General features: G+C 44.9%; 5 protein-coding genes across 5 annotated transcripts; 3 read left to right on the forward strand and 2 right to left on the reverse strand.

Annotated features, from left to right (window-relative positions):
- Positions 1-12876: 12876 nt before the first annotated feature.
- On the reverse strand, positions 12877-16024 carry PtA15_12A302 (uncharacterized protein; the record flags this gene model as incomplete). The annotated part of the gene is made up of 5 exons (XM_053161897.1): positions 12877-14420; positions 14532-14813; positions 14970-15081; positions 15191-15772; positions 15854-16024. The coding sequence occupies 5 exons, from the start codon at positions 16022-16024 to the stop codon at positions 12877-12879; spliced, it is 2691 nt and encodes an 896-aa protein (XP_053025868.1).
- Positions 16025-16618: 594 nt separating this feature from the next.
- On the forward strand, positions 16619-18687 carry PtA15_12A303 (uncharacterized protein; the record flags this gene model as incomplete). The annotated part of the gene is made up of 4 exons (XM_053161898.1): positions 16619-16868; positions 16969-17238; positions 17310-18495; positions 18618-18687. The coding sequence occupies 4 exons, from the start codon at positions 16619-16621 to the stop codon at positions 18685-18687; spliced, it is 1776 nt and encodes a 591-aa protein (XP_053025869.1).
- A 1506-nt stretch (positions 18688-20193) lies between these two features.
- On the forward strand, positions 20194-25502 carry PtA15_12A304 (uncharacterized protein; the record flags this gene model as incomplete). The annotated part of the gene is made up of 13 exons (XM_053161899.1): positions 20194-20639; positions 20768-20861; positions 20932-21750; positions 21847-22038; positions 22129-22917; positions 23033-23296; positions 23419-23511; positions 23588-23710; positions 23787-24114; positions 24185-24600; positions 24697-24808; positions 24892-25090; positions 25190-25502. 13 exons carry the CDS (start codon positions 20194-20196, stop codon positions 25500-25502), a joined length of 4188 nt encoding a protein of 1395 aa, XP_053025870.1.
- A 17122-nt stretch (positions 25503-42624) lies between these two features.
- Positions 42625-43707, forward strand: PtA15_12A305 (uncharacterized protein; the record flags this gene model as incomplete). The annotated part of the gene is made up of 3 exons (XM_053161900.1): positions 42625-42670; positions 42772-42838; positions 42924-43707. The coding sequence occupies 3 exons, from the start codon at positions 42625-42627 to the stop codon at positions 43705-43707; spliced, it is 897 nt and encodes a 298-aa protein (XP_053025871.1).
- Positions 43708-52044: 8337 nt separating this feature from the next.
- On the reverse strand, positions 52045-54227 carry PtA15_12A306 (uncharacterized protein; the record flags this gene model as incomplete). Its single annotated transcript, XM_053161901.1, has 11 exons — positions 52045-52168; positions 52256-52357; positions 52440-52565; positions 52646-52812; positions 52880-52967; positions 53029-53142; positions 53223-53435; positions 53518-53647; positions 53710-53812; positions 53874-53972; positions 54039-54227. 11 exons carry the CDS (start codon positions 54225-54227, stop codon positions 52045-52047), a joined length of 1455 nt encoding a protein of 484 aa, XP_053025872.1.
- Between the last annotated feature and the right edge of the window lie 17590 nt (positions 54228-71817).

Here is a 71817-nt window from a genome sequence, read left to right on the forward strand (position 1 = left end):
AATCAGGATTTATTGATATTCAAGAACCAGAACATTTTGACTCAAGGATCCAAATCAAAAAACTTAGAGGAATCCAAGTTCAATCCCGATGGGCTGGAAGAAAGGATAAAAAAACTGGCAGACTTTCCAGTAGATGGATTACAGGCTAAAGATTCACTGAAGTCTAAAAGAGGACCAAGAAATTCAGCAAAAGAAATGTCACAGTCCAATGGTTTCTGTGAGGATGATTTCTTGAGAAAATCCACTGAATATAGTAATATGATAGATAAAAAAGTATTAAATTACTCAATTCCCCTTAGAGAGCTCCCCAGCTCATCAAGAGCCAAGCGGGTGGCTGGAAACAAGACAAAAATGAGATCAATATCTAGGCCCAGGGACAAAAAGGTACAGATTGGGAAAGATATTTTACACCAATCAGAGCAATGTATAAATTTTAAGCAATATCCCATCTTCTCAGATTAAATGGAGAACCTGAAAAATAGACTTTGTAAATGGGCTACTTCCAAAGTCATGAAAAAAAATAACCAGCAATCTACGATTTCACGCATCAGACATTATGTAGAAAATACAACAAAGATATCAACTTTCCTTATAATTAAGTTGGTTTCTCTCCTCAATGAGCGCCCGTTTGAATTCACCAGCAAAACAGAGGTGGAAGATATCTTGTATTTCATGAAAAACTTCTGGGAGGAAAGAAAAAAAGAAGGGGAAAAACAGCAGACAGAATATTGTTGGCTGTCTAAAATTTCAGATCTGTTAGATCCAAATAAGCCCAAGAACATAAAACTATCTTATAAGGGTTTTGCACTTTGGTTTGCTACTTCTGAAGACATTGTCAAATATTGGGCAAGAAGAAATATGCACATGCTACCAAACAAAATTTTCAATGGAAAATGGATGCTCAATCATGATGGAATAATAAAAAGAGCTTTGAAAGAGATCATAAATACAAGCACAAATCAAGAAACTACAAGCAGTTGAAATGCAACAGCTCCCAGAAAGCTTGTGGTATTATACAAGACCTTTTCAAGGCTTAACCTTGACCAAGCTTCAACATACCATGACTGTGATTGTGCAGAAGAAAGCTGATGTATGTTTGGGTGGAACTAGAAAAGCAGTCTCACAGAGGTAACCCACATTTCTACTGCTAGCAGTTTAGTGAGTTTTTCTTGTAGTGCATAGATTTTGAAAACAAGAAAAAAATTCATAATTTGATAGGGTAAAAATCAGAAACAAATGAAAATTAGAACAATTTCAGGAGATTAGTATTTTACTAGAGGCCAAGGCGGCTCTGCCACTGCAGGGCAAAAAGGCCCAAGGTCACAGTTGTGGGTGGAAAGTTACTGTGCACCGTTTTGGAGCTTGTCCAGATGGTCTGGGGGCAAAAAAATGAATAAATAGGCCTTTTAAACAGTTTTGGAAAATATGAGTTCATTTCAAATGCTTGATTGCAATAAGCGTAACAGCATGCTCAGCTATACACCCACTTATACTACACTGGGTTATCCCACTTTTCAGCTTGGTTTTCCTCTTGAAGCTGCATAACATACACCAGGCTGAAAACAGAGGCAATGCGTCCACCTTGCCTGTGTTTTGGGCCCTGATTTTTTATTGGGTTGAGGGAAACCAATTGCTTGTTACCGAGAGCAGGGAGTTGCATTAGGTGTTCCACATAGATGTTCATCCTTGCTTCAGTGCTTCCCCTCATCTAAAATCACTATATTATCTACTCAATAGTTTTTTATCCCACCATCTCAATTGAATTTTTCCAAATTCTCAAGTGATATTTGATGAAAATTTCATTGTACCTAGATGGAAAGATCAATGCAGTTATTTCTATTTCTTATTAATCTCCAGGTTGGTATTTAAAAATGATTGGGAGTGGTGGCATCATGAATGAGTCAAACTGCCAGATTCATGAAAAAATGAGGCAAGCTGACACTTGGTTCCTGAGTGTGACAACAGCCAAACAAAGAAAAATCATCATGAGGAAGAAAGAAATATCACTTTTTTAGGTTCAAGGATCTGAATAAATCAAACAAATATCAGGATAGACCTCAACAATGAAAAATGTTTTTTGTGTTGGGTATAAACCAATCAGTCAAGCATAAAAAAATATATTAACTCTGGTGCCCACTTCTTATGGCTGTTGTTATCAGAGGAAAACTAAGTGTTTCTTCCATATTTGTTTCAGCTCTTGCTATTTTAGACTTTCATGTGAAAGATCATGTGAAAGACCAGTTCTGCCACCGCTTCACTGCAGGATTTTGAATGAGCAGGGTTGTCGGGGAGAGAATTGGTGGTGGTGAGGGTGGGGGAGAATCCTTGCAGGTAAGGATGGCTAATGGGCAGCCCGGCAACATCCAAACAAGGGGTTTGAGCTATTTCTTGAACAGGCCTCTCATCTAAGTAAATGGTCTAGAACCCCAGAGGCTGTCTTTTCTGGTTCATGATCAAAAAATTCAATTGGCGCAATTGGAGCCCGCAGGTGGCCCATTGGAAAGCCCGCCCATTAGCCATCCTGGCTTGCGGGTTCGGAGTAGAGGAGCGCGTGGTTTCCTCTCGTCGAGGATGTAATCAGATGGACGGAGAGGGCGGGCGCGGACTGGAGGATAGGGCAGGGGATTGATGGACATACATAGAAAGCGTTGAAGATCTCGGTCATGACATCGAGGAGCATGATGCTTCCTGTGGGGCAGGCGAGGACCGGCGCCGAGGCAGGCGGAGCAATGGACGATGACAGGACCTTCACCGGCGTCGACGGCCTGCTGGACGCTCCCAGGGTGGGTGGGCAGGGGTGGGCTGCAGGTGGGTGGTGACTAAGGCGTCGAAGGCCTGGGCGGCAAGAGAATTGATTTCGTGGGAGGCCCGCTATGACGGGCACAGACCGGTCATCGGAGATCCAAGTCCCCTCAATGACCGGCACAGACCGGTCATCGGGAGGAGATTTTAGTCCCCTTGATGACCGGTGCAGACCGGTCATTGGGAGGAGATCTGAGTCCCATTGATGGCCAGTCAGACCGGTCAACCGGCCATCGAGAGGTGTGAGCTCCCTCGATGGCCAGTCAGACCAGTCATTGAGAGGTATGAGCGCCCTCGATGGCCGGTCTGACTGGTCATCCAGAGATGTGCAGACCGCCAAGGAGGTCGAAGCCTCCCCGGCAAGCAAGGGCACATTCTGACTGCTTGAAGCCGACTTCCTCCGATTCGGAACAACCCTGGATGTCCCTGACTGGTCATCCAGAGGAGTAAACCTCTCAAGCTGACCTGTAAACACTCGGACGAGTGTGTACAGGACAGCATTTTGTCTGCCCAGGTGCAGGGCCCTGGCAACAGAGTTGTGTTCAGGCAGGTGCAAAGAATGTCAGAGCCCCGGGACCTTGTGTCATGTGCGAGCTGGGACCAATACTTAAAGGGCTAGGGGGAAGCTGTTTGTCCCCCCAGGGGATCTGGATTTTGTCCCGCCCCCTCCCTGAAGGCCCCCTATTTAATTCGAGTAGGCTCCTTCTTGATTTCAAAAAAATACAAATTTGAACCTTGAACAAAACTTTAAAATTTAAACTTCAAACTCACACAAAACAAAAAATATGCCACAATCAAAACATACAAAAAATAAAATAAACTCAAACAAAACCAAAAATTTACACTCAAACAAAACATAAACTCTAAATTCAAACAAACCATAAGCTCTAAACTCAAGCAAGAAAACCAACTTGAACTTTTTAAACTCAAAAAACACAAATTTGAAACTTTTAATTTCTTTTGCCTGCAATTTCAATGAAATGCAGCATGAACCCATGAAGTCAGTTTCTGTGAAACTGTGGTTTTAATAAACTTGGATGCGTTTTCAGACTGGTTATAACTATTGATAATGTGGTTGTTATGATAAGTTCTTCTGCCGTTGTTGATGTTATAATTTGTACTACTACTACTACTACTAATACTACTACTACTACTACTACTACTACTACTACTACTACTACTACTACTACTACTACTACTACTACTACTACTACTACTACTACTACTACTACTACTACTACTACTACTACTACTAATGTCCTAATAATTAGAATGGGTTGTTGGTGGGTTGGTTGGTTGTTGGTTGGTTGTTGGTTGGTTGGTTGTTGATTGTGGGTTCTACTACTGCACTAACACTCTACTGACTGACTGAATCTACACTGCTCAAGACTACTACTGCTAAACTACTACTGCTAAACTACCATATGTGACCAGACCTCTATAGGTTGATGGTGAAAAAGAGAAATTATGGGGGGGAGAAGAGCTCCTTTTATATTTAAGAGTGAGGGATTTTAACTCCAGGTGAATGTGTGTGACGGAATTTAGCTGCAGGGGATCTCAGTTGCACAGCATATTTACACCTTTACTGCACAGCCAGCACAGCCACACAAACAACAAGGGAATTATGCTGCAGTGACACTCTTTTTACAACATATCTGCCCACATATATTGCACTGCCTGATGTCAGGTGTTGCTATGTAACCAATCCACATTCCATAGCCTTCAGAATGTGTTGCTATGTAACCAAGCCACCTTCCATAGCTTTCAGAATGGTTTGCTATGTAGCCAAGCCACCTTCCATGCACTCTGCACCTAACTAGAGTCAACGGTGGGTCGCTACTTTACGGTTATCAATATTGTAACGTGATTGTAGCAATTTTTGGTCCCTCTACGCTAACCGGACCAGTGGCAATGGGGAAATGTGGTGCAATATCAATATCGCACCGGGCGGGTGTTTTTTTTTCAAGGCCGCTACGATATCTATCACCAGGAAAATATAATAGTCAGTTGATGACAAGTGACATCATGCCAGCTCCAGCCAACTACCCACCATCTATCCAATATCTATCCACTATCTACCCCAATCTCCCAACCATCTCTTCAACTTCCAAAATTTACCAAGGAGGTCCTGATCAGTTTTTGATTGACTCAATTGATACTCAGTTCTGTCCAGCTGATGCTCAGCTTTGTTACCCAGCCCATACTCAGCTTTTCTGCCCAGCTCATACTCAGCTTTGTCACGCAGCTCACTTTCAGCATTGGAATAAAGCCTTATGACAACACTGGGTTGCTACGCTATGCTACGCTATTTCAGCGCTACGCGTTAGCGTAGCGGCAAAAAGCGCCCATCTATTTTGCATAGCGTTAGCGCACTGTTAGCGCCGCTACGCTGCGCTAATTTTCAGCGGCGCTACGCTGCGCTAATTTTCAGTGGCGCTAACAGCGCGCCAATTCTTTGTTAGCGTTAGCGCGCCGCTACAGTCGCTACGCTACGCTGCGCTGCGCTACAGCGCTTTTAGCGGAAAAAAATAGCGCGCGCTTTTTTGCGCCCTGCATGTGTAGCGTTAGCGCAATTGCGCGCATCTGCGCTAACGCTACGCTATCAGCTAAAATAGCTGCGCACCGCGTGCGCGTAGCGTTAGCGCATATGCGTTCAATTGCGCTAACGCTACGCTAAAAAATAGCGCATTTGCGCTGCGCTACGCTACGCTAACCGCTATGGTTAGCGTAGCAACCCAGTGTTGCTTTTGACAAGTTCTTGCCCAGCTGATGCTCAGCTTTGTACTAGTACTGGCGCAGCTGATGCTCAGCTTTTTACCAGCCCTTGCTCAGTGTTTTCCCAGTCCTGGCCCAGCTGATGCTCATCTTTGACCCAGTCCTGGGCCAGCTGGCCAGCTGATGCTCAGCTTGCTGAGTATCAGCTGAGCCAGGCCAGGGAAAAAGATGGGCATCAGCTTGTAAAGGACCAGAGCTGAAAAGCAGCTAGGCTAGGGACAAATCTGAGCATCAGCTGAGCCAGGGCCATATATGATCATCAGGTGGCTGGTGCCAAAGCTGAGCATCAGCTGGGCCAGGAAAAAAGCTGAGCATCAGCTGAGCCAGGGTAAAAGCTGAGCATCAGCTGAGCCAAGGTAAAAGCTGAGCATCAGCTGAGCCAGGGTAAAAGCTGAGCATCAGCTGGTCCTAGGCCAAAGCAGAGCATCAGCTGGGCCTAGGCCAAAGCTGAGCATCATCTACTTTTGTCACATTGAGTGCTTTGCTCCTGTCATGCAAGCCCTAAATGTGCTGGTGGAGAGGAGCAGCATTAAAGCAGCATTGAATTTGGAGAAGTGTTGGAGCTGAAACCAAAGCTGCATCATGTCACTTGCCATCAAGTGAATATTTTTTTTCCTGGTGTATGGGCAGAGCAGCAGGTATTTATCAACATGTTGAGCAAGAAAAGGCCATTTCAGGGCTGATTTGGCCTTTCACTGCTCAATAAAGTGTTGCTCTGCTTGATAAGGGCCAATTTGACCCTTAATTGCTCAATAAAATGTTAATTTTCTCAATAACACGTTACTTTACTAGTAACAGCTGTACAAAAAAAGGCCAGTTACGATAACCGTGACGCAGCAATCCGCGCGCGAGCGTTAAAAATAACTGTAAAAATGTTAGGCGCAGCTTGCTACTTTACTCTACAGCCCCGGTTATTGCAGAGTAAAGTAGTGACCCACCGTTGCTAGAATATTCCTTCTTTCCAGGATTTGGGGTTCAAAGCCTCTCTCTGATCCTTGTTCCTTCCTCCTTCCCCATCTATGTGTCTCCATTGTGTATTCTTCCGTCCAATACGCCGTGGTGACCAAAGGGTGTATGTACGTAAATGTTGTGACTGTTGTGTAAGACTGGCTCCTCCTTGTATAATGGGGTTCACATGTATGTAACTGTACTATAACAATACCTTTGCATGTGTGCTTTTGGCATTGCAACAGGCACAGAACACCACACCGCTTGAACAGACTCTTAACACAAAAATAGCATCAAGGCTGGCATTACAAGCATGCAAACGCCAGTGGTACTTGCATGAAAGATACTTGTACAGGTTTGTTTGGCCCCCAGAAGCTATTATTTAGTTATATGTAGATGGGAGCATGGTCATTAATCCAGTCAAACTGTTAGAAGAAATGACCTCCCATCTTAGGGTACCTGGTACTACCTGGCGGGTACTGCGGGTGCCTAGCGGGTACCTGCCAAGTGGTACCATGTACCTGTTCTTTGTTGAAAAAAACAGTGGGTACCTGGGTACCACCTGCCCGCACCTGTCCAAACCCGCCCTATTTTTTTGGGGGGGGTCAGGGGACTTGTTTGGGTGGAAACCAAATTAGAGATGGCCGCAGATACCTAGCACCCGGCAAAATCCGCCAACACCCGCCGCTGTTGGTTGGCAGGCAAACGAGACAGCCGCGCGATCATGCTTTCCTGTCCATTTGCATTCAAACGGACAGGACCATTTTTTTCAGCCTGGTTGTTTACGTGCAAACGTACAGGGCAATAATACTGCCCTGCCTGTTTGCTTGCAAGCAGGCAGTCACAGGACAGCCGCGCGACAGCGCGCAATCATGCCGTTCTGTACGTTTGAATTCAAAAGGACAGTTTGTTTCAGCCTTGTCATTTGCGTGCAAACCTACCACAGGATAATACTACCCTATCTGTTTGGGAAAATTTGTTTCAGCCTTGCCCTTTGCATGCTGTCAGTATACATAAAGTTTATTAGGGGGTTTCAAACTTGGCCAGGTGTGACTTGCATGCACACCAAGTTGCAAAATTTCATGCAAGACACCTTGCAATACACCCCCCAAGCCTACTTGAACATTTTTTTTCAAGGTGGTGTTCAAGAACAGCCTTGAACACCAACTTGCAAGAGTGCATGCCAATTGCACATGTCTAACTTTGAATCCCCCTATTAAACACTTTTTGAGAGCAAGTACCAGTGATACATACACCACCCCAGGCACCGCCCATACCCGGGCAAGCAGTACCAGGTGCCAAATGTTGGTCAACAATGGACCAGTACCCGGTTCTTGGATGCCATCCCTATATTAGTATCATATCAAATGACCAATAAAAAATTGATTGATCAAATTTGGGTGTTGCTGTTATTTCAGTTGGGAAAATCTTGTATGTGCAGTGCCCTACCAGATGTTTATGGCAGTTCTACAGGTCTCGCCCCTCTACCCCTGGTCATAAACATTTATTAGGGACCTGTACATTCCACAACAGTCAAAATTGTTGTGTATTAGTTTCATGGTACAAACATGTTGGTATTGGTTTATGAATACAATATGTGATACCTTTTGTTGACTGAAAAACAGTGTATAATATGATATATCTAATCACTATTCCTCAAACTACACTTTTTGAAAATTGACTGTGAGACTCAGTCAAACCAAAGTACAATGTTAGATTACAGATTTATATATACAGGTCTCTTGGCCTGTCATGAATCTGAGATGTATTCATGATATTTTCTCATCAGCTTGAAATTCCTCCAAACTATCTCTTCCCAAAAAAATCCACTCAAATCCAGTCAAAGTTTAAAATCAACCAGGTCTGAGGTTTTTCTACAAGTGACCATCTAGTCTGGTCCCTTCAACAGAGCACAATCCAAAATGAAGACTTTCTTGACTTTAAGATTTTTCATGCTTATCCAATTGAAACAAAGTTCATCAACATTACTGCCAAACCCAAATCAAACCAGATCAGAAATTATGAATCTTGATCTCATGCTATCAACCAATTGGAATGAGATACAAAGTTATCTGACACTGCCCCAATCAGTGGGCAAGTTTTTAAATCATCCTGGCAGTGATCAACCAAAAGTTCAACCACATCATATTGCCACTACCATTGCTCCAATCCCTGGGGGTGGCCTTGATTTTACTGAAGAAGTTACTGGTAATTTGCACCTTAGTTCTACCCAGAAAAATCCTCCGTTTGGGGATCTTACTTCTAGCAACAGAATTTTTTTCCAAGGTGGCCCCACTTCTGGTGGTGGTGGCACCACTAGAGGTGGCCCCACTTCTAGTGGTGACCTAGTTTACAAAATTGGCCCTACTCCTGGCAATGGTCCTTCTAGTGACATATCACATTCTACTGGTGGCAGCCTCCAATCTAATATTGAACCCAATTCCAACATCAAGGATTTTTTTGTTCCTTTTAAACGCAAGACTGACAGAATGGTCTCTGGAAGGAAACGAAATAAGGATTTAGTAAACAAAAAAATCAAGATTTTCCAGGGAAGCCAGACAAGCTTGGATCAAGAATTCAAATCAAGAACCTTGGATGAATCCAATTTAGATCCAAGTGGTCAAAAAGAAAGAATCAAACAACTTGCAGACAATACTTTGTATTCAGTACTACTAAAGGCTAAGAATTCAATTCTTGTTCCAGAGCTCCTCCATTCATCAAGAGCCAAGAAAGACACTAGAAACCAGATGAAACCTAAATCATTGTGCAAGACTAGAACTAGGGACACAAAAGCAGAAATTGGAGAACAACTTATCCACCAATCAGAGAAATTCATAAATTTTCACCAATATCCAGTCTTCTCAAATGAAATGGAGAAACTAAAAGAGGTACTTAATTCATGGGCAGCTGCAAAAGACACCAAAAATTTGAACCAGCATCGTACAGTTACATGCATTAGAAATTTTGTAGAAAACACAACAAAGATATCAACCTTTCTTATAATCAGGGTGGTTTTGCTCATAAATGAGAACCCATATCAATTTGCCAGCAAAAAAGATGTAGAAGATGTTTTGTATTTCATGAAAGAATTTTGGGAGCAAAGGAAAAAAGGAGCTATAACACAACAGACAGAATCCCGTTGGTTATCTAAGATCTCAGATATATTGGATCCAAATAATCCAAAAAGTAGAAGATTGTCTTATAAGGGTCCTGCACTTTGGTTTGCTACCTCTGAAGACATTGTAAAATATTGGGCAAAAAGAAATATGCATATGTTCAAACCCAATACCTTTGCCAATGGCAAGTGGTTGCTCAATCATGACAAAATAATCAAAAGAGCCATCAAAAACATCATAGCTGTGGAAAACATGTAAAACCTGCATAAGTTGACAGAGGACAAATCAGAAACCACTAAAGATTAGAGTCATTTAAGCAAAACACCAGCGTCCAATTGTCCAATGACAAACAACTCAAAATAAATTTCAGTAAACCATGATTTTATGATCCATTTTAGCCTCCTTTACTCCTGATCTTGGAGAAAATTTTAATTCTTCAAAGGAGGTCCAGGCAAAGCAATATCTTTTCATTCAATCTTAGAACATATATTGAAACTCAAAGTTATCAAAACTAGTCAGCCTCTTAGATTTGTCTCATCTAATACCACTTCCTTCCTCTAATCCCAGAAAAACACCTCTCCCAAACCATCCACTTCCTTCAATGACTTCATCAAACATTAAATACTCAAGAATAAAACCTTAACTCATCAAGAGTCAAGATCTCACTCAATCAGTACCTTTGATAATCTTTGGATGTCTTGGCCTGCTTCAATTTTGTGAGAATGAACTCATCACAACTTCTCCTTTTTGGCTTTATTTCATTCAATATATTTTTTGATCTCTGACTCATTATTTTTCCTAATTAACAGTCCTTGTCTATTCTCATTTGTTTTCCCTATTAGAGTTATTGCACACACCTTGGTTATGCCTCTTTTTTTCTTATTAATTTATCATACTCTTTGTTTCTACTTGATTTATCTCTATTAATTTTTCTTTCTGTTTTGGTAGTTGTTCTGTCAGAAGATTTCCTCCTTTTACTATCAGCCAAAATAGGGCTCCAAACTTAAAGCCATCAATTGATTTATCCATTTGTGTTAGGTTTTCCTACCCTTTAAGACACTGAATAGAGTCTAAGGATGTCTATGTTAACCACCCAATAATCATATATCTTAAGGCCATGTGCACATATAAAGCTGAGCATTCTTTATTGCCAGAAAAACAAAGTTCCTTGGGACAATTTTACAAAAGGTGTACAAATGATGAGTTTTGAAAACTGTCCTCAGGACAGCTTGACAAAAAGCCCCCTATGAAGATGGCTCTTGGGATGACATCAGTTAGAGATGGCCCCAACAAACCTGTTGCGGGTACCTGCTATCCGCTGGCAGGTACCCTCCCATGGTCGGTGGGTACCAGCCAGCGTGCACGTGTTTGGGTGCGGATGCTGGATTTCTGGGAGAAATCAAGCGGGTACCCTGGTATTATAGCGGGTACCTGCTCTTGTTTGGGCAGGTGGCAGCTGCCATGACAACCAGCCGGTCAAAGAGGTTTTGTAACCTCTTTGACGGGAAGGAATCCTTCTGGTCAAAGGGGTTACAGAACCTCTTCAACTGGAAGGCCTTTCCAGTCAAAGAGGTTTTGTAACCTCTTCAAAGGCCTTCCAGTTGAAGAAGTTCTGTAACCCCTTTGACCGGAAGGATCCCTTCCAGTTGAAGAGGCTACAGAACCCCTTTGACCAGAAGGAATTCCTCCGGTCAAAGAGGTTTTGTAACCTCTTTGACTAGAAGGAATCCTTCTGGTCGATTTTGAGGGGCAGGTACCTGCAGGTACCCGCTCTGACTGCCCCAGGCGGTGCGGGTGTCAAACTTTTGGCAAAAAAGCTGGCAGGTACCCTGGTTCACAGGGGCCATCTCTAACATCAGTCCAGATGAGTCCTCAGGATGGTTTTGGATGCTTTCAAGAGCTTCCTTGGGACCCCTTGTGAAGTCTTGCAGGTTTCTGGAGAGCGGAGAATGCAAGAGAACTAATTTGGGGAATATATTGCACGGCTCAAAGCCTCCTTTTATAGGCAAGAGGTTGGTAGCAAGGTTGAAGGGATAAGAAGAACACAAGGGAAAAGAGATATATCCCATGAGATGGGATGGTACAAGATGGAGGGTAAGAGACGGATAAAGGTAAAGAGGATGGCCAGACTTGGAGAAGTCTGGTCACGGCTTAGATCACTCATGTACACGCTTTGGAGAGATAAGCTATAATTATTGGAAATACATAGCCAAGGATGGCTGAAGATACAGTACAAGTAAGAGAATCCGGTCTTGGATAAGACCGGTAAGAAGACCTAAGGTTCAGAGCCGGACATCACCTATTCCTCACCCTGACCCTGGTCATATCCGGAATCCGGCCGGATTTTCCCGGATCTGAAACAGGTACAAAAGCAAGGGGCAAGAAGTGCCAATCTGATTGTGTATGCCGGGGATTCCCCGGTACAGTCCCCAATTCATGCGGGTTTGACGGGTATTCCCTGAGAAAAGACCCAATTTTAGGGTGTTTTCTGAGGTTTACCCGCATAAATCCTCCTTTTGGAGCGCTTTTCACTATCCGACCGGATTCCGGATCTCTGGAGCTCAATCCCGAACCCGGATCTGGCCTGCGGGGTTTCCGGATTACGCCGGATCTGCGGGGTCCGGATCGGACCCTTCTGAGGACCTAGTAAAAGGGAAGCCGAGAGCGGCTAAGAAAAGGATGAGAGCCCGAGAGCGGGCAGAAGAGATGCCTATAATAGGCACAAGCTATGATACCGGGAAAGGGAAGACCGGCGAGTATTCACACCCTGGTGGCCTGGAATGTCCTCAGGGCATGATGAAGCTGACCTGGTGTTGCTTTTAGAATAAATCATCTTTGGAACAGGGGTGAACTTGAAAAATTCCCAATGTGGTGTACATTTGTATCAGAACCTTGGGATTGCCCATGAAAGTGATGAATCTCAGGTAAGGCAAAACAGATGCCTTTCCATCAAAAATTAAGCTCTGGTTTTTAAACTTCATTCTACAAGGGCTGGTCACGGACAGGAAGTCCTCCATTCAAAGCTTTTTGTGTCTAAATCAATGTCTACAATGGTTGCAGATTTGACAGGAAGTACAGCATCGTTAAGTTATAAACTAGATACTTGTTTTGTTGCTGTTTGGTCCGAGGGATGACTTATTTGAATGGCCCATGAACAAAAGAAGTAAAGAAGAGAGATACACAATAAGTACAAAAAAGAGGGAGAGGCAAAAGACAGGGGCGGGGAGAAAGACAATCAAATTAAACTGGGGGTGTGGCTAGGAATACAAGGTTGATTGCTAGAGGGCTGATTGGAGTTAGAAGCAAATCCCATAAGATCCTGGCTATCATTGTTATTAGGAAGAAGACCAGAGGAATTAAGATTGGCGTTTGAGAGGGCCTGTCCGAAGGGGTTGGACTGCGTGACTTGTTGGCCAGGGAGAGCAGGTCTTTGTTCAAGTTGAGCAGCGAGGGAGGCGCCGAAGGAAGACGAGGGCTGGAACGGCTTGATTGTGGAGCCGCCGAACCCGGTGCGTTGGGGGAGGATGGCAGGAAGAGAGTTGTGGAGGGAAGACTGGTTGTCAAAGGCCGAGCTGTTAAAGCCGGTCGGCTGGCTCATCAGTCCTAGTCCTCCTCCTCCTCCAACCCCTACCTGTTGACTTTGATCAGTCTGTGCCTTGGGCTTCGTCACTGCGAATTCACTGGCCACGTTACTGAATAACCCGCCGGTCCCGGCGGCATTCGCGCTCTGAAGGTCCTTTCCGCCCCCCTCCAACTTCGACAATTGCTTCCCGAAGAACTCTTGGAACTCCTGCTTCTTCCGAGCCTCTGCTTCCAATCGCTCCTGCGTCGCTGCATCGGGGACCGCCGATGATTGAGCTGGTGGCGCACTTTGCTGCTGCTGTTTTTGTTGTTGCTGTTGGAATTGGAGTTGTGCTGCTTGTTCACGCGCACGCTGCTGGATCATCGACTGGGAGAAGGCTGATGCGGCTAGTGCATTCATTGATGGGGCATTACCGGAAGGTAGTTTGGGAACAGGTGGTGTTGAGGTTGAGCCGGGGAGTAGCGCAAAGGGATTCCGCGAGCCGGTCACTTGAGACTTAAGGGGGCTGGCGATAGAATGAGTGCTGGATGGTGAAATTGAAGAGCTGAGAGGCGAAAGCACATCGAATTTATTCATGCCTGCTGCCTGGATTGGAGGTGCTGACATCGCACCACTTGATCGATCAGGTTGGCCCGATGGAGGGCCCCATGGTGAGCTGGGAATCGTCGATAAACTGATAGCTGGGTTGGAAGCGAACTGTGAAAATGGATTGGCCCCGGTGGGTTGCGATGACACCATGCCAAGATTGCCCATGCTCTGAGTACTGAAGGTACTCTGACGGAAAGGATTCATAGCTCCCGTAAGTTGAGGTTGCACTGGGTTCATGAGTTGGCCACCGGGTGAGAATCCGGTGGGTTGCGATTGGAGAAACTGGGGCGGCTGGGGTCCATTCAGATTTCCAAACAAAGCCTGACCCATGGACTCTCTACCAGGAGGATGGGGTATCATGCCCGTTGGTTGAGGAAATACTGAATTGATTGTCGGTATTCCAGTGTTCGGCTGACCAAATGGATTTATGCCGGCCTGTTGTTGGAAGTAGTTTGAGGTTGGCGACATTGAGTTTGGATTGAACATGGACTGTTGTTCGGATTCAATCGACTCGAAGAAATCGATGAACGCCTTTTGGGATTCGGCTGGCTGGGTTGCTGGCTCGGTGGAAGGGGCCGGAGCACTGGCTGATTCTGTGGGTTTCGGCTCTTTGTAGAAAGTATCAATTTGGTGGTTGATCAAATCCAAACATTGAAGGTTGTCAGCCTTTCGATTTTAAAACCGATGATTACAGTTAATGAAGAGGATACTAGACTGACTCGGAGTAGAAGCCACTGGAGCAGGTCGGCCATCAGCTATTCGCTTGCTCTCCCTGTACTCTTGCCTGTTAGTTTCAAAGTTTGGATCGTTGAGATATTCTTCCAACGACCCAGAAAGGGAGACTGGGGCGTGCCGCAAGTTGGGGATGTTGACGTTGATGATGTTTTGGAGTTTCTTTGCAACACCCAGATAAGAAACGACTCTTTCGCACTGCTTGCAAAATATCTTGTAAGTCTTCAGAGCGGTAGTAGCATCGACGTGCGACATTTCGAAATAGTGCTCTACGGGTAATCAGAATTGTTAGCCAGGAAAAAAAAAGACAGACAGACAGAATGCAGGTGTTGGATTTCGAGTTAAGTTGATAAGCAGTTCTGAATACTTGAGAAAGGCAAGTAGACCTGAATGGATGAGGGAAGGCGAAATGATTCATTGCTTACCTAGAACGTTGATAACACCTTCGTTGACGGCTTGAAACAGTACTAGCAGGTCCTTCACTAGTAGCCGTAATGCTGACATCACCAAGTCGTCGTCGGTATCTTCTAAGTAAAACTATTGGAGAGTTTTTGTTATCAAAGTGCGAAATGGGATAAATCAAATGTGCCTACAACCCAATTGATTTCAAATTTATTCTCGTTTTCCCTTTTTGTGCTGCACCCACCTTACAATCTACGAGGGCATCCATTAGCTTCTGGAGGGTCCCTACTTCACGCAAGAGGCCTTTTTCGACGGTCAGTGATCGAATTCTGTTGGCACCATTTCTGGAAGAATTGCGGAGTGAGGCGGGTGCCTCGGATCGGGTACGAATGGGGTCATGCTTGAGAGCAGCATAGCACTTGAATCTTGCGAGCAGATAGTTGGCGTAACGGGATAGATTCTGAGGCGTGTCGGTGGTGGAGACGACATCTTTCAGGCCGAGGGACCGGCCGTCACGGCCATCGAGACCGGACCAGTAGGTCATCACTTCTTCCGCATTGCCGGCGCGAATAAGGGTGTGGATGACGAGGAGTGCTTTGAAGACAACGGATGAATTGGGGTCCCGGAGTTTCGAACGCAATGCACGCGAGACATCTTGGAAGGATCCGTCGGCCTGATAGGTGGATGAGACGAGGGCATCGATGTACTTGGACTTTGGTGGGGCGTGTTTAGCTTTACAGGCGCCTGAGACTATCTTGAACCAGTGTCCAGACATGGAATAGAAGGAGGGTAATGGTAATGAGCCAGGCTGATGAAACAATTCGAACTTGAAACGGGAGCGGGTCTTGCAATCAGCAGATGAGATGGTTCTTGTGAGATGATCATGTACAGTGCAGCGTGTGCTTACCTCCGATAGTGGTTCGACGGAATGTTTGCGGGCAAGTGTAGCGACAAGGCCCGGCCACGGAATCGACTGATAAGGATAAAAGCGGCGAGATAAATACGGAGACAAACACAGCGATGATGGCGGACTGGCTCGAACTTGAGTTAGAGGGTCTGTGGCGCCAGGTGGCACCATGTGGGGGGTTGGGACTGTCACGGGAGCCGCCTGTCACAAAAACTGATCGGGGTACATCAGGGTACATCCCAGTACCGGCCTGTACCGGCATGATCGGGCCGCCCCGGAGAACCTGTAGCTCTGCGAGCAAGATGCTGATCAGCTGGCAATGGCAGGCCAAAAAATTTACACGAATATATATCCTCTCTAATTTCCGTGCTGGATTCAGGAGGAAATTCCGCAGATGAAAAGAAGCCAGGGGCAACACTGATTGTTGGTTTTAACCTTATAGCTTATCAAGGATTCTTCTGAAGTACCATCGAATCATTTACAACAGATGAAGACAAGATCAGAAACAAACAGCGAGCTCCATCTGCGCAGAATCCCTCAAATGAGGCAGCCCCACAAAAAAATGAATAACAATTCCTTGTATTTGTGACAGGAGGCTTGGGTGAGACTTGGATATGAGAGGAGCTATAACACTCTTTAATCTCGCCGCTGCGGCCACCCGGACTTGAGGTTAAAACAAACCCTGATTGTTGTGTCAGTTCCTCCTTCCGTCTCCAGGAACTTGCGTATACGGTAACGAAGTTGCCACAGCAGCATTTTTGACAGATGAAGCATTCCATCAAAGCAGTTCCAGGCGTTGTGATTTTGCTCTATCCTCTCCTCATCTCAGCCACTCGAGAACCACCTACTCACTCGATTGCAGGTGTGCTAAGCAGTGATGATCCAACGCAAGACTTGCTCCATGATATTTCACACGGCCAAAGGGTGGAGTTTGGGCGTGACCACATTGATCAAAGCCTGACACCATTTCTGAACCAACCTTATTTGGCCCCAGAGGCACTAGACCTTTCCCTAGGTCAGTGAATTAGGCTTGTAGGTATCCCGATATACACCTTTCTAACTCGTCTCTTCTGTATCTGTTGGGATCTTATATGAATATGTTGAACTTGCATCAGGTGGCATTCCCACTAATTACCGCAAGACTTTTGATGGTGACAAGGATTTGGGCGCTGGTGGCCAGGATGCCTTGGCCGATGTCCGGGGAAGCATAAAAAGGCCATCGCTCAACTGGCCAGCTGAAGATGTTGAAGGAGATGGCAATCAGATCGATCAGCCCACTTCAAAAAGACCGGATCTAGGTCTAAGATTATCTTCGTATTCGGCCCAGAAAGGTAAAGAGCCAGTGAGCTCGGTAGGTCCGTCGCCTGGAATGACTCGAGAAAATGGTAAATCACACACCTTAAAAAAAGCATTATCTGGTGCATGGAGTCGCAATTCTAACTTGCGTGTTCCTTAGTTTGGGCAGAGCAAAATCATTCGCGCAGAAAACCTCCTTTTCAAGTGCGCGAGAGAGAACAAGATCCGAAGAGCTATCAACAGAATATTACACCTGCTGGGCATTCAATTCCGTTACGTCCTAAGCATCCCAGTAGCTTCGAGGGTTTTATTGTCAATGACGCAGGTCTAGCAGAACCCAGCTCTGGCGCAAAGAAAATGCAAGAAGCAAGATACTTTGGTTTAGAAGATCTAGATGATAAAATTTGGCCATGGATTTCAGTGATGCATCCAAATGGCCCGAAAGTGAAAATAGACAGTCAAGCACAATCGTTAATCATGGATTCATTAATAAAAAATATACCAAAGGACCTTCAGCGAAAGCATTCTCAAAGTAGGACCTCCAACAGTGGCGATGCCTCGGTTCCAATTGTCGATTTTTTGTTAGATGAGAGCATGAAAGAATTTGTTTGTTTGTTGTGGACTGAAAATCTCAAGGTACTACACGTTATTGAAAATGAGTCATCGGATTCGATCCGCCATTATGCTGAAGAACAGACCGACCTCATGAAGTGGTTTATCAACTTCATCTTGGTCCACCAAGACTTCACTTCACAGCGTTCAATCCACAATGACGACCGGGGAGTTCCGAGTATAGAGGAGTATCTATTCTATCAATTGTCAAAGGCCATCCATTCTAGTCATCATGAGAATGTTTTCCAGGTAATTCCAAGTTTTCCAGGAGGCTCGCAGAGCCCAATTCTTGTCTCCGGCAAGCAAATCCTGCTCAATAAATTTGTTCTTCAGCTCCTTGGGTTTTACTACAAAAACATCAACTGTATCAAATGGGATCACATGTTTAAAAAAGACAAGTACTTTGTCCTTCAAGTGGCCAACTATGGAAGAAACTGGATTGAGCCACCTTTCTTAGGATCTGATCAGACTCAAACTAGTGTCCATCAAAGTTGGGAAACAGCTTTACCATGGAAAAATCCAATGTTGCCTACTTTGTCAAGGAATTTTTCAGATGATGATAAAAATTTAGGATTTAAATATGAGAAATTAGTAGAACCACTTGGTCACTTAGTAGCAAGCTCCAAATTAGACATTCCAATAAAACAAATTCCTGATTTTGAATACTTGGATCAAAAGACATGGGCCTGGATATCATTGTATATTGTTAAAGAGGGAGCTCCATTTCAACAGAAGTATGTGTTGAATCACAACCTGAGAAGTAAAATCATAAAGTATGTTTCAGATACCATTCAAAAACATTTAGGTGAAAAGGAAAACCTGGAACAAGAATTGAAAAATGATCTCAATTTCACAGAAAGATTTTCCAAACTCATCCATTATATTTGGATACTCAACTCCTCCCTCCTGGAAATTTGGGGCTATGAACATTCAGATGAATTAGTTTTGAATGAACAAAAGTCCATTCAAGACTATCTTACAGAAACATTTTTGAATGAACTTGAGGGAGACAAGAACAAGAATTCAAGAGATTTTGGAGACCAATCTTATTTCCATCATATTTGGAAAATCAGATTTGAAAAGTTGATTATAAATTACTTCCTCTCACAAGAACAGAAGATAATTTATAAAACCCCAGATGGGTATGAAAATGATGGAAACCAAATCAAAATAACATTGGAAGAGATAATCTTGACACAAATTGTGGCCCATGTTCTATCAACCTACTATAAGAACCACAGCACAAGAAAGTGGAAAATCCTATTTGAACAGGATACAATCATGGTCAAAGCTCTCCTAAGATCAATCACAGTCCATTTTTTCACCAACTCACCAGCACAATTCAGGTTTATTGAGGCCTCCAAATGCTTCAAGTTGTTGAATATTCTCCCCTGGAATGCTGAACCTGAGAATTTACAGGGATACTTCTCAAATGAAACACAAGGTGCTCTTGATTTTCTTGATTACAAACCACATCACCGCATATTGGGTCAATGGTTGAAAAATGTTTGAAATCATCCGTCAAAATCATTCCAAAATACTTTCATGTAAGAATATATGATAGATTTGATTGTTTCCATTTCATTTATCACAAAGACTTTGCCTATTGTGCTATTGTTGGTGCTGCAGTAAACAGCTTTTGACAGCTGTCATATATGATATATATGCAACAGCATTCAGCAGATTCACAAAAAAAAGGATGAAGGCAGAAAATCTGACAGTGTGTTAAATGAAATGGGGAACCTGTATTTTGAAATTTCTCTCCATCATGCAGACAGGGCCTGAGGCTGTACCATGGGCGCCAATTTTGAAAAATAGCTCCTTTTGTTGTCCTCTACACAAAAATAAAAAACTACATGAGCATTCAGTTGTTAAATTTCTTCACATTTGAGCTCAAGAATGCCTTCTGTTGATGGTCAGATTTTGTCTTAATAAATATTGAGAGAAATAAATTTGGATAGATTACAATTTTGTGCCCTAGGCCCCTATGGTACAGGCCTGTAGTTGTGTGGGCAGTTTCTTGGATTTGATTGATGGATAGACGATACTCGTGGAGGACCAAGGTGAGTGATCTGTCAGGGATGGTTGACCCCATCTGCCCACCTAGTGCGCAATGTCAAAACAAGACCCCATCTACCTCATAAAATACCTCGGGGCTTTGGTGCCTCGGGATAGATATCCGGTTTGGGCTGGCCCTCGATACGATGGGGACGTCGGCTTACATAATCATGGCTCGTGTCGGTGACGAGCCACTTCAAGAAAACCAGAGAAAACCACGCAACAACTGTCAGGGTGACTACTCGGACGCTGAAGAAGAAGCTTAAGCAGCCAAACGAACCAAGGAAACCCCAAGGACAACCGTATCAACACACCCGCGAAGAGATACTTTTGCTTCGAGAGTCAATCACTTGCCCAGATATTCCAGATCGATCATGGCCGACTTCCCATCTCTCGAGTCTTCAGCCGGCACATCCAAGAACGCCGAGACCCACGAACCCATCAGAGAAGATGCCGCGACCCCACTCACCTCCGCAGAGAAACTCATGCGCCAGCACCATCAGCATCTTTCCTACGAGGAAATCCGCTCGGCGACCAGCAATGGCGACTACGATCACCAAGCGGGCCTTCCCAATGGAAATGGGAGTGGTAATCCAGCCAACCAAGCTAACAAGAAGAATCGTGATAAGAAGCAGCAGCCTGATCTAGATTCAGAAACTGCCTTCCCGTCCCTCGGCACTTCCGCTGCCGCTCCCAAGACCGCTGGGGGCTGGGGCGCAGGCCCTGCCCTTAGCTCCAGACCACTTGCTGGAAGTTTCCAAAAGATTGATTTGTCCAATACCAATCAATTTACCGAGACCTTGGTCTTGTTGCTATCTAGGTTCGTCTCTCACTGCGCTAAACTCGCTGATTCAGTCACTTGGCAAAGACTGAGCGATTCTATTTTATCTTTTCTTGGCTGTCCATCTGCCTTTTCAAACTCGCTTATTTCATCGTTATGGCCTTCAGCATCCACATTGGACCGGTACCCCCTCAATATAGAGAAAAAGGCCCTCGGGCGGCTGGTGAGAAACGTGAAGAAGATCCCAAGACTTTGCCAGATGTCAGTTTTGAATCAAGTTTCTCTTGATGTAACGATACTGATCAAGGGAAATTTCTCTTGCTATCAACAGGTTCTTCGTGTAATTCACAAGAGACATCCAACCGTCATCGTAGAATCCTCTACGTCCAGGGACCGGGTCACCATCATCTTTCGAACACCGTTCGTCTTACCAACACCCACGTCGTCGACCCCTCCGCTGATCAGAGCCGCATCTTCGTTGGCCCCCGAAGAGCGGATCATCCGAGCTCGCCAAGAGTTGATCACTCGCGTGACTCGAAAGATCGAAAAAGTGCTCAAGATCCCTGCCTCTGCTAAACCACTCGTGATCGGACAGCGTGGCCGGGTCATGAAAGAAATTATCGAGGTCACGGGTGCGAATATCAGCCTACCCCCCAAGGATGAAAATCGCCCGGTCAATGTGGACCCGCCGTCTGAAGAAACCAATATCAATGGTTCAGATGAGGTCGAGATGATCACTATCACGATCAACGGCGAAGAATCTTCCGTTCTGGATGCAGAAGATCGGATAATGATGATCGTTCGCGAACATACGAACAAAGTCAACATCAAAATCACCTCGATCCCAGTTGAATCTTACCCCCTCTTGAACAGGAAATCCAAAATCTCCGAAGTCGTTCTTCGTGGTTTAACCAGCGAGCTTGGAATCAGCGAAGACGAAATAAACTGTCAACTTACTATACCTTCGATCGATCAAATTTTCAAATCCTATCCTTCTCATCTCTGTTTAGCCGATCCTGAGACAAATAGCAGCTCTCACACGATCAAGGCTTCATCTGCCGGTAAAGAATCACTGCCTATCACTGTATCTGGCGATCGACAGCAAGTTGAATATGCCGTAAAAGTATTGGAATCAACATTTCAAAACACGGTCGGCTTATTTCTTGCTCCGTAGCTTAAGCATCCCTCATGTGATGCTTTTTTTTGGAAGGTTCTAATCCTCTTGTCTTCCTTTTCATTTGAGCAGATCAAGTCAATCGCCAAAGTGGAGCTAGAGCTCCCTAAACGTCAGCATAAGTTCTTGGACAAGCAAGCGATCGAAGAAATTCTTGAGTCGACGGGATCGCTTGTCATCGTACCTCCTGCGAGCGACTTGAGCGAGAAGGTTGTCATCCGTGGAGAAAACATGTCAAATGTTCAAGCGCTTGGTCTAGTTGTGGTTAGTCATTTTATTACGTTCAATGATGGATGCCGTTAGGTTTTGGGCCTGAATTTGATTCCACAATCAAACTGACAATGTGCTCATCAGACGAAAGCAAATGCTTTGACAGTCGAGAGCTTGGACCTGAAGAAAATTCATCCTACATTGTCTGACCCCTCCGGCTATTCTAACTCGGTGATCGCACATCTGTCGATCAAAGCTCACCAGGCGAAATTGAAACAGATCCAAGAAGAATGCGCTCCCAAGGAAGTGAAGATCTATCTGCCTCTCCAAGGTTCTTCCTTCTCGACGATTGACATCGCTGGTAAAGACGCAGAATCGATCAAGCACGCTAAAGGATTGGTCGAAACGTATATCAGAAATAACATGAAACCGGAATACTTCGTAAACGTTGAAGTTGACAGGTTGCTACATCGTCATATCCTGAAAAAGAAAAATCCCCGCTTGAAAGTCCTCTTGGATCACAACGGGATTGAGATGATCATCCCTCACGAACAAGACCCATCCTCGACGATTCTGTTAGTTGCTACCAAGGCAATCATCGGCAAAGAAGTCAAAGCGAGCAACGACAGCGAGCTGACGTCAGCATTGTCCAAAGCGAAGGAGGAGATTTTGAAATCGGTGAAAGAGTTAGCAGAGATGAAAAAGGTAGAATTGGAAGTACCCCAAAAACTGCACAGTCACATCGTCGGTCATAACCAGACTACACTGAACGTCATCATCGGAGAAGATAAATTGGTCTCTGTCCAAGTCGGCAATCCCTCATCACCTGATCTCATCACGATTCGTGGCTCGAAAGATGAAGTGGACAGGGTTGAAAAGGAGATTAGACGGATGGCTGAAGAAGCCAAAGTGACTGAAGCGACTAACTCCTACGTTAGTCAATTCTTTTTCCTTGCCGACCGGCTACTTGCCGCGCGAGTGCGGAATTCGATATACAAAACCATAGATAATCATTTACTTTGTACTGAATTACCCTCTTTCACTACAGTCGGCTGAGTTCGAAATAGATTCCAAATTGGTCAGTCACCTCGTAGGCAAAGGTGGAGCCACGATCTCGAAGTTAGGAGAAGAATTAGGAGTCCGAGTTGTGTTTGCAGACCAAGTCAGCAATGGACCGTCTCACGAGACCGAAAGCTCCACTCATCACAAAAAGCGCAAGAATCATCACTCGAAGGTTTTGGTCACCGTGTCTGGTAGGATGGAAAATGTTGAGGAGGCTAAGAAGCGCATCTTGAACCAAGCTGAACGAATTGTACGTGTTTTTCTAAACTCCGGGCCCGCTTTTCCTGTTTGGTTTTGGGCCCTGGATAATAAAGTTGATTTTCCCGATTGAATTGTATTATGACCTCGGACCAAAACACAATTCTTCGCCAGGCCGATGAAGTTACAGTAACCTTGCCAATAGCAGCTGGATTAGACAGAGGGGCATTGATCGGCAAAGGCGGCATATATCTTTCACGCCTTCAGGTTAGTGGTGAACTTGTACTAAATCCTCGCCAGATCATATCTCTTACGACTTCCTGATGTGGCTTTTCTCGATCAGGATACGCACATGGTTCACATCAACATGCCTCGAAGTCGGAAAGAGGAAAATTCTGCAAATGGGACTGACTCGGACATCACGATTCGAGGGCCTAAGAAGGGTGTAGAGGCAGTGAAACGTGAAGTGAGTTCAGACAACCTTAATTTGGCTCACGTTTTCTAAACAAATGAATCTCACGTCTTGACAAATGGTATTATAGTTGATCGAGCTAATGGAATACGAGCGTGAGCAAGGGAATGTCGCATCCATCGAAATTTCCACCAAATCCGTTTCCCGAATCGTCGGCAAAGGAGGCGCTCAGGCTGACAAGATCAAAGAGGACAGCGGACTTCAATCATTGGACATTGATAGACTCGATAACGCGGAGGGAATCAGTCGTGTCACCTTGAAGGGCTCCAAGGCTGCTATCTCGGCCGCCAAGAAACTCATCAACGGTATTGTTCAAACTGTCGACGATGAATGCTTTGCTGAAGTCAAGATCCCCCGATCTTTTCATCAAAGCTTGATTGGTCGAGGAGGAGCACGACGTAAGAGCACATCTTTCGACCCCTACATTCATAATAGTTAAACTTTATTTTTCTTCTTGTATTTGTCCAGTGCGTGAACTCGTCAAGAGAGCGGGGTTGGATGAATCGGCATCCAAATTGGTACATTTTCCAAGAATCACTTCGGAAGGCGACGCCGCCGACATCGTTCAGATTAAAGGAGACAAGAATGACGTCCCGAAAATCAAGCGTGAATTGGAGCTTGAAGCTGAGCGTCTGATCAATCAAGTCACCTATGGAGCTTTTATCCCGAAGAACAGTCAACCAGGTATCATCGGAAGAGGGGCAACTGGGCTCAAAGCTCTGCAAGACAAGCATAATGTTACGATCATCGCACCAGGTTGGTCACAATGGGCTACGTCTGATCAACCTACAAACCAAGCCGATTTGAAGGAGGTCGATCCGGATGAGATCTTTAAAGTTATTGGAACCAAGGAATCGTGCTTGTCTGCGATAGAAGATATGAAGGTTGGTTGACCGTCCCCTGGTATTTTCTTGTCACTCACCATCATGATAACATTTGAGACGCTTGGCACTAAAATGGGTATCTTACTGGCCTTACAGAGCAAAATCGTGGTCAAGGATCGACCCGAGCGAGCATCGGCATCCAAAAAGACGATGATGATCCCGGCTCAATTCCACCATTTACTTATCCAAAACGGCAGATTTATTCGAGGTAAACCCACCTATTCACTCGCCTCTATCCGTAATTATCACTAATAAGAGCATAATCCTCGTTTTCTCTCTCTTGGAATTCAGGACTTCCAAGAGGAGTGCGAATCGATCACGGCAATATTTCAATTCCCTCCCTCGAGCAGATCGGCAAATCTTCGACCGATATTCCTGTAGTGCCCACGTCTAGAATAGACGTTGACGATAGTGACTCACAAAATCAACTTGTGATATTGAGTTGGGATGCTGGAGAAGTTAAGCTGAATGGAATGTCAGAAGTGCCTTGGTGAGCACATAGATGGGCTGCTATAAATATTTTAAAGGAGAACTGCAAGCTAAACTTATATCTTTTGTTGATCTCTATATGGCATCTTCAACCCAACAGGAATATGTCGGGCCCAGCGGCGGAACTGGAGAATGTCGAGAAGACGTTGAAGACCCAAATAGATTTCTGGAAGAGCAAGATGGATGTCGAGGGCGGTAAGATCTATGCGGCGACGGTCAAAGTTCCTGGGCATGCTATGCCAATGATCATTGGGAGAGGCGGGACCGGACTGCGCGAGTTGACGGCTAAGAGCGACGGTGCATTCGTCGAAGTCCTCGGCAAATCGGGCTCCGATACCCTCAAGATCATGGGCACCTCTAAGCAATTAGACTCCGTTAAGGCCTTGTTGAATCAGATGAAACGAAGAGCTTAGCTCTCCCCACACATCATCTCACATCGTTTGTTTTCTAAAATCGCACGCTTTCTTTGTATAAAGTTCTTATGAAATTATCCTCTAATGGATTACTTGGTTTGATTTCATCTCAATTTCTCACTTATCGCACTTGTCCACTTCCGTATCTCTTTCTTCTACTATTTTGTTGTTCGACGCTTTTTTTGCTGGCGTCGAACAAAAGGCAGAAACTTGGATTGATTTCTTGTTGATCTGGTCTTTGATCAAACAGAGACATACATATATGGATCATAAGTCTAAAAGAAAACACATAGAAAGATAGAAAACAGAGTGATTATCTCGTGTATACGCTCAATTTTGAATATAGAAAATGGGGATATTGTGGTTTCAGGTTGTAGGAACTATACATGAAGTACAACTGATACATCCATAGACAAAAGAAGGAAAAGTTAATATTGCCTTGTGACAACTGAAACTTACACATTCTCTTGATAGTGGACAGCACAGATTATTTCAAGCATTCCTAGGGAGCGGTATAACTGCATTGGTTATTGCACGGTTGGTTATGTGAGTGATATATTTTGGTATGTTCAATGGTGGATAATCAATATTATTGCTGAATTCTGAACTCCATGGGAACAGTTTGAAAGCTTGAAACTGTGGCAGGTACTCCTCTCTATAGCTCTTCTCCTTTCCATAGTATGTTTTCAAAGTCAGTTGGATGAGGAAGGTAAACAATTCTTCATCTCTTTTAAATAGACTGTTCCACTGTTTAATGCCCTGGTTTTTGTGGTATGAACCAATTATATGAAGCGCAATTTTTGTGAGTAGTATGGCTTCTCTTGAAATCTTAGCTTTCCCTGGTACCTTATTGCATGATATCCGGCTCACTTCATAAATTGGTTCCTTCAATTTACTTTCAATAAATAAGTCAATCAGAAATGCATCAAAAATTTCATCTTTTGCATTCCTTGGGTGGTGGGATTGTTGTTTATCAAGGCTTGAAAGAGATTCAAAGTACATCTGAACTGATTTCTGTTGTTGGAAAAACAATTCTTCTGATCTTCCACATCCCAAACTCTCAAGGAACCTTGCATTCATTGCATAGATGAATTGGAATACATGTTCAAGTGTTGAGAAAAAGGTGCTATCATTGGATTCTAGGGCAGAAAGAAATGAGTCTCTTCTCTCTTTTCCTATCTTCTTTTCAATCAAATCCAAAATATTACTCCGCATATTTTCTCTGAGGGGGCTCTTTGGTTTGAAGGTTTGCTGTGATTTCCGGATTCCTGAAAGACAATTCCTTGCTAAAAATGCCCAGTAATTTTCATCTTGTTTATATCTATGTTTCAAATCAAATATGTGGGTATCTTTGGGGGTCCTCCTGTGATTTAGTTCCATTTCCAACAATCCTGATTTGTGGGGACTAGCTAATTCAACACATGTTTCATAATGGAGGTTTTTCAATCTGAAATTTCTTAGGACATCTTGACCAATACTAGGTAAAAGCTTGTTTTCCCACGGTGTAAGTTCCATTGATCCCAGCTCTTTTTCTTTCTTATTATGATTTGCAGGTGGCCAATTTCGCAACCACTTACTGCCAAATGCAGCAATTTGGAGTACAAAATAAAAATCTTCCTTAAATACATGATTCCATTTGATAATGTTTTTGTTTTTGTAATAAAATCCAAGGAGATCAATGGCAGCTTCAGTCAATAGTGCCCTCTTTTGTGGAATATTAACCTCCTTCACTGACCAGGAGAACCAAGGTAACTTTATGGTGTGAATATGGTCTCCTTCATAATTAATAGCTCCCAATATCTTCTGATAAATTTGTCCCTCTATTTTGTCCAATCTACTTGGATGAATTTGAATGGAATCATTTGAAAAAGCAAGTTGATGATTCTGGCAATGGGAAATAAACCCACGAAACCATTTTGAGAATTTCACTTGTTTGTCATAGTAAGGAAAACTATGTCTGTTTGCTCCAAGGAGTCGCTGAAATCTAGTGATCAAAGCCCAGATTACACCCAAAATCTCTCTTGTCTGTTTGTGCGGGATGAAATAAGATTTTAAATTTTTTTGAGAATTACCATTGTTGTTGATGTTTGAAGGCAGGAAATCATGTTCTTGAAACAAAAACTCCTTCATTAATCTGTCTACCTGGAGAGACATCACATTTTCTTTTCTAGCATTAATATGTTCCCATATCACTGAAATCCATGGCCAAACCTGTGGGCTCATCTTGGGGAGAACGAACTCGAATATCGGCCTTTCTTGATGTGATAAAATTTCCCTGACCAAGTTAATGCCATTATCACGTGTCAGGCGGCCAAAATTGGTGTTTCCATGAAAACTCCTAGTTGTAGACGCAGCTGCAAGGTAACATGGCCAAGCAGTTTCTCCATTTCGTGGCTTGATAGTGGTATCAGTTGAAATAACTTTTCCCCTATCTTGCTGAGTAGTTCCGACCATCATTGTAGATTTGGTTCTAATTTCGGCTTTGGACGTGGTAGACAGGTCATTTTGTTCATGTCCTATGACATATGGGTTAATTTCTGGCGGAGTTCTGTTTCCTGAATGATGCATGAATGTCCGATTTTTAAAAAACATTAGTAAGCTTTTCTTGACCTTCCACGGAGTACTGATTTAATTTCGCGGACAGGGTGTGCTATGGGGCATTATCCAAACTTGAGGCAGACAGCAGCGAGGCATTTACCCTTGGATTCAATCGGTGGCCAAGCCATCTTAGCCTGTTCCATTTCACGCAGACCTGAGGATAAACTCAAGCCCATTTTCTGTTTCTTTAAAGATGGTTGTTGCTCTACGTCTTGCTCTTCACTTTCCCGGCCTGGCCAAACATGTGATGGCTTCTTCGGAGCTTTACGGCCATCGCCTGAGACAAACCGCAATACTTGTCAGATGCTGGACTTGGAATGAGGTGACTGTGAACAATCTGAACCTCTGTTAGACGTTGAATTAGACTGACCAATACTCAAATCTAATCTTGACGATTTCTGAAATAAGTGCTCCTGTCCGTAAGAGATTTTGTGTGATTCTGAATCGGGAAAAGTCTGAAGTAATGGTGCCAATAGATTCATAGTACGGTCACCATGTAGATCTTGGACTGCTGATTCAATTCGAATAGCATGCCTTGCTGAATCAAATACTGGCTCTTGATTTGACCAGTTGACTGGTGTTAAAGCTGCGGTGATAAAGTTCAACTGGATCAGGAAGATCAAAAATGATGGGCTAATGAAATTTCCCATTTTCCATGCAAAATTCAGCTTTCTAGCTGCGAGGGAAAAGGCAGTGTGGTGCCCAGACACAATGTGCGAATTTCCATACAGCTTTCAAGTCATGCTCACTGCAACTGCAACATACTGGATAAATATGTATCTTACGGAAGCCCATCCATCATGATCGGATTTGTGCCATCTTTGAGATATGCCCTTTGTATCTCCATAAAACATTAATTCACAATCTGAAACCAGCTTTTTGCATAAACATTTAAGTATATACATATAAATGTAGCTGGCTCCAGAGTCCACCGTACCTGCCGCGTCACCTGAAACATTCCTAGGATGTGCACGCTCTAGATGGGCTGCAGGCGGGAAAAATGGCTGTGAAAACCTGTCTCTATGGTGTTCAAAGATGATTCATGCATGCATAAATCATAAAATCATAAAACATTTGTGTGCAGGGGATCTTGCAAGTATGATTAGGTAATCCTACTGAAAGCATTTTATGAGTTTATGATTTAGGCATTCATAAACCAACTTTTAAGATGATTTATGCATGTATAAATCATAAAAGCATCAAACATTTGTGTGCAGGGGATCTTGCTAGTATGATTAGGTAATCTTACTGAAAGCATTTTGTGAGTTTATGATTTAGGCATTCATAAACCAACTTTTAACACCTTATCCACATATTGCATGTCCCAGCTAGAGGATGGATCTGCATGGATAATTGCAGGGGATCGAGCGGGAACCAGCGAGTTCCCCCCTGTCCATGCAGGCCTAGAGTAGGGGAAAGCGCACAAGGGATCAGGACCGGGTCGCGGTGTCATGCGCGGAACCACTTAACGCGGTATATAACACCGACACCCGAAGATTTGGATCAGCCTCTCGCTATCCAACTCTTCCCCCCCCTGATCCTTGAGCTTTTCGAGCTTTCCCCCTCTCCGAAAGCTTGAGAATTTTTTTAGTCACCTCCCTCCCACCCATATGTACGAGCGTCTGTACAGTTTTTGGAGTAGGGGCTTTCACCTGAATACCCTACTCCATCTGTAAAGACACCTAGATCCACGAGATTTTTTCCTCTGGTCGAGGCTGAGCAGGAAACCACCACCCTGCCATCCTCTCTTCCCACACTCGTCGCGAGAAGCCAGACACACTGTAAGGCGTCTCGCAACGAGTACCAGCGGAGAAACTCAGGCTGGAATGGACTACCATACCCAACTAAGAAAATTCACATTTGTTTGCTATATTTTCAGGTCAAGTAAGCCTGGGTTTGCAGGCAGGTTAGCTGACCAAGGCTACCTTGGGTGGGCAAACACATTTGTTGGGTCAGTTTCAGGCTAACTGACATCAGAAATGCCCTAGCCTGAGGCTAGCTAAATTTGGCAAGCCTAAACCTGAAATCAAGCCTGAGGTTTGTTGACCCTGGTTTAGCCCAGACCAAAGTGATTGCCAGCCGGGTTAAGTTCCCCAAAATCTTCAACTTGACCCAAAAAATGTGAATGCTCTAATTTGCTCTGTGATTTAAGGGGGGCATTTTCACACAGGGACTGGTGGAACCTTAATATGTGGGGAAATATGTGAAAGATGACGGAGAACCTTTCAAATATTTTTTGGGGCCTTGAAACAGGGGGGTTCACAATTGAATTTTACTAAACTTTGGAGCCAAATTTAAGGCCTTTATGAATTTTTTTTTAAGATTTTGGGAAAATGCACAGCAGCAGGTGATACTGATCAATCAGTGAAATTTATCAATTTTTTTAAAAAATGTTCATAAACACCTTAAAATGTGTCCCAAAGTTTTGTAAATTTCAATTGTGAACCCCCCTAATAAGAGGCACTAAACTTCATTTTTTTGACATCCATTTTCTCCGCTTCCTGTTATGGCTAGGTCTGCAGAGAGGAAGGTTCTGGGGTTTTTGGATCCTATATGGTAGATTTCAGGTTGAGGAAGAGGTCTGGATCTCCAGCCTTGCAAACCATGAATGTGCAGTAGAGATGGCCTCTTGCACACAGGTACCTGCCTGAAAATTCACAAATTCTCAACACCCGCACCCGCAGTGACAATTACCCCGTGTGGTGGCCCCTCTCATGGTCAGCTAGTCAGGAGCATTTCCGCCGCCGCTGCCAGCAAGATCAGCAAGACCCTTAGCAAGCATCAAGACCTACAATCACCCCCAAGGCACTCACTCATCCTCAAGAACTCCCTCCCCTTGTTTTTCCCTCCAAACTCTCTCTTCCATTCTTTTCATCTTTCTTGGTCCTAACACAGCATCTGCTGTGGGTTTATTCATGTCTTATTTTCTTTTTTTTCCCTGGTCTCTGCTCCCTAGTGTGTTGTGTTTTCCTGCCCTGTTTGTTTCCCTCAGTTTTTTTGGTCCACTTTTCAGTCTCCAGTCCCCTGTTCCTGTTCCTGTTTTTTTGTTTTCATTTATCTTTTTCTTTTTCTGTTGTTTCTTTGTTTGTTTCTTCTGTTTTCTCTCTGTTGTGTGTGTGTGCGCGACTAGGAGGATGTGATGAAATACATGTGACAGGTCGCCTCCTGGAGTCCAATTTCACCAAACTGGGAGGATGGGTCTGATCCCCAGAATACAGTCCATCCCAAGAATCTCATTGACCATATCTTTGGAGTTTGAAACTTTGAGCTTGCCTGTTTCAATCACTTCCATCGGAGATCCTCCATTCAGCTTTCCTCCCCCCACAGATCATCTTTTTCATCACCTGAAAAACAAAACAACCGCCACTGAGGATCCAACACCCTGGCAAACATCTCAAAACCAACCCCACCAACTAGCTATCTTTGATCCCTGTCTTAGCTCATCTTTATGGAAATCACCCAGAGGGAAGCCTAAACAGAAACCATCCCCTCACACAACTACCTCCACCTAGCACGGACAGGAGTCCCTCAGGGTAACAGGGGGCAGGTACCTGGGTGCAGGGGTGGTTACCCGCTCTGATATACTCACTGCCCGTGAGAAATCCCTCCCAGTCAGCAATACATACACTCACTGACCAGGAGAGATTCCCACAGTCAGAAATCTCATTGATGACCGGCAGTGGATCCTCCCAGCCATCAAGTTGATTGATGACCAGAAGGGAATCCTCCCAGCCATTGAGTAGATCAATGACCAGGAGGGAATCCTCCCAGCCATTGAGTAGATCAATGACAAAGAGGGAATCCTCCCAGCCATTGAGTAGATCAATGACCAGGAGGGAATCCTCCCAGCCATTGAGTAGATCAATGACCAGGAGGGAATCCTCCCAGCCATTGAGTAGGTAAATGAACGGGAGGGAATCCTCCCAGCTATTGAGTAGATCAATGACCGGGAGGGAATCCTCCCAGACATCAAATTACCGGGAGGGGATCCTCCCAGCCATCCAGTATATTGATGACCAGGAGGGGATCCTCCCAGCCATCCAGTATATTGATGACTGGGAGGGGATCCTCCCAGCCATCCAGTATATTGATGACCAGGAGGGAATCCTCCCAACCATTGAGTGTATTGATGACCAGGAGGTAATACTGCCAGCCATTTAGTATATCAATGACCAGGAAGGAATCCTCCCGGTAATCAATATAATTGCTGACCCAGGGATTCCTCCTGGCCCTACAGTCAAATAGATGTACATACCTCTTTGACCAAAGGAATCCCTCTCATCAAAGAGGGGTGTACACCTCTTTGACTGGAGGGATCCCTCCAGTGTGAGAATGAAAGCTGGTTAGTCGGTGGAAATGTCCGCTGACCGCCTCCTTCAAGAATATTAGTGTCCAGGCTGTGTGATTGTTGGTAACTCGGCTCCGCACTGCTACTTTCCGCTAGCCTTCAGTGCTCCTCTACTGAGCCTGATCTATAGCGTAATAATCCGCAAGTGAATGAAGCTCCGCACTCCGTAAGTACAGAAATCCGCAAGTAACACTCCAAGTAAAGATAAGATCCCCGATAATCTCCTAATAACTCTAGTACGTTCGTAGTGGTAAGTACAATGATGAGTAAAATCCGTAGAAGAATGATAGGATAATCCAATCTCCCCTCTTCCCGTCCTTCCCTCCACGCACATTGCCGTTCCCACCCAATTCCGCACGTCTGACGCTTTCCCGCACTATTCCTCCAGCTCTGCCCACTATCCCGCTTGTCACTTTCCCCGACGCTTGAACTCCCACTGTCCTCTGCCTAGCCCCTGTCAGTTGGTCTCTTGCCACTGCCTCCACCCCGGTTCCACCCGCTTTGGCTGTCGTGACTCACCCGCTGACGCGCCGCTGCTACCAGTCCACGTGTGCAGCCCCGCCTTTTCCGCTCCAATCCGAAATCCGCAATCCATGCATTCCAGTCCGCGCGTGACTTTCCATAAGCTTTCTTAGCGTGCTTTCCTGACCTCATCCTCAGTGCTTATGTCACCGGAATGCACTCTGCCTGAGCAGCTTTGTGCATTCCCGCCCGCGCTATCCCCGCGTGGACATTCTACCGCGCTCGCCTATATAAATCACCACACCAGCCAAGGAGGTTGTACACCACTTCAACAGGGGGGATCCCTCTGATTGAGGAGGATGTACACACCTTTGACTAGGATCCCTCCAGTGTACAGTGGGCTCACATAAATTTTGGGTCTTGGAAAAACGACTCCCAAGTTTTGGGAAAACGACTCCCATACGTCTGCGCGACTATTTTTCGACCAGCGCTGGACGTCGACCTAGACCCTTTTTTTGGGTACGGCTTTTTTGGGAGTCGTTGACCCAAAAAAAATATTTTTTGGGAGTCGTCCCCACTAATTTTTTGTATTATTTTTTATTATTTTTAATATGTATAACTTTTTTGTTCCACGTACTAGAGCCATAAAAATTTGATGGCACAGAGAAACATACACAAAAAGACAATACTGAAAGTTTTAGCAGTATTTTCCCATCAGAAAATGAGATATAAGGGATGTGCGCCAAAATTAGTAGGAAAATAACTGCTGACTGTGTAACTTTTGTGTTACACACCCAAAATGTCCACAAATTCCAGGGATATCTTAAGACTGCATAAACTCTGTGATATAAAATTTCTGGCATTATTGTTCCATCAGAAAATGACACATAAGGGGCGTGCCGAATGCTCAGTAGGAAATGACTGCTAACTGTGTAACTTTTGTGTTACACAACCAAACAGTCTAAAATTTTCAGGGATATTTCAAGACTGTAAATCCTCTGCGCTATAATGTTTGTGGCATTAGTGTGCCATCAGAACATGAGATATGAGGGGTGCAGCTCCACAATAGACATGCTCCCTACCAGCGCACAATTTGTACCTCATGTTTGATGACACAAACTCTCAGAGCTGCCAGAAATAATGAGGACAAGAAAATATAAAAAGTGTTTATTCAAAAAATAATAGAGAGGAATAATAACAATATTTATTCAAAAAAGACTAGAACAACCACCAATACATGAAAACTACAAATGGAAATACTAGTAAAATTTACCACTCTTATCAGGAAAGAGGAGCTTTCTTCCACCTGTTTGAGCAAAACAATCAGAGTATCTTGCCTCCCAACCTCGTGCCTCTGGGTTGGCATTTAGCTTCCAGCTCTTTTGTAGGGAAGGGGCAGGGAAGACGTCAGGGGAGGATAGTTCTAGAGCCACAAAGTGATTGAGTCGCCGGATGAAAGCCAAGAAGATCGGGGGGTTTTGGTTAGGAGGGCAGAAGGAGGGAAGGAAAGTTTGAGACCACTCTTCAGTGAAATAAAAAACTGGCCGTTGGAAAGTGTTGGCCAGTGCTTCGCCGGAGGAGGGCATTGCCATCCAATGAGCCATACCGCAACCTTTGGTACCAAAAAAGTTTATTCTGGCCAGAGCCGACTTGATGTTGTGAAAATGTCCCAACTTCACGTACCACTCGCCTCATTTGCTGATTTCGTCGGCTAGAGCTTCTCGGACTGCACTCCAAGCGCCCTGACCATTCCCCAAGCACCATGCCACCGCGCGGAATCCACAATGGCCATCTGACTCGACATCAAGTATCCGCTTGAGCGAGGATCTGATGATGACTGGGAGTTGATTGAGCCAATTCGGTCGGTCAACTGGTTCTTCGGATGGGGGTGGGGGGACTGGTGCTGTTGGTGGTGGAGGGACTGGAGCTGTTGGCGGTGGAGAGACTCGCGTGGCTCGCGCGGCTCGCGGCGGAGGTACCCGGCTAGATTTCGGCGGAGGGGCGGGGGCAGACGAGGTTGATTGAGCAGGAGCGGAAGGTGGTGCTGGATTCTTAGCGGTGGCGCGGGTCGGACGTTGCGGCGGAGGCGCGGGGCAGACAAGGTTGATTGCAAAGGAGGGGAAGGGGAAGGCGGAGCTCGCATCTTCCCAGCGGCGCGGGACGTACGTTGCTGCGGAGGGGCGGCGGCAGACAAGGCGGAGTTCACAGGAGGGGAAGGGGAAGCTGGCTTCTTAGGTGCGACGCGAACCGGTTTGAAGCGCTTTGTTGGGACTTGGGCTTTTGGCGGCGGAGGAGGAGGAAGCGCAGGTGAGGAGGGTGGTGGTGATGGAGACGGCGACGGAGAAGGAGTTGGAGAAGGAGACTGAGCGACTTTCTTGGCGGTCTTTGACTTTTGTGCCAGGAGTTTCCTCTTCTTGGGCGCTGGTTTGTTCTTCTCCTCTTCTTTCTTCCTTTTTTGTTGCTCCTTCTCTTCTTTCTTCATTTGTTTCATTTCTTCCTTCTCCGCTTTTCTGGTTTCTGCTAGCCTCTGTTTCTTGGACTTCATCATTGCTCCTTCTTCATTCTTCCTTTTATTTTCAACGTGTTTGAAGGCGGAGGGGTCCCTTTTCGTAGTTTTTGGTTTGTTTGGCGCGCCTTTTGGACGTCCACGGGTGGTCTGAGCTTGTGTTGCTTCCTGGATCGTCACGACGGTTCCAGAGCCTTCCAATAGGCTGTTGATAGCTTGTAACTGGGCCGCCATCTGCGGGGGATTCATCTGCAGGAGCCTTTCGCGGATCCGGTCGACTTGCTCGATTTGGGTGAGATCAGCGTTGGTGCCAAGAGCATGGAGATCCTGGGGGGAATGAAAAGAATCCAATTAGTAAGGGAATGGCGCGGGGGAGGTTAAAAATTGGAGGGAGGGGTGGCAGAGGGGCGGTGGCAATGGCCGGACGAATGGGAGTCGGCGGGAGTCGTTCTTCCAATCGAGGCTCCGCGGCTGGGGGATTTGGGAGTCGTTGGGAGTCGTTATCCCAATTGGCAGGCCGCACGGATGGAAAATGGGAGTCGTTCCTGTCCCTGGTGCGCGCAGGGGTAAAAGGGAGTCGTTGGAAAAAAATGGGAGTCGTCCGCCGAGAAATGGGAGTCGTCCGCGGAGAAATGGGAGTTGTCATAGGAAAAATGGGAGTCGTCCACAAAACCCGGCCATCCAAGGCCCCCCCCACATGACAAAAAGATAAAAAAATACCCAGATCTTACCTTCATGTGCCACTGGACATGAAAATCCTCGGGAAGTATCTTCTCGCCATCCATTGCGCGCTGCCGGAGTGTATGCTTACAAGGAATTCCCATCCGGTTTTCGTAACACCCGTTGCACCTGTGCCAATTCTCCAGGTCAACACTTGCTCTGAGATTATCCTGCGCCTTCCGGAGAGCAAAGGTGACAGAGCAAGAAAATCTTACCTATTGATCAAAGGCTTCTAATCTTCTCCTTGTGATGCGCCGCGGAGATTTCGTGGGATTGAGCTTCAAGAGCATTTGTGATTAACTTGATGACGGCAGCAAAATAATTGTTGGGGCCCAGGAGATAAGATTTGATAAAAGCATGCGATGATTCAATTCGAGACGTCGTCCAATGGTCGAAATGAGGTAAATCCTTTGTCCAAGCGTTAGCATACTTTTCACACACCAGAAGCCATGTCTCAATCATATAATCTCCAAAAGCTTCGCCGTATTTTGCGCAAAACCGACTGAAGCTTGAACGGAAATCGCCAGGACTAGTCATCTTGATTAAGTTGCTCCAGTGTTGAAGCATTTCGAACTCCTTCGCCTTGTTCTTGATGTGTTTTGCGCCATTGGAGACCAAGTTCTTCTGTATGTGCCAAGTGCAAAGCATGTGGGTCGAATCGGGAAAATTGGACTGGAGAGAGGAGATGAGAGCTTCTTCTCGGTCGGTCAGAACAACAGCAGGAAGGGGAATCTTGTTTGAGGTGAAAACAGTCAGGAGGGATTTGAGCGCCCAGTTGTAATAATCTTGTGTCTCTTTGGCAAGAAAGCAGAATGCCAAACTGAAAGACTTGTTGGCTCCAGTGACACCGGTGATGTGGAGGAGAGGCATCCAATACTTATTCGTCTTGTACATACAGTCGAGGAAAAGGATCAAATGGTACTGATGGAGAAGCTTCACAGAGAGGGAATGGCAGAAAAAAAGGCCCTTGAGCTCGCCAGATTCGTCGACCTTCGTCATAGTTGTGAAATCGGTTCCAGCCAGAATTTCATTCAGGTGAATGATGGGACTGATTCCTTGCAACATCTCTTGCGCAGCCCGCTTTCGTGCTGAGTAAATCATATCAATTGTGGCCAGGATTGTCTCGTCAGGGTGCAGCTTCTTGAGGCATTCAAGTATTTGTGCCGGTCGCAATCCGGCCTCGCCAAGTCTTTTCATTTCTTCGTAGAGAGTGTTGCTGAGCTTACGGTGAACAGTGTGGGCAACGGCGGCGGTGGGGCGGTGATTATGAGTCGAGTTGGAGACTGTGAATTTCCAGTGGCCCTTCTTCTTCTGGTTGTATACGGCAGCGGCGAACGGACAGCCAATCAATCGAGATGATATATTTTCACGAGTATCACCTTTACGTTTGTTTTTCGCAGGATCACCTCCTCTGTATCATTTCAATGTGGATTTAATGTCAGTCAATACTAACAGAAGAATGAAAAAGAAGTGGGAAATAACAGACCTGACACATTTAAAATGGACACTCTTTCCAGGAACAGAGCGTTTGACCAATATCCCATAGCCATGCGCACGAGCAAATTCTTGGATGGCCTCCTTAACTGATTCAACGTCGTCATAATTTCCAGCTGGCGGCGCAGGAATGTTGCCGTAGATCGTCCTTTCTCCTTCTTCATTAACTGAGTCTTCATCATCCGGTTGATTCTCATTCTCAAGTTCCATTTCTTTGAGCTCCTTCTCAGTTCTCTCTTCAGCAATTTTCTCAAGTATTTTCTCTATTTCTTCTGTGTTTTTTTCAGTTGGAACTGTTCCAGAGTTTGGATCATTGTTAGTATTATCTTTGTCTAATTCTAACATTACAATACAATCTTCTATTGTTTTCTCTTCTCTGGCTAGCTCTACATATTCCTTAAGTGTCTTCTTGTCGTCTGGATTATCTAAGCTATAATCTTCAACTACTTCTTCCTCATTTTCTTTGTGGATTTCGTTTTCTAGTTTTTTTTGGTGATTTCTTGAGTAATTTGAAGGAGGAGGGGGTCTAGGGTGACGTCTTGAAGGTCTCCAGTGGTCTGAATGCAGGCTATGACGGCGGCAATGGCCTGGGAGTCGGCGGCTGCGGTTTGGGAGTTGGCGGCTGAATGGGAGTCGGCGGCTGAATGGGAGTCGGCGGCTAAATGGGAGTCGGCGGCGAAATGGGATTCGGCGGCGAAATGGGAGTCGGCGGCTGCTGTTTGGGAGTCGGTGGCTGTAGGAGGTTGGGAGTCGGCGGCTGCGGGACGTGGGGAGTCGACGGGGTCACGGGAGTCGGCGGGGGCTAGAACTTGATCACGTGAGTCGGCGGGGGCTAGACCTTGAGCACCGCTGGCTAGGACGGCTCCTTGGGGGTCTAGAATGGCCAGGGTGGCTCCGTGGTCCTGGGCTGCAATTGCAAGGGAGTCGTTGTCGATGCCAGACCCGTTCGCGGGGCCTTTGGCGGCGTCTTCATTGGCAGCTGGATCGAGGGTGTGAAAAAGGGTGTTGGGGGCTCAGTGCCTCCATTTTGGATGGGGGAGTCGGCAGGGGAGGGAGCTTACCTGGCCCTGTGGCTGGGGTTTCCTTGGCGTGCTCGCCAGGCACTGGGGCCTTGGCGTCCTGGATGGCGGCGAGCTCGACGGCGGCCATAGGGGGCCCGGCGTCCTCCATGGCGGCAACAGGGGCCTGGGAGTCCTGGTCCTGGACGGCGGCCGGGGCGGCTGGGTTAATCATATTATTGGATCGATTGGGCGGTTGGTGTGGACGGGTGAGCGGTGATCGGGCGGTTGGTGTGGCGGTTGTGGTGTGTGACTTGTGTGATGGGTGGGGGGCTCGAAGGGGAGTCGTCACGACTCCCTGGGGGCTTCCGTGGCCCCCGCGGCCGACTCCCAAAATAACGCAGGGGGCACTCGTTTTGGGTGAACGACTCCCAAACCCCCCAAGAAAAAAATAATAAAAATATTCATGAAAAATAAGTGGGGACGACTCCCAAAAACAATTTTTTTTGGGTCGACAACTCCCAAAAAAGCCGTACCCAAAAAAAGGGTCTAGGTTGACGTCAAGCGCTGGTCGAAAAACGGTCGCGCGGACATATGGGAGTCGTTTTCCCAAAACTTGGGAGTCGTTTTTCCAAGACCCTAAATTTTTGGCCTCACATTTTGCTGATTTTGGGCCAAGATTAACTTTTAGGGCTCCTGTTTTTGGCTCAGAGGGTATCATAGGGTTGATAACTTTATTAAACACAGATTAGAATTGCAGCATCAACATAAGAAAAGATAAAAAATACGGATCTACTTTGCGCAGCAGCAAAAAACGCTTTGCGCACAGAATCAACCGTCATTGACAGCCAGAGCAACCAGGTCGCCAAGAGGAGTACCTACTCCTCTCAAGAATGACCGGGATGTTCTGGTCATTGAGAGGAGTGAACACTCTGTGTTACACCACCGTAATTGATACATTGTTCCACTTGAGTTATAGTGGAACTGCACTACACCACCCTAATTGATACATTGCTCCGCTTGAGTTATAAGTGGTTACAGAGATGTTGTATTGCTTTGTTCCAGTCTGTTTCCAATTGAGTTGCAGATGAGTTCCAGCTGAGTTTTGGATACTTTATGTATAGTTGTATATCATTTCATGTTTGATTATACATATGTTGTAGTAGACATTGTGCCAAGTTATGAAAAAAATTCATGGTGAGGCACTCCCTGGGGAGTGCCCCCAAAGCTTCCCTGGTGCCCAATGGTGTCATAACAAAGCAATTTGAGTTCCAATCAAGGCCCCAAGAAATTAAAAAATATGTAGCAAGATTCTTCATGATGTTGTACATCTTTTGTCTCCCCATTACCTTATCACCCAATGAGAAATTTTGTTGCTACAGCAAGTTGAAAATTGTCATTTTGAAACTCTCTCAGGCCATCATGGGCTTGACTTAGCGCATAAATCCCCTCCTTTGGAGGGTCCCTGAGGTACAGCATCCACCCTCCACATAGAGAGGGACTTCATTAAGTAGGTTCAAAAGGGTTCTTTTTGATGCCATGCCATGGGAGCCAGCACTGCATTGGGTGATGGTGACTGACTGCACTGAGCTACAAAAAATCCCAAAGAGCTCTCCTGCAGTGGAAAAATCTGCGCACTTGCATCAAAAAAGTGCAATGCAGCCCAAAAAGGTGTTTTTGTGCCTGGCAAAACTAGCATCAAGAAGTCATTGAATAATCCATAATGGACAAATGCATAGACTGTGTGAATCTTCCCTGCTTGCCGCCAATTACGTCTTCTGTGGAAAGCTGGCCTGCTTTAGTGGTGGTTTGATCCCGCAAGCATACACATAATTGGCTTGAAACAATGCACATGTGCTTGCTGGAAATGTATTCTTTCAAGTTTCTTATACCTTCTAGTTTTGGATGTTCCTGCCAAAGAGAATATATATGGGCTTAAGATCTGCTTACTTGTTGCAGATCTTCACCCTTGGTAACCAATACACAAGGATTGGCTTATTCATTATGCACTTTGATGGACTTCTTGTTTCTATTTTTGGTTTTTGCCGCTAAAGGCGTGCTACATACTTGTGCTTTGCAGCACCTCTGATGCACTGCAAGGCGTTACAGGCCGCCTCTCTGCCAAGAGGATAAAAATACATATTTGTACCAACCCCCTCAACTATAGCCACTGAAAAACATACTAGGGGTTCATGATTGAAATTTACAAAACTTTAGGACACATTTTAAGGTGTTTATGAACATTTTATTAACAAATTGATAATTGGACTGATTGATTTGTATTACTTGCTGTTGTGCATTATACCAAAATTTTAAAATTTTGTTGATAAAGGCCTTAATTTAGCTCCAAATTTTAGTCAAGTTCTATTGTGAACCCCTAATTGGTCTCCCAAGCACTCAACCTCAATTAAACCGTCAAGAATCTTTCCCTGTGCAAACCCAATCTCCTGGATTTATAGGCACTCAAACTTAATGTAATTCTTGCCAAGCCCTTGTCCATAATGTTCCTAAGTTCAAACAAACCTTCCCACCTCCGAGTGTTAAAAAGGATGATGAAAGCAACTCAGATTCCTTGCTCATTCTTATTATTGGAACTACACCAGGCTCTAGCTACCTTGCAAACAAAACTCGAATCAAAAAAGCTACACCCCCCAAGCAAAAAATGCAACAAAGCGCTACAAACACACTATAAAATTATGTAGCACAATTTTTATAACCTGCAAAGTGGTTTCGCGCCACCCGCGCATGGCTTTAAACCGCGGCTACAAAAAATCTAGGGCTATGCGCTAGGAAAAGCGCAGATTGCAGCCCCAAATAGCACCGCGCAGCGGGGCCAAAAAGCGCTGCGCTTCAAGTAGCGAAAGCGTTTCATCGTTGCATAGGGACTGCTTGGTGTCCAACGAGTTGCGCAATTCAGTCAGAAGTCACGCAGCACAAGAATGGTTACCCCTCACTTGAAAGGAGGCGAAAATCCAAGTCTTGACTACTTGTCAACTCACGATACCGTTTCATAAGCAGGGTTTTAGCCGATGATGCCTCGCATCATGCTTGTTGTCTCCAAACCTTACGACAGCTGTCCTCTTCTCGATTTTTTTGGCGCCGAATTAAGTGAGCATGACACTGTTTCCGTATGTATTCCTTAGAGATCCAGCTGCTTACCAATCAATTTCTCATCCTGATGGCATAACTCAGCTTGGGCTTGTATCACGGTTCAGGCCCAGTGATCGCGACTCTGAGCTTGCGATGAGTTATGAATTGTAACAATTCCATGTTTCAAGTTTTGACTTCAGAATGTGGAATTCCACTGCAGATTACCTCCTCAGCCTGGTACAGCTTGCCTGTTTGAAGCTCGCAAAGATTGAATTTTCTTCTTTGCCTTTCTTTTCTTCATTTCTGGACCAGCTGGGTTGCGAATCAATGCGTCCTTTGTAATATCCATGTGATGTAAGCAGCTCAGGATCCGGACTTTCAACAGTTTGTCAATTGATTCGTGGCTGGGTTCTATGTGATACTCTGGGGTCATTTCTTTGATAATCCAAAAGAAAATTGTAATAATTTGATTCAATTTCAGGGGGTGATGCATGAAATATCATTTGGTTTGTTTTCAATATCCTTGATGATCGATCATCAGGAATTATTCGATGGAATCGAATCCAGATTCTAGCGTACATGAGGAAACACGGCAATCAACGGTACTCACGCTTCAGTGGCCAAGGGGGGTGACTTGGGGGCAAACAGAAAACATACATATAAATAAGATACCACCGGTTGCCTCTCCCTCCCATTCCTCACACCATCCCTGCCGTACTATTTATCATAAAGATAACCACATTGCAACAGAACAATCATTCCACTGTTTCAACTCCAATCCCATTCATTCAAGACATCCTCCAACTCAAAGTCTATCTAATTGTTAGCGTTTAGTGTCTTTGAAAAGAGGCAGAGAAGATTTTTCTGATTTTAGTCCTTCTGTTTCACGAAGCACGCAGATTCAAGATGATTTTACCAAGTGTGATCACCTTAGCTATTGGTCTATTTCTTGGTAAATTTTGATTCTTCTTCCTCATTTGATATCTCCTACATATGGTAATTGGGAAACAAATGACACAAATCTAACACCTGACGTCTCGAAACTATTCACAGGCCACACTCCATCTTTTACCTATGCAAGCACTTTAGAAGCCAGACAGGGTCCAGTAGATTTCCAGGCGTGAGCTGAGCTGTCGATTGTACTGTGTATCTATCCTCAGATCCTTTTATCTTTGACTGATTTTTTTGCCTCGAATGAATTGCAGTCTGAAATCTGCCCCCCTAGCTCGCCGAAATCTACCAGGTTTGGACATAAACTCCGACCTTGGAAGCGGAAGAATACAACACGAGCATGGCTCCCCCAATAATTTCCCTAACCCTCATCGTGGAAGTTCTTCATACGGTCAAGATAGCTATGATCCTTCAAAGGGGGGATATGATTCTGGAAAGGCAATCTATCCATCGGGTAACAATAACCATGGTTTGGGTACAGGCATCTTTGACTTGGGCACTGGAACCCATCATGCTCTTCAAGAAGGGACCTTGGATTACGGGAACGGCGGCTACACTGGTTCGGACCCAGGATTCGACATCTCGCCCAAGCCAAAGACCTCGGGTAACGATTCTGACAAGAAGAGTTACGATTCGGAACCTAAAAAGGTGGACTCTATTACCGAGCATAAAGACTATACCTCCCCGAGCAAAAGTTACGGCTCGGATAAAGGAAGCACTGGTAGCTACCAGGATCCCTACAGCACCTCATCGGAAGATTTCGGAAAGAAATACGACTCGGAGGTAAAGGACCGAGGGGAATATGCACAGTCGCCGGGAAAGGACAACTCGAAAAGCACGAGCGGAACTGATTATTCCAAACAAGATAACTCCAAGTACAACGGAGAATACACATCTCCTAACGGAAAGAAGAAGAGCGGATATGACGGAACGGCTAAAAATCCTGATCAGAGTGGCTCTTTCATCTTCGAGCCCGGAACCACTGAAGAGCAACGCAAAGCCGCGCAGAAGGAAAGTGATACGGATGGCGCATTATGAACTCTTCCTATGCTTGGTTAAACTTTCACAAGCTGTTTAATTGTCCATCTCGTACACTGTAGTTGTCTTCCTAATGACTCCGTACTCTCTTATCTAAATACTTATATCCCTGGAATCTCGCGAGTTAGATCGGACATTACTCAAATTTCTTGCTAGTTCTCTTTATTTCCTTCTCTTAAGTTACACGGTGCCAACAAATTTTCAAATCACTCAGAAACTTATCTAACTCTCAAACAGACCTTGACCTGTTTTACAGACTTTTGATGTTAGCCAAGACTGTCATCATAGCAGTTGATGTGATTTTAGGACAAGATTCTCCACAGAGGTGTTCATGTACTTCGTGGGAGGTGACCGACCTTAATACAAGTCCCAGCCTCCGCGCGGGCGTGCAGCATTTGGCTGGTCGCGAAGCGACCCCGACCGCAGGGAGGGCCTTGCACAGTGCACATTTCTCGCGTGAGACGATTCCAAGGTTAGGCTGGAGAAAACATTCCAATGAGTGGAATAGAAACCAGGAGAGAAATAATGTCGTGTATATCACGTCCGGCTCACGCGAGCTTTGTGTTTTAGCTGGTGAGACTGGGCTGCCGCCCAGACCCGCTCACCACGAAAGGCATAGTTAAGCTCGGGAGGTGACTGCGTCGAGTCACAAGGACTGTAACTGGCAAGGGATCGGCGAATCTTTCTCAAAGCAGGAGGTGAGCTTTGAGAACCGCATCCTGCATCGAAAAGGGTCTCAGCACGCCATGGGTATGTACACATGAATTACATGTGGGAGCAGGTGGTAGCCGAGTACCGGGTGTGCCCGTGGACGGACTCGACCAGTTTAAAGTGGCCGGGCACCCCGTCAAGCTGACTGGGTCAAGTGGTCCATGTATGGACTTATGTGATATTGTGCCAGTGGCAAGACACAATTCTTTATTGAGACGTGGAAAAATGACTCCCAAAAATTGGGAAAACAACTCCCATTTCCCAATTAACGTCGCTGGGACTGGGTTTGGGAGCTGTTTTCCCAATTATTATTTTTTTTGGGAGTCGTCCACACAATTTATTTATTGTTTTTTTTGACAATGGAAAGGGAGTCGGCCGCCTAATTGGCCCTCCACAGAACACCATTTTGGGAGTTTTCCGCACCGGTAGTTACCCCCTTATGAAATTGTCACGCAGCATGTAACCCCGGTATAACATTGTTACGCAGCATGTAACCCCTGTATAACGTTGTTACACGGCATGTAACCCCGTATAACATTGTTACGTGGCATGTAACCCCGTATAACATTGTTAAGCGGCATGTAACCCCCATACAACAAATTTCTGCAACAGATAAACACCATGCAGATATTTCAGCAACAAGTAACACCATGTATTTAGGTAGAAACAATGACAAAGGCAGACTTGAGGTCAGCTGCGCTGACTCTGACGCTGACAAGTAAATACATCCCCCCCCCCAACCCATTGGAGCAACCACAACATTGTTCAAGCTCTGCTCTCACGCAAAAAAATTTCATCTGTCAAACTCTGCTCCCACGCCAAACGTCTGCACACCTCCATTGCTTTCCCTTGATCACCACCTGAATTCTCTTGCCCCTACCTCTAGGCAGTCTGTGTTGGCCTGTCTGGATTGAGTCTAGCTCTGACTTGAAATCCGCGCACCACAACTTCTCCCATTTCAGTCTTGCGTGTCACACTGTCTGCGCTCCAGGCCATCCAAGCACTGCATCATCCGCACTTTGCATCATCTCAGATCCACTCCGCGCTGTCCACACTTCACACCCTTGTTAGTTTCTGTGCCTCCAGATTACACATGCAAGCCGCGCGCTTCGTAGTACTGCGCACTTGATTGCTTGGGAGTCTGCGGAAACATTGACACACGTGCCGGATTACACCACCACATTGATATAAAATGGCAGAAGCTGTTAAATTATGGAGGAAGACTGGGAGACTTCCATAACTGGAAGTGGGAGCTATGGAAAATCTAGGCGCAGAGAGTCTTGGAACAAGACCACGAGTGTGTTAATGACCACACGAGTTGAGAGTTGAGAACACGACGAGCACACCTGGGTAAGATTGAGAGTTTGAGACAGATAATGAAAACTGAATGAATATCATGTTTTGATGAGAATGAGAAACAGAGATGAATCAAAGAATGAGAAAGAAGAAAAACCTTGGAACAAGACCACGAGTGTGTTAATGACCACACAATTTGAGATTTGAGAACACAACGAGCACACCTAGGCAAGATTGAGATCAGATAATGAAAACTGAATGAAAAAAATAGAAACTGAGAGCAACAGTAGGTATATGGACTAAGTTACATTAGTTTCCATGTAGGTTTCATATCTAATCTATCATAATCAACCGGTTGCCAAGTATGCTACTAATGAGGTATCACAATAATTCACAGATTGTAGTGGAGTAAAAGCGCAAACACAGCACATTAAGCACAAGAGAGGCCAATTAAGCACAAAAGAGTTTGATTGAACGGGAAATATGCTTTGCTGTACTTTTTTATGTGTAGTCAAAGTGGTCTCTTTGCCGCTACACTAACTCTAACTGGCTTGGGAAAAAAGCAGGGACCCAATACTTTCAGCACCAGCGCAGCAATGTCCAGGCTGAACTACTGTTCCTTGGGTTGGCCACATAGCAGTGCCCTGCTGAACTACTCTAAATCACTGATTTTTTCAGAAAAGCGCAGCAGTTACACCTTTGCCTCCACTTGAATCTCTAAGAACTCTGGGTTTAATCTAGATATGGCATATGGCATCTGGGTACCCCCCTTGATTTTCAATAATTCCTGACACCCACGCCTGCACCTGCAACAACAGACAGCTACCCGCCAACTGGTACCCAGAGCCATCCCTACCCTGTAGGGAAGGCACTTTACACCAAGGTACCTGACATGGGTGTGGGTACCTGCCTCAAATTTCACCCAGAATGGACAACCACACCCGCAACTGAGACTACCTGTCAATGGGTACAGGACACCAGGCAACAACTCCCTGTACCCGGCAAAAAGTACCTTTTTGCCATCTAAAGTGAGCTGTTAAGGGTTGTACATGCCAGTTGGCCAGAAATGGAAGATTTTTCACAAGCCCTTGTATGCACCAGTTCAATCAGGCAAGCACTCCCCAAATTGGTATAACTTCTTATACTATAACATTGTACTGGTTCACCATGGTCAAGAATTATTTCAAATTTCATCTCCACTCTTATGCACTCACCTCCTGTGAGTTTTCAAAATGAGATTCACCAGATTAAACAATCCTGGATTTAGTATGAGTGTTGAGTCCCTTCTCCTCCCTGAAATTAGCCAGCTGGTAGAGATCTAGGTCCCTTCACTCTTTCTACAGGGATATGTAGTTCTATTATTTTCTCATTCTTCTTTTTTTCTCATCAATATTGGGTTTTACTTACAAGAGAGATCAAGGCCCCTTCATTTTCTCTATTGTGATATCAATAAAAACTTTCATTTATGAATGGAATATTTTGACCTTATTTCAAACAAATTTAATGATTACTTGAATGAAAATCCAACTATCATATAACTTTTTTGTAAAGAGGAATAAGCAAATCAAAAGGCAGTATTAGAGGGAAGGATTGAACTGTACCATTGTTTCCCATTATATGAACCAATTTTAGAATACATGGAGCTGAATATATCCTCCATATTTGAATCAAATTCAAGCACACCATGGTAGAATTCTTCAACAAAATCCAAAATTAAGAATGTAATGCTTGAGACTTCATTTTTTTGCCAAAATTTTACTCCAGTGTCAATCTTGAGGAAAGTTTGAGCCAAATCTTGAACAATTTCTTTAATTCTCAAATAATCTTGATTTAAAGTTTTGAATTTATCTTGCTTCCATTTTGACAATAATTTAATTTGGAGATAGGCTTCTAGAGTATCAAAAAAAGAAGAACCATTGAAAACTGAATTCAGCAAAACTTCAATTTCATTCTTGAGGTTTAGATTTATCCAATTGAGTCCATTTTCCACATATTCCCTGTAGTACTGAGTGTAATGGACTTGTAAACAAAAATATAAGAATTGCCTCTGGTATTTGGAACTAAAACCTGTGTAATTTCAGTTCCATTAGCAACTATACTTCTGATAAATCAATTTATCACAAATCATATGCGTTACCTGGGAGAATATTCATCATGTGGGATGAATATTGGTTACTGAGCACAAATTGGTTGTTTTGATAGCCATAGTGGGTTGGAAATCCCATATGTATGTGATATGTAAGGATCATATTTATTGCAGATTGTTCTAGTGTGCTCTTCATTCCAAAGAAATGCCTCAAATTACTTTCAGTTATCAATTTGTGCTTGTACATATATCCAATTGTTTGAAAAACAAGCCTTTGAAGTTTCAGTGAAAGTTGATTTATAAAAATCTGAACATTGATCTTTTCATTAACCTTAAATGAAGCAATGTGATACAATAAATCATTCAATTTTTCAATGAAGTTTACTGAAATTTTTTTCTTCACTTCAACAAGCAATAAGCCATGTAGTTCAACTCCTTCAGGACTATTTTTTATCCTCTGTGAGGCTGACGGTCCCTGTGGCAAATCCCTTGCCTTAAGGCCAATCATGCTTAAGCCCTTGCCACTCAATTCAATGACTCGAGTCCTTACACCAAACAACATGACTTTGTGAATGGATTTTAGTTCTTCAATATTATCTATCAACTTCTCTTGAGTTCCAGAAGGCCCAGCTTTCAAGCTGTAGATCTCGTTTTCCAAATCACCCAACATTATGCGTATAGACTTCAGATCTTCCTGCATTAACTTGATTTGCACTGTGAAGTTTTGTCAGCTCCTATTTCTTAAAATTCAGTTTTTTAAAACATCATCATAATGGGATTGGGGAAGAATACTTTTTGAATTGTGGCATTTCCCCATTTTGGCATCTGTTGGTTAGCATGAAAAATTTGTTTGGATTTATTCCTTGGATTCTTGTAACAACAACATGGATGAATGTAACTAACTTACCCATTTTTTGTGTACCAGTGAATATTCCATTTGCCTGCTCAACAGGGTCAACCCTTTGAATGACTCCTTCTCCCTCTGGGGTTGAGATATGATTCACTCTGGGGGCTGCAGCTTCAATGCTTTGGGGATTGTGAATTGCTTGCCTGTCCAAGGGTCTTCCAGAGTGGTTTATCCCCAATCCTACAATGTATGCTTATAGATATGGTGTGGGAGATGGATGCAGTCAAAATGTTTATGAGTGTTATTGTTTCTGCTTTTGAGGAAATCAGGTATACAGATGAAGGTCCGTACTTTCTTTTTCCTGGTTAGCTACAGGACCCATCAACATCTCATCATTCATCATGATACATTGCAAAGCTTCCAAGATGCACAGAGCCAAGAAGAGCATTCTTTGGTACGTGGAGAAAAGAGCCATACGGGGTGCCAAGGATGCACAAAGGATGGAAATATGGAGATAAAGATTGAAGAGGCGGAATAGGCAGCATGGTTTACATATTTATGTATCTGTGCAACAAGTAATTATCCCACTGAACTCAATCTTGAATAGCCCCTAGTAAATATGCGAGTTCAACAAAAGCTTTTTACTTATGTACTGTTTGCGCAATAAAATCCGCTTTTGGGGTTTCATTTCGAGTCTGATGTAGGATCCTTGACTTTATTTCTTCACCCCTGTAAGGCAGGTATTTATATGTTGAGGACAATCATTCAGAATACAATCCAATCAGACGGATGGAACGATGAGATCCTGGCTCAAAGCAAGTATGATATGGTGGCCGTTTCATTTTGCGGGGATGCCTGATCCTTGCCAAGGAGGCCCAGTGACCTTGGACAACAAATTTTGAATCTGCATCATTTCGCTCCATGTGTAAGCGGCCGACGATCTTCAACGACTACGACATCCCCTGCCAAAGTGCAAAACTGTAGCAACTTTATGGTCGGATCGTGTTGCAAATCGATCCATGGTCCGCCCTTCAAGCTGAAAGCGGTGCTAATATGGCCGCGACTGAACCAAAAATACATGCTTTGACAGGCGACTCTGTGCTGGCCGGGACCTGACAAAAACGTAAAATATATGCTAAAACACAAGTCCCCCCTAATCTATGTAGTCGGAGGCTCTGGCTGGCGGCAAAGCCGCAGAGAGCCGCCCTCAGCTAGCTTAACAAAGCCACTTGAACGGAGGTCCGGGGGACCCGCGCGGAGCGCTCTCGCGGCGAAGCCGCCCCTCCCGCAGGAGGGGCGAACTTAGCACAAGTCCCTCGCCTGCCGGGGGGCAGGGGCGCAAAGCGCCTCGCACGAAGTGCGACCTCCCGTCAGGGAGGGACTTGCGTGCAATCCACGAATCCTGGCGTGAGAGCCCCGCGTGCAGTTGGTGTTTTTTGCAGGTGGCCAACTTTGTGCCCCCAAATCCCCCACTTCCCAGAGAGCATGTTGCCCGCCTCTTGAACCGGTGAAAGACCTGCATCTCCTCTTCAAATTGGTGGTAAGCATGCCACCATTGCCCTCCTCCCATGAGCTGGAGATTGGCTCAAAGGAGCTCACTTTCCAAGAATCCTTTGAGATGACTAATAGAGTTGTACAGTTCTTGTACAGTAAATCTCACTCCCTACACGGCCACTTTTCCTCCATGATTGGAAATTTCAACCGGGAGGATCAGGCATTATATCAGCAGCTACAAGGCCCAAATTGCATCAGAAGAAGCACACTCCCAAGCACTTCTTAAGTCCAGAAGGGCAACCTCAACGGGCCAATGGTTGATGTTTAAAAATGAAAAGAGTGAAAAAAAGCCTGATACAGGCTGATATTCCTGGGGCTCTCAGGCCAGATACAGGTTTTTGCAGGTAAGCCTCTCTGTGAGACAGAGACCCTGCGGGGCTGCCCCTTCGGGGCTCTCACAGTGAGGCTTTGTTAAGCTCGCAGGAGGGGCGGCTTCGCCGCAAGCCACAGCGCCCACCAGGGCGAGCTTAACTAAAGTCCCATTCTTGGCCTGAGGCTGACGGGGTTTTATGCAGAAAATCAAGTTTTTTGTTGTTAGCTCTGTGTTACTCCTCTCTCTCAGTGTCAACGTCAAAGCCTCATGTACCATGTTGTAGCCCACAATCTCAGCTGTCTTGTACATATTTTTTCAAATGAATCCATCAAAAACTGGCCGCCCAGCAGCCATTCTTGTGAGGGCTGTTCCTGAGCAATGTGATGGGCCCGTAGGGCCAACTGCCGCCAATTGCAGGTCCAGGTTCTCACGGTTTTGGCCCCACAAGACCTTCCCAGCCAGTTTTCTACATCCAAATTACTTCCAAGGGATGGGGATGTAAGTTTGATGGAATACACAGTAACATGTTATAGAAAGAGAAGGTGATTCTAATGGTACCGGAGGCTGTGAGGAAATCAGAGATGTACCAGGTGATACATGGTTTCAAAGGGAATTTTGGACAATTGGCTGGGCAGCCTCAAGCCAAATATGGGACATTGGGCACAAGTCCCTCCTTCGGAGGTCGCTGCGCTCCCCCGAAGAGGGACTTGCAGGGACTTGCGTTAAGTTCGCCACCAGGGGGGACTTGTGTTAAGTTAGGCCCCTTCAGAGACTTGCGTATTATCACAAAAAATTGAAGTGGGGACAGAAAGTTTGTTTGGCTGGGAGGTTTTGAATTCTTTTATACAAGCTCCTCCCCCAGCCCCTCCACTAATCTGCCCCGTGTGTACCTCATGCTGGATCACTGTCACTACATTTTGGTCTGCTCAGATTTTTTCTACCACCATTGGCTGACTTTCAACAATCTTTCCAAAAATCAAGAATGTTCATGTGTTTCAAATGAGGACCCACCAGTCACGAGCACAACTCCAGAGCTATGTCTTCCAATCCCTGGCTGCTTTGAGCTCCTGATTAGAGGGTATTATGTGAGGTGCCAATGGGTGCTGGGTAAAAATACCGCTTGAAGCGTGAATCATGTACATATGCGACCCCAGTTGATTTTATGTTGGGACATGTAAACCAAACAATCTGATGATAACGGTAGACATACACAAAGATGTCCCATGTTTTCTTGAACACGCGAAAGAAAATCATTGATAATAAAACCACATGAAATAAACTACTGGTCAGGACAATGAAACACAATTTTGATAATTGAGGCGTTGGGACAGTTTGGATGACAAGCTGATCAATTGGGATTGAGAAAATAGGAAAGTAAAAGGCATCGTAATTGATTTGTTACAATGCAGTGATGTAAGAGTGAAAGAAGTTGGGCTGCGCTGAAGGGGAAGGGCAATAAAATAAAAATGACATGAAATGTACATCCAAGGAAACTGAGAGGAGACGCTGGCAGCCTCGAGTCAAGCTATCTTAGTAGCTCCATGGCTGACTGACCAGCTGCTGTACGCTGACCAAAGCCCAGTATTTTACATCTGAATCGTGATGAGTCATCAACTTCATGACGGCAGGTTTGGCACCTAATCGCTCGGCCGATCTGAAGAAGTGCGACAATTATTTAATCAGCTTTCTCTTCGGTGGAAGTTCAAACGATAATCCAAGGTCATGTTCAAGAGGTCCGTACCTTTTGCCGACATCACTATGCTTGACATATTGCGATAAATCATTCGCTGCAACCGCCAATACAACTGGATCAGAAGCACTGGATAGGAGCTCGATGACTTTCCTGATTAAAGTGTGCGGAAGGTGTTCGGGTCAGAAAGCAGCGGTCGCAATGTGATAATAATGTGGAGAAACAAACTACTAACTTGAGCTGTTGGTGATTTTTCTCATTTAGTTTATCTGCATTTTGCGACCAAAATTCCTCAGAGGTATGAGGCGGTGACCAGCGCAGCAAGCCTGATTCCAATTCCGTCAAATATTCGTCGTACGTACTATAATCGGGACAGAAACAGTGAGAGCTTGTTCCATCCATTTGAAGTACAAAAAAGAAGAACAAGCTCATATCACTCACGTCATTTTTCGCTTGGCCTCTTCTAATTGTTCCTTCAACCATTCAATGTCATCTTTTAATTCATCATCGGACCATTTGCGAGACGAGAAGTTTTGGATGAGTGGTAGAAGGTTGCCAGCTACTAGCATGGTGGCTAGGTTAGCCTCCGGTGCCTTCTCGGCGAGATTCTGTAAGGGGAAATGGACATCAACAGGTAGAAGTTTTAGAACAATCAAAATAAGACATGTGACTTACTCTGAAAGTGGCAACAAGTATTCGTATAACTTTTTCTTTCACAGCACTTCTGGCTAGCTCTGTGAGAAGTGGTATGATGGAAAAACGTCTACCGCAGAGTTTATTTGAGACACCGGCCAGTCGTAAGGTCTGCAAAATTTCTCACTTACTTGTTAAATTGAGATGCAATTTCAACATCAAATGTGAGGAGCCAAAAACAGAAAGCCAGCTGATACTGTATTTGAGCAGTCATACGACCAGCGCCCTTCATCTTTTCAACCAAACTGTCGTATATGTTGTGAAGTTGAGTGTTCCCTCTGACAAGGTTATGTTGAATCGAGTCATTGAGATTGAGGATGCATACCTTGAAATGATGCTTGTTTCGTTTGCTTCGCCGTTGCTAGAGGCTCCCGATCCTTTGGCTGCCCATACAGCTTGTCTCGCGATGGGTTGTCTCAACACATGTTCAAACAACTCGATACCCAGCTCTTGCTCATTAGAATCTCCTGAGCTGGTCAACCGGGCGATTTCGGGTCCAATGGTAGAAAGAACATCTTGTGGGGGTGTAGGATGGAATCTAAATTTCAAGATTTCGTTTTCATCAGCCGCCCACTTCACAACCTTGTTCAGCTCGAGTGAAAGATGATTCGCAGACAAACTCTAAAAAGACACTCAGAAGGGATAAGGTCTTGGTTCGGATATAGTAATCGGATGACTCCAGATGAGGGGTTAGGGCAGCGTAGGGATCCAAGGCGTGATCGAGGAAAAGTGCGATTCGTTCTTCGTGATCTGATGTGCTAGTGGTTCCTAAGTCCATCGAGGCCCAGTGAAAGAAGGGAGATAAATCGTACCTTCTATCATGTCACTGAGGTAGACCAACGTCGCCTGTAAACAGTCCACCCGGCTTAACTGTGAAAGTAAACTGAGATACAGAGAAACATATTTCTCGGTGTCCTACAATGAAATGTCAGTCAATTGAGCATGCAACAAGGAAGGAATCGCCCGGCCAACTAACGTGCTCCCATATTTGTTCTTGCTTGAGTTTTGGCTGACTGGCTGTAGCCTGTATTAATGCGAGGTCATCGGCAGATATCAACGAAGCCCTATGGTAACCCTGTGAGAGGCCAAGTTGATCAACGAGTCAGTCTGGTAGTTAACTGAGAAGCAATTCGCGTCTTACCTCCCACGGAATTTCCCGAATCCGAGTCCGACAGTCCTGGTCCTGAATCCACGCATTGAAAAACTTTGACATGATAGCTCGGTGATTTGAGATTGAGGCTGATGGGCGGTCATCAACGATCTCGGTGAACTTGAACCAGTGCATAAGCTGTAGCTCCACCTGTCTATAAGCATCTCGCCATATAAGCATTCACTTTCGGTGTTGTCATTGCCAGCGCAACTCCGCTACGAGCCTACGGGTGCAATCTGGTGCAATCGGGCGGGTTCGGGCCTCCCGCAGGCTGCCCGTGTCGGGCCGCAGAATAAATGGGTCGAGCTTAACTATGTAAGCCTCTCCGAGGAGGCGCGAAGCGCCTCCAAAGGAGAGGCTTACCTCTAAAGTCACACCATTGGCCCTACAGACTCGAGAATTTCTGGCAAAAAAACACATATTTTCTTTTCAAAATGCTTTTAAAAATATGGTTTTTAGTTTAAAAAAAATCTGAGTAGACAGACTTGTAGCCTGCAATCTCAGCTTCCATTTCGCAGTTTTTTTACCTAGCTGACACACATAATGACTAGCCCACTCCACCTAATGTGAAGTGGTTCTGGAGTGGTGATCCAGTGGTTTTTGGGCTCAAAATTTGAAATTCCCTGAGCCCGTGTGGGCTTGAAGGGGGGGATTGGGTACAGAAATCCACCATGTAGCAACATTTACAGGAAATTTCTTACCAGGGGGGATGGATATGGGGGAGTTTGAAGTGGGGGAAAATAAGCTTAGAAGCTGGTGATTGTAATGGTGCCAAAGGCAAGGAGAGAATTGGAAGTCTAGAGGGTGATATTGGGGAAAATGGGGGAGAGTAGGATCCTCCCTGCCATTTTTCTTGATCCTGTAGGGCCAGACAGCAACTTTAGAGGCAAGTCCCTCCTTCAGAGGTTGCTACGCTCCCCCAAGGAGGGTACGCTTGTGTTAGTTTGTAAATAATTCCGCTTTGTCAAACCAATGAGCTTACCAAGCACTTATGTCCAAGCCCACTCTTGTTGGTTCCACGGATCAGCTGGATCCTGTTGGATCCACAATCCCACTTGCCAGGATTCCAGAAGTGCCCTGGCGTGTAGGGGCGCCCATGGAGCGGCCAAAGCATGGTGCCCCCTATTTTGAGCTTTCTGGTGTCACAGGAGGACTTCCTGTCAAATCTGTGACCCCTGCAGAAATTGATTTACAGACCCAAAACGTTATTTTTATTGGGGGGAAATGTAGTCCCATAGGCTGCAGGTCTGTTCCTACAGTGGAAGACTTCCTGTCAATCTGTGAACTCGTAATTTTCCAGATTGCACAGGGAAAGCTGGGCTCAATCACCCCAAATCCTAGGTCTGGTTAGATTTACCTGCAGAATCTGAGCAAATCTGGGTTTCCAGATTGACAGGAACTCCGCCAGTGGATGAATTCCCATCACATCTGGGACCCTTGCAGTTGTGGATATAGCCCCAAAAATCTAGATTTTTGCATGGAAATCTAGCATTTGGGTCTCCAGATCAGTTCTGGGAGGTCCTCAGATCTCAACAGGAATTCCTCCAGGAGGTATTTAATGATCTGATGTGGGGAAATTCAATATTTTCATGCAGGAAAAAATCAAGTAATTGGAGGACTTCCTGTCAATCTGGAAAGTCAGATCTGAGGCTCTGAGCCCAAAGATTTCAGATTTGGCAGGGAAACCTAGGTCACCAGAGCTCCCAAAAGTGATCCAAAGTTCCAAATTTCAGATTTCCCAGCAAAATCTGAAATTCCAGATTTATTCAAAGTTGACAGGAAGTCCTCCATTACAAGAAAAAAGGGGGAGATGGATTAAGGACCAGACCCAAAGATCCATTGGGTCCAACTACCAGCTGGAATCAGTAAGGTTTTCTCAGAGGCTGGGAGAACTCCCTTTGCAATCTGGGGGACTCCCAGAAGTGATCTAGAGTCCCAAAGCCTAGATTTTGCTGTGAAATCTGACATTTGTTGGCTGAGGTCTGAATTTCTAGATTGAAAGGAAGTCTTCTGTTTTCAAGGTTGATAACTTTGCCAGATGGTTGATGTGGGTTTTCCCCCAGTTGAAATCAAAGATATGTAGCATCCACAAAAGCATCCTCACTTGCAGAAAATACCTGCATCAGTTACTCTTTGGTGAAAACCCCAGTGTGTAAAAATCTTTCAGCTCCTCCAGAGTGAGGAATGTGAGATTACAATTTCAGGTGACTGGAATTCATCTCATAAATTGAGAAGAACACCACAAGCTAAATCAGCTGCAGAAAAGGGTAAGCAAAGCAAACCTTTTTGTAGTCCAAGTGCAGCATGAATCAAGTTGGAAAAACTCTGATTACACCTTTGGTACATAAAGGTTCAACAGAAACAAGTAGCATGACTTGGCTTGAGGAAAATCCCAACCAAAATTCACTATCCAAAAGAATCACCACACAAACCAATGGCAGTGGTGGGACTAATACTTGAAGATAAGGGACAAGGCAGGAGCTAACACACTGTTAATGGATGACTTCCCGTGGGCTAAAAATTCAGATCTGTCAGGCCAGGTTAAAACTTACTGGCTGGTGAGAACTTGATCTCAATCACTTGTCACCAGCAAGTAAGGTTTAGATCTGTGAAATTTTAGTCTGTACGGGGGGCGTAGATCCTACGGGAAGTCTTCCAATATTCTACTATAAATTCAAATCAAAGAAGACCAACACCCCTGATTCCTCTTGAAGAGTAGGAGAAACAATTGGTGAGTGATTGAGTTATAAGCTGAGCGGAGGGAAACAAAAATACTAATCATCAAGTGATGCCACATAAACTGCAGATAATGTTGTGATTCTCCTATGTTGTTTCACCAAAGCCTAAACAGCTGGATAACAAAAGTCTACAGTCCTATTCAAGCAAGGACAAAAAGTGTCTACACACTGAGTCAAGTAGAACAAGAGATAATGGCAATTGTCTTAAATTGGATTAAACCAAAGGGTGCAGGACTCCAGGGATGGATGGGTAATTGAAGTTCCTTTGAGGGGGAAATAAATTTTATGATAGGTTGAAATGCTATTACAATTTACGTGTGGTTTGAAAGAACTTCCCCTCTAAAACAACCCAGAGTCTTGTAATCAATACTTAAGAAATATGCCAACAAACAAGAGTCTTGTAATCAATATTTAAGAAAAATGTGTAGATTCCAAAATAGCTCTTACTTTTATATAGTAATCTCTATCAGACCTAAATATCTAATTCAATGAGCTTGTAGACCAGTTATAACTACAGATGACATGGTTGTTTGGTAAATTTCATCTACTGTTGTTGATATTATAATTTGTACTACAACTAATATGCTAATAAGGAGAATGGTTTGTTGGTTGGTTGTTTGTTCTACTACTGCACTAACACTCTACTGACTGACTGAACTCTTTCCTACTCAAAACTACTATTGCTAAGCTGATACTACTAATCTACTACTGTGACCAAACATCTGTAGCAACAATGTGTCACTACTTTGTTGAAATGTTGTAATCCTCAGTGGTCAAAATCAATACATCAGGCATGGACTTGGTAGCCTAGTTGGTAAAGGCAGCACTTCTAGTATGGTGTCTTAGCTTCAAGCTAAGCTTGCTGGTTCAAGTCTTTCCCAATCCAATCATTTTGTGCTAAGCGTCTGCAAAATGCATTGTTAGTTTTAACATACTTTACTCTACAATAACCAGGCCGGGAGAGTAAAGTAGCAACCTTCATTTATATTTTTCACAGTTATTGTGATTGCTAGCGCGCAGATAGCCGCGTCACGATTATTGTAACTGGCCTTTCTTCATACAGCCATTACTGGTAAATTGACGTGTTATTGTAATGAAAGGCCAATTTTGCCCTAGAATGGCCCTTCCATACAGCTGTTACGTAAATGAACATACTAATGAGCAATGAAAGGCCAAATTTGCCCTAAAATGGCCTTTTATTGCTGAATATCTTGCTTGATAAGCTGCTTTGCGTTGTGAGAATAAAAGCTGGTTGGTGGGTAGAAAATTCCACTAGCCGCTGTGGTGCTCCATTCCAAACCATAAGTAGTATTTTACTGTCTTCTTTTACATATATTCATCATTACACTGCCTATTACCCCACACCCCTTCACAAATACCTCATCATTATCACATATTCAGATTCTACGCCTCATTTCACCTATAGTAACTCATACATAGTACCCCTTTATCTTTAATGGTTCAATAGTAATAAAGGATATAAGATTTACAGAAAACCTACATTCTTCATTAGTTACAACACTCATTTCATTAGTAACTAACTTAAATAATTACAGTACTTTCCTACTACAGTTATTTTCTCACATATTAAGCCCTTTACAGAAATTACTCATTATGCACTATCCCTATTTGTACACATTGCATCATTGGATCTGTGCTCACCTCTTTTAGTAGTGCTCATCATTACAAGCTGTTACTATGTTCACATCACCTTCCCCATTTGTACAGTCTTTCTTACCATAGCCAGAATTCCCATGTCTGTGCTCATCCTTGTACCCCCCTCTGGTTTCTTTCACTTATAAACTCCCCTCAGCTGCTGTACTTCCCCCTCATGCTGGTTTATTTTGGATTATCCCCCCCGTAGTATAGCTCTCATCACTACTTTGCACTTATCCTCTCATCACTTGCATATTTTGCTATCACCTCCCATATTGAACTCAGAATTGAACCCCATTTCATACTTTGCTCTCAAACTCTCATCCTTTGCACATTTTGCTCATAACCCTCATTTCCCCTCGCCTCATCCTCAAGCTTGTGGTATTCCAACTAGACATTGATTTATATACATAAACTCCTTATTCTAGACCTCACTAAGGATTCGTAGAACTCAAGCCACACCCTTTTCTTTCTTATTTTTCTTAGTGTAACTCTCACCAACTCCAGCATTAGATAGGAGGGCAGCCTCAACAGCACCCATAGCTTCAACCTACATTATTACTAGTGTAGTTGTCTATTTCCCCTCCAAGCTCTTCTCTGTTTGTTCAGTAGTTCCACACCGCCTTCTTCAAGAATGTATATTTCCGGGCTGAGTGATTATTGATGTCTTGGCTCCGCACTGCTACTTTCCGCTAGCCTTCAGTGCTCCTCAACAAGCCTGATCTATAGCGTAATAATCCGCAAGTGAATAAAGCTCTGCACTCCACAAGCACAAATCCGCAAGTAATCTCCGTAAGCAAAAGAAAAGGTCACATAAAACTCTTCTAATACTCTAGTACCTCCGCAAGTGTAAGTACAATGATGAGTAGTTATAAGTAAGATGATTGAAAAGAAAAGAAAAGAGAAACCGTGAACCTCCACGCAATTCGCCGTTCCCACCCAATCCTGCAGATCCAACACTTTCCCGCACTAGTCCGTCAGCTCCGCCGGCTTTCCCGCACGTCATTGTCCCAGACTCTGCTCCTCTCCAACGCTTGACCTCCCACACCCTCTGTCTTGCCCCTGTCAGTCAGTCTCTTGCCCCCCCTCTGCCCCAGTTCCACCCGCTTTGGCTGCCTTGGCTCAACACTGGGTCGCTACGCTAACCATAGCGGTTAGCGTAGCGTAGCGCAGCGCAAATGCGCTATTTTTTAGTGTAGCGTTAGCGCAATTGCACGCATATGCGCTAACGCTACGCGCACGCGGTGCGCAGCTATTTTAGCTGATAGCGTAGCGTTAGCGCAGATGCGCGCAATTGCGCTAACGCTACACATGCAGGGCGCAAAAGAGCGCGCGCTACGCTGCGCTACAGCGCCTTTAGCGGGAAAAAAGGGCTTTTTTCCGCTAAAAGCGCTGTAGCGCAGCGCAGCGTAGCGTAGCGACTGTAGCGGCGCGCCAACGCTAACAAAGAATTGGCGCGCTGTTAGCGCCGCTGAAAATTAGCGCAGCGTAGCGGCGCTAACAGCGCGCTAACGCTATGCAAAATAGATGGGCGCTTTTTGCCGCTACGCTAACGCGTAGCGCTGAAATAGCGTAGCGTAGCGTAGCAACCCAGTGTTTCTCGGCTCACCTGCTGACGCGCCGCTGCTACCATTCCACAAGTGTAGTCCACCACAGTCCAGCCCTGTCTTTCCGCTCCGGTCCGACTATCCAATCCGCAATACGTGCATTCCATCTGCGCGCGACTTCCCGTGAGCTTTCTTAGTGTGCTTTCTGACGTCATCCTCAGTGCTTATTTCACCGCAATTCACTCTGCGCTCAGTTGCTCTGTGCATTCCTTCCCGCGCTATCTCCAAGTGGACATTCTACCATGCCTACCTATATAAATCACCACAGCACATAGATATTGTAGCGTCCTTGAAAAAAAAAAACCCCTTCAGTGCGTTACATATTTCACAGTGGTTACCAGTCCGGTTATTGTAGAGTGAACAAAAATTGTTACAATAATGCTACTTTACCAATAACAGTAAAGTAGCGACCCACCATTGTCTGTAGGCTGATACTAACTAAACTAAGTACCATATGTGACCAATATGTTACATTGTGTGATCCGCACTATTTGTGTAACATAACTACCTGTGTTATCCACTTCTCCCCGTTACATTTCAAGTAACAGGCTGTTTAAGTGGCATATGGTTAGCGTAACGGGTCTTTTTCCGACGCCGTTTCACCAAGTCATTGCTTGGATAATGCAATAACAAGCCCTCAAGGGCCTTTTTGGCGCTGGGATTGGCTCATTATCTGGCGTGCCGCGGGCCCCAACAACATAATGAGCAGAAAAGAATAATCCCAGCAGTGGTGCAATAACATAGTGCATCACCATTACAAGTAACTGTAACATTAACGGCTTAAAAACTGTTACATTGCCATTATGTTACCATTATTGGTAACATAACTACCCACAATTCTTTGCGGCCATTGAGGTGTGAAGCCCTGCACGTCTTGCGGGTTTCACAAGGTGACATCCCATCTATCACATGATCTCTACATAATCACAGCTCCTCCCCTGACCTCCTAGCTCGGCAGAGACCTCTGGACCCCTTTGACATCTCTCTGCCGTGCTAGGTAAGTTTCCCTCCTTCCTTGTTTCTCTTTCTTCCCTCATCCTCAAGTTCTTGTATTTAGAATAATAGAGAGACCTCCAGACCCCTTTGACATCTCTCTGCCGTGCTAGCCCCCGCAATACAGCCCCCAAGGACGTTGGATCTAGAACGTCCCCAGTCCTAGTGCCTTGTCCCTCCGTGCCACCAGCCTCCAAACAGTGAAGGGTCTCCCAACCCTTACATGAGGGCAAGAGAATACCTTCTTGGTGGTTGATAATTGCACTGACCATCCAAAAGGCTCTCTTCTCTCCTTGTTGACCGTTGTTGAAATAAAGGTTGGTCAGGGTGTGGAACTCCAAACAGTGCTGGGCTTTTGGCAGTTACTGGAAGAGATGTGGCGCCTGAGCGCTACATTCGCGGTGATCCGGGGAGATGTAAGGATTCAAGCAATAGCAGAAGTTGGGGGGGATTTGTTGAGAGAAAACAGGGAGTATATTCCTGTCAGTGGTAGTTTGTTGTTGAGGATCTGAAAAGGATGGAGTCCAGCAAAAAAGGGCTGGTTGATGTGACCTTAAAGGTATTCAGAAAGTGACTCAAATCAAGCTGAGAGGCTTGGAAAACTCAGAAGCGCACTGGGTAGGATCAGTAAGGTTGGAATCTTAATATTGAATCTTGATGAGTGATGTGAGAAGGTTCAGACAAATAACAATACACTGCCAGCAAATTTGGCTGGGATGAAGTCATCCCAGTTTAACTGGGATGCACTCATGAACCAATTTAAAATGGGTTGATCTCATCCAATGAAACATAAACCCAAGGGCCTTGGATTTATATTTCATTTGTTGAGATCAACCAAGTTTAAATTGGTTGAGTTCATGCCAGTTTAACTGGGATAACCTCAACCCAGCAAATTATGCTGGCAGTGATACCATGCCACCCCATCATCTGAGTTCAAGATGAACCCAGACTGTGGGTACTGTTACATGTGTGGGAAATTTCATCATACACCTTCGCGCCTCTGCGCGCGCAACAACAAAACAAGAAGGAGAAGAAAACAAAACCAAGAAGAAAAAAACAACAAAACAGGAAAAGAACCATAATAAACCAACCCTCCTCATGCTAACCCCATCCAATGCGCGCATGTGAGAAACAAAAAAAACAGAATATAAAGTAAAAAAGACAGAAAACAAATCAGAGAAGAACAAAAAACTCTTGATCCTCACAGCGCGCCGCCGCGCGCAGCAGTGGAGATCCTGAAATGTCTGGAAGCTTGAGTATTGAGATTTGAAAAACTTAACTAAGTCCCTCAAGACTTTGGTCCCCCAGGGGGTAGGCTGAACTTGCAAAGTGAGCCTCTGTTGTAGGGACTCCAAAGGGATGGATGAGTGGTAATCGAAGTTCCTTTGAGGGGGAGATAAGTTGTGAATAAGTTGAAAGCCTATTACAATTTACGGGTGGTTTGAAAGACCTGCCCCTCTGATGGTACTATGCAAATAACCAAGAGTCTTGTAATCAATATTGAAATGGTGTGGCTGATTCCAAAGATAGCTCTCACTTTTGTATAGTAATCTCTATCTGACCTAGATCACTTGCATCAACAGTTGTGGTGAATCTTTTGTAACTTTGTTTAACGTGGTGGTTGAACTTGCAATAAAGTTTGATATATGTTGTAAAATTTGTGATGTTAAATTGCTGACACTATGTTACAATAATCTTTTACAAAGTAAATATATATCCAAGTATATTAAATCCACACTTTTGTGGAAATTGGGATCATGGGTTCTCCCTGCATTTTTCTGAAAAGGGGCTAAAAAATTAGCCCCACACCCACAAATGGAAAATTGGAACTCCTGTCCAACCTCCAATTTTCTCAGGTATCAGCACATTACGCTTAATACCGCAAGAAAATAAATTTAAAGTCCCCGAACATAAATGCCTTGGACTTGCCCCCCAATTCCTGAACCAGAAATGAAAAGGGGCAGGATTCAACCCCCTCGTGCCTGTCGCAAATGCAAGGGCAGGAGGGGGGCAAAAGTTAAATGCGCCCAGCGCCGAAATGAGTAAAAGCACCTCCCTTGGTCAATTGCAACTGCAAATGACGGGGGAGGGGCTGAAAACCTGCGCAAACGCGACAGGGAAGTAAAAGGGGTTATGTCCCCCCCGGGCCTAATGCAACTGCAGAGGCGGAGGGGAACAGGAAGAGGTCTGCTCAAGCTGTGCAAATGCAACAGCGGAGCTCAACCTGTCGAGGGGAAAACAGTTGGCAAGGGGGGGGGGGGGGGGTCAATATATATTTGTTTACTTACTCCGCCGAAAAAATGTTTCCGGCAGGAAACTCTCTGTAGGAGCATTTCAACCTGTATTCTGTGTTGTTTGCCCAAACTGGGAACCAGGGGCTCCCGCTTCAGACCGCCCTCCCAACCCACAGTTTAATTAGCGGCTCCTGTTTCAATGAGCCCTTCAAACAGGAGTGCATGCGTGCAAACCTTCCTTAACCTGGAATATTCTTTTACCAGGAGTGAAACGCGAGGTCGGATTGGTCCACGGGGCCGTTACCCCGTACGAGCTGGCAGAAGTGGGTCCGAACACCTAAGCGCCGGTACAGCCAAGCACCAAGGCGGTTGAAGCATACAGGGGCATGCCTCGCCTATCTAGCAAGAGGCGGCAACACGGCGAGTACAGGGAGGTGCCTCCTAAGAGAGTCCAGACTCGAGCTTGACCAGGTCTCTCTCTCTCGTCCCTGCTCTCCTCCCTTCCCCTCCACTTGGCTCCAATCCACTCTACACTCCCAGGCTTGATTTGTCCCCCTTCCGATCAGATCGAATCCGAAGATGTATTTAGATAGGGTGAGGGTCTTACACCCTTGCCAACACACTGCCGTGTGTGCTGCTCCAGAGAGGAAGGTACCTCCGCTCCCATCTCTTCCCCTTGAGTTGCCACAAGGCGCTGGGCTTCTCTACCCGAGACTCCGAGCCCTCTTGCAACCTCTGGGTGGTTGAAAGAGAGAGGCGGAGTCCCTCTAGCCACCCACAAGCGACATTCCTCTCCTATGACCCGTACACAGCGATCTCAGGGGGCCACTCCCGTTTCCCAGGATCTCCTAGAAACTGCAAGGTATCAAACATGTTCTGCAGCATACTCTAACCCCTGCACCCTGTGCACTACGCGGTAACACTCGCGCCTTTTAAACATAGGCCCGGGACTCCATGGCTCCTTCCGTCACCTGAGGCCAGAGTGGATTGGTCGCAAGACCGCTCTTTTTGGGCTTTAGAAGTGAGCCATACTCCTGCCGGCTCAACCCGGGGAGACGGTTGGGGGGACTTCCTCTCGTGTCAGCCACCCGGACCCGGGGAAAGGATAGGGGAGGCGTGGTTGTCGTACTATACTAGCAACTTCATCACCACCCCCTACACTGGCAAGCGTCGGCAGAAACCTCTTCAACGGTGCAAACCGATTTGAGTGAACCTCCGCGGAATGATGGTGCAGCATACATACAACTGACAGTCAAACCCCCCCCATTCAAGTCTGCCAGCAACTGACAGTCAAACACCCCCATTCAAGTCTGCCAGCAACTGACAGTCAAACCCCCCCATTCAAGTCTGCCAGCGCCTCAGGCAAACTTCCCCTGTGGTAAGTGAAACTCTCAGCAACTTGGAATCATGGGACCGTCATCAAATATTTATTGTGGGGCACCCCTTCCAACTAGGCGCCACGGGGAGCATGGCATTAAGATTGTTGTTAAACCTGAGGGCAACGGCTGCTTGAGGAGGGTTTTTGCCCAACACAATGAGGTGGTGTGGTTGGTTGTTCAACTAATCTTATTGCCTTAAGTAGCTACCACCTTGAACCGCGACAAACACTGAGTACAATCCGTAGTCTGGCCTTCAACTTCAATACCACAAATCAGACTAACTGAATTTTAATCTTCTTTGCTTCAACCTCACCAAAATGCTCCTAAAGACGAAGATGATACTTGCCTCAAACGGTACGTTCACTGAGGAGAACAGATTACACTTTGTCAGGAAGTTCATGGCGGTCACCGTGGTAAGTCATCTTTATATTGCTCTCTCAAAAGAGACCACTACAATTTTTCAGGCCCGCCAATTTTTCAGGCTGCCCAATGGTAGTACTCCGCTTGCAAGTAAAAGCTACATTACTTCTTTGGGAAGATGGACTCGCAGGATAAAAGTTTGTCCTGTGAACTTGACAACAACGGACTACTTGGACACACCTCTCAAAACAGGCAAATTGTATGTGATTCAAGGGGAAATAAAAGGTGTGAACTTCATGCGGGTGCCTAAATTTATGTGAAGCGCAGGTGACAAGAGGCAGTCCAATCTGAGCAAACATCACTCTAAGTGGGAACGGGTCCGTGTTTCCGGTGTTGGCACGGTAATTAAGATTGAGACCAAAATACCTGGCCGGATAGAAATGAGATTTTGGTTGACATAACGGTGGAACATTTAGGCGGGGTGGGTGTTGGACTCAATTTGCTCAGGAATTTTACGCTGAGTTATACTAATAATTTGAATAGCTTGCCGACAACGGAGTCTTTTGCGTCCATTGTGTTTCAGGGTTGGCTTCTAAATTTTTGGCGAGGGATGCTTTTATTCAACAGCAGCAAGATCAAATATAAGGGTTTATTGGATGGGTTTGGCAGGAGATCTTGTCAAATGGTCATTGAGGTGAGTGACTCTCTTAATTGGTGAATCAGATGCCCATCCTCCGGTTTTAAACCTTCACTCCCTTCAGGTAGCCCATGCAACGGTCTTGTTGGAGGATCTACTCAACAATGATTCCAACAGCAGCTCCAGCTCATTGAACATTGATTTCTGACTGGCCCATTCAGGCACTTCTTCACCCGTAAATCTGTAGGCTGATTGATGAGTTGGTGTTTTACTTGAGGGTAGAAAGTCTTGGCTTCTGTTTGTGTAGGAATTTTTGTTAGCTGTGTGAGGTTACTATGCAAACTGGGGAAAAGTGTCACATCCCATCCTTCATACATTTCTGGTAGCCTTCCCGCTCAGCGGTTGCAGTGCTCAGGCCTCTACCTACCACGCTTTGCACGTTGTGATCTACTGGGGGTGTGTATGAGTACCAGTAGCCATTCCTTTGAGGAGGGCTACTGCAGGGCTGTTTATGCCAAACTTTGTGGGTGCGGCGGCGAAGCCGCTTTAAACTCTAGTATATATATATGGGTTGGATGTTGGATGTTGGTTGGTTGTTGGTTCAACTACTGTTTTTTTTAACACACACTAAAGTTCTCTACACTACTCCACTACTAATAACCACAATAAACAGACCTTCCTAGGCTGCTACAAACTAAACTAACCACAGTGACCAAACCTCTATAGGCTGATGGGGAAAAAGGAAAATTATAGTGGGGAGAGGCCCTCCTTGTATGTTGGAGGATGAGGGATTTCTGCTGCAAGAAGCTCCTTGTGAGGGATTTCTGCTGCAGAGGTTCTCACCTACACAGCCTTTCTACACAGCCACAAATACAAACAACACAACTTTGCTGTGCTAGATACACTTTAAATCCACAGCCAAACATCTATGATATACAAACTAACAAACAAAGAAAAGCCTTCAGTCTCAGATAGATACCTTCTGTGGAGGGTGGACCAGATACACCCTATCTCCACCTCCAAACAACTCAGCCTCCTGATAGATACCTTCTAACTGCACCTCCAAACAACACAGCCTCCTGATAGAATCTTCCTTGAACAGACAAAGACACAGCCTCCAGCCAAAGATGCTGTGCAGGCTTTGCTAGATACCTTCTAACTCGACCTCCAAATAAAACAGCCTCCTGATAGAATCTTTGTTGAACAAGCAGGTGCATAGAATGCAACTATCCTTGTCCATTCTGGATTCTGGGGGTCTGGGCCTCTCCTCCTCTTCCTCCTGTTCCTTCCTCTCTTCCTCCTTCCTTCCATTTCTGGTTGAGACTATTCCTTACTACAAATCCTTCCTGGTTTGTATCTGCCTAAATGTTGATGTGATACTATCTGTCGGAATACTGATTCCGCTGCGCAAAGCGCCAAGAGGCGCAGGGGAAATACAGACTACGGTGCAAAGCAACGGAAGTTCCCCCTTAGACAAACAAGCTCAAACCAAGTGAGAGAAACGGTCGCTAACCCCAAACCTGTCTCATCCTATCTACAACAGGTGAAGCAAGCAACAAGACTCCGAGGGCGCAAGCCGAACCAGGAGGAGACAGCGACACCATAGAAGATGGAATTCCAGAGTCTTCATCCCCGTAAGCATAAAAGGCAGCCTTGCTCAGCGAGTGAAGAGGAGCACCAGACTAACATACAAAACTCCCTCATATAGATCGCTATCACAAAGAATAACCAGCTGCCCCAAAAGCCTAACTGCTCGCATCAGTCATTCGACCAACAAGTAAGTCATCCAAGCCATGCCAACAAGATAGACCAGACAAACTGACATGAGCACTATGTAGTTCCAACCTAAACAGAAACAACTTGTCAAGACAATATGTCATCGGTATAATTACCACGAGCGAGCACAGATCAAGAGGTATTTAGCTTATCCCTCATAGTTGCCCATGCAATCAAGTACAATCATGCTGACATGATGTACAACATGCTTTAGCCTCATCCATTGCTCTTGTGAACGAAGCCGATCCCTTCCCTTCCGCATTTCTCCGTAGACCTTGTGTCCTATTCTCTTTCTATCTTAAAGCTCAGAAGCACGGCAAACTCGCCTGCTCTTAGGTGATTAACCATCTCAATCATTTCATAACAATATAATCATGAATAACAATACACTGTATATAGTTTCTGACATCGAAATAAATCTTAGTTGTCCAAATTCTTACACTATCTCATCCTCTTATATGATGACTGTACTGTCTCCACCCTCTGTTGTATACTTTTTGGCATTGACACAGGCACAGAACACCACACCGTCAGGAGGGACTTACACCGTACCTCCCCACATTGGCACAGCAAGAACACCTCTTTGATTCCAGTTATGTTCACAGCTGGTGAAAAATTGTGGTCTTGTAGGGCTGATAGTATCCTCTGAGAGAAAGATACAAAAAAAAAAAAACCACCAATTGTGCACACAAGCTGCAAGGTGCAGCGGTCAAGTTGAGCACTGCCTGTAATTCCAGCTGTTTGGGGATTTTTGTGAAATTTCTGCGGGTGGCATGTTTTTTCCAAACACCTGAAATTATGTAGCTTGGATAGGAAAAATCAGGCCTACAACCTAAGATATTTTATTCCAAATAATGTCAAGGGGGAAATGAATTATAAAGCTTGAAAAATTTCACCCAGCCAAACTCAGATTCTTGGCACGCCAAGAAGGGGTGATAGCGCGCAACTCCCTCCTGCCAAGAGCTGTCGGGGGCTTGATTTGCAAGACACATGCCCGCAGCAGAGGGACTTTGTTAAGTGTGGAGATTTGGCCGCGCGCCATGACACAGATTTGATCTTGAGATTGCACCCAGAGCTGAGACCACCAAAACTCCAAATTCTGGATGAGAGATGGCCACCACAATGGTGAAGAAATGTGTTATGGTCTGTTCTGTGGAGAGGAAGATGGATTCTGGGGTCTGGGGTTCTAAGGGTTCTGGATCCAAGATGGTAGATTGCAGGATGAGGAAGAGGCTTGGATCTCCAGGCTCTTGAACCTTGAGCATGGTCCATGACATGCACTTGTAATATATGTACATGTGAGTCTGCGCTATGGCTCATAGCATTATCCCCCCTTTAATGCCCAAGACACCCCCTTTTTGTGTTAATCAATGAGCAATAAAAAAATTCCTCCTCTTTTGGCTCTGCATTCTGTCCCTGGGCAGCATTAAAAAACCCAGTGGGAAAAAGATTGCCCTCTCACTTTCTTCTCTGCATCCTCCAAGGCCTGGCCGCCGCCTCCAGAAACTTTGAGTTGAACTCCGCCAATAGGTTTACACTGTTCTTCAGGTTTGCCTCTGGCTCCCAAGAATTCTCTGCCGGTTCAAATACGCGCCAGATGACAAGGTATTGAGTTTTCCGCCCTCTCCGCCAACTTTCCAGTATGCCGTTGACCTCCCACTTTTCTTCTCCTTCGACTGTCACCGGTTCTGGGGTCCGCCGCTGTTGGTGGGCAATTTCTTCCGGTTTGTGTTTGCGGAGTACCAATACATGGAAAACTGGGTGGAATCCCTGAATGGAGAGGAGAAGGGTCAGTTTGTAAATGGAGTTTGAAATTTTTGTAGCTATTGGGAATGGTCCTAGCCAGCAGTGTTCCAATTTGGGGCTGGGGCGGGTTGTCAAAATATTGCGTCCATATAGCCAAACCTCGTCTCTGCTGTTCCATTCCGGTTTGTCTCACACTCCTCTGTTGAACTGGCTTTTCATGGTCTCTTGCGCTGATTCTCGGCAGTGTTTGAGCTTTTCCTGCACCTCCGCAAGCTGGTGGAGTTGTTCCGCTACGGCTCTGCTTCCGGGGTGCCGCTGTACAAAGGGTTGACTCCATAGTCACCAGGGGAGACTTTGACGCACTCTCCGGAGAGTGCCAGAGTGTAATTTTATGTTGATTCAGGTCTGATGTTAGTCACATGTGCATTAGGAAGTGATTAGTAAATGATTCAGAAGTGAATGAGAATTGTGTTGGGAGTTATGTGGAAGTGATTCAGAAGTGGACGGGAAGTGATTCAGAAGTGGGTTGGAACTTTTACCAGAATTGAGTTGTAAGTGAGTGTGAATTGTGCCAGAAGTTGAGTGGGAGTTAATAAACATAACTCATTCAGTTCCTAAGTGGAAGTTTAGGCCAAATGGAAAAAGGTTCAAATTATATTGAAAGCTAATTCAGCAAGAGCTTATGTTGAAATAATGTTAGATTCTAGTTCAACTCAATCATAAATAATCTTATCCAATAAACCTCCAAAAAATGCCTTCAAGTACCTTTCAACATGTTTACTTTGCAAAACAACAGGCAGAGTTAAAATCCCTTCTGGCAAAGCGTTTTGTTTTGACATTTGGATACACATTTTCAAAATTACAAAGCTAACTACAATTACTTGATGGCTAGACAAGTTTAACTAAAATTATAGTTTCTACCATATGAAATAATTGTGCTTTTGGCCCCAATCTTATGAATTGGTACTCAGCATATCACATCAAGCAAAAAAATGTGTGTAACGTACATATTTTTACAACATAATCTTACCAATTTACAAATAATTCAGAAAGACATGATTGCGCATAGGTCTCTGAGAGATTTGATATTTGTCTAAGGGACAGGGCTAATGATTTCAGTGTTTTGATATCTTTACCTTGAAGCATGTTTTTTGCAGATCCAATCGATGTCTTCTAATAGCATTTCACCACACATCGTTCCAGTATGTGATGGTGAGGAGCCCAAATACAAGGACCAAACAAAGCTAACAATAGATTTTAGGATATCATCATGGTCAATAATATTCTTGGGGTTGGATTGCCCCAATATATGGAAAGGAGACAACCTCCTTGCATGTTTTTCTCAGTTCCCGTCTTTACCACAAAAAACAATTGAATTATCCATTGCTCTCCAAGCATGTCTTCAACTTTCTGCCTCGGCCAATTTATCATATCTTTATCTTCTTCTAGTCCTTTTGGCCTGACCTCTGATGTCCCGCAGGTAGCCTTCCTTCAACGTGGGCACCATCGAGTTCATGTATATTGTGCACCACAGAATAGGTTTGGTGATCTCAGTGAAAACCAAAGTCGCCATCTAGGTCCCCTGTTAGGACCAGTTTCAAGCTGTTCAACTCCAGTAACAAATCGAGATATCCCCCCCAACAATGTTTCCCTTGTTAATTTGCATGCCTTTCTTGTGAAAAAGAATTGCATAGAGCCTCAGCTCAGGGGCTGCGTCTTCAGCCGTTTGGAAAACATAGCTCAAGTAGAATTAGCCTTCAAAACTGCAAACGTGGATCTCATCCCAATCTGGAACTACAACCCAGCTGTTTTCTTTGAAATTCCACAATTAACGTCTCAAACCACTCCAGATGGCTCGAACTCCAGACTACCCCCTTGGCTTTTGGCATCACTTCAACAGTGCCAAACAGATATGAAAACACATCAGCTATCCGCCCTAGAATTCCTCCTGAAGAATGAGGACCCAGAAAATCACAAGCCAGAAGCCTTGTGGTACCACAATGATAATGCCTGGCTTCGTGATCGCTTCGATGTCGAGTCTAATTCTAGCAAGACGAATTCCCACAATCACCAAAGGTCCCAAGGATCAATACTAGCTGAAGATATGGGATTAGGAAAGACGTTGACAACACTTGCATTCATTCTGGCAACAATTAACAAAGGAAAGAGCTTTTGAGACGGTAATACCAACACACGATCAGCTGCTACTCTAGTCATCTGCCCTCTAGCAACCCTGTCAAATTGGCAAAACGAAATCAGTCTTCATTTCAGAGATCACGCAATAAATTACAAGGTATTCCACGGAGATGATCGGAAAAAATTATCGAAAGAAGACCTGCAGTCTGCAATGCTTGTCTTGACAACTTACGAAATGATTGGGACAAGCGGTAACAAGAAACATACCAACCAGATTAACATTGAATCTCTGGGCATATTTTGGTTCAGGATTGTCTTGGACGAAGCACAGTAAGTGAAATGATTCATGTGAATGAGCATTGGACTTGGTTCTGATTCATATTTCTGCATGATGATAGTTTGATAAGGAATCCAGAAATCAACCGAACCCAAAGCATCCATAACCTTCAGTACCAGTTTGTTCTTTGCTTAACGGGGACACCTGTCGAAAACAGATTGACTGACTTGC

The sequence above is a fragment of the Puccinia triticina genome, chromosome 12A (genome assembly GCF_026914185.1).
Source record: "Puccinia triticina chromosome 12A, complete sequence".
Lineage (NCBI taxonomy): Eukaryota > Fungi > Basidiomycota > Pucciniomycetes > Pucciniales > Pucciniaceae > Puccinia > Puccinia triticina.